General features: G+C 36.2%; 2 protein-coding genes across 7 annotated transcripts; one reads left to right on the top strand and one right to left on the bottom strand.

Annotated features, from left to right (window-relative positions):
- Nucleotides 1-10,934: 10,934 nt before the first annotated feature.
- On the bottom strand, nt 10,935-22,311 carry LOC129272839 (E3 SUMO-protein ligase NSE2-like). Of its 6 annotated transcripts, none has more exons than XM_064107494.1 (7): nt 21,859-22,311; nt 20,343-20,381; nt 19,087-19,239; nt 17,951-18,063; nt 16,937-17,093; nt 16,013-16,223; nt 10,935-13,311 (listed from the first exon to the last, which is right to left on the bottom strand). In XM_064107494.1, the coding sequence occupies exons 3-7, from the start codon at nt 19,199-19,201 to the stop codon at nt 13,182-13,184; spliced, it is 726 nt and encodes a 241-aa protein (XP_063963564.1). In that variant the 5' UTR covers nt 19,202-19,239; nt 20,343-20,381; nt 21,859-22,311; the 3' UTR covers nt 10,935-13,181. The 6 variants fall into 6 exon arrangements, with proteins under 6 accessions (XP_063963564.1, XP_063963563.1, XP_063963562.1 ...); XM_064107493.1 differs by having other exon boundaries at nt 20,343-20,392; nt 21,837-21,962; XM_064107492.1 differs by lacking the exon at nt 20,343-20,381 and having other exon boundaries at nt 21,821-22,311.
- A 7,961-nt stretch (nt 22,312-30,272) lies between these two features.
- Nucleotides 30,273-70,910, top strand: LOC129273364 (uncharacterized). The gene is made up of 30 exons (XM_054910391.2): nt 30,273-30,564; nt 33,357-33,503; nt 34,004-34,162; nt 35,122-35,244; nt 35,813-35,992; nt 36,355-36,492; nt 37,495-37,641; nt 38,087-38,317; nt 39,038-39,167; nt 39,746-39,955; nt 43,086-43,283; nt 43,509-43,721; nt 44,157-44,435; nt 45,625-45,799; nt 46,243-46,486; nt 46,906-47,110; nt 49,223-49,454; nt 50,148-50,328; nt 50,719-50,818; nt 54,090-54,290; nt 55,015-55,137; nt 55,616-55,783; nt 56,275-56,416; nt 58,933-59,067; nt 59,721-59,753; nt 60,119-60,230; nt 60,418-60,552; nt 61,087-61,187; nt 62,024-62,213; nt 66,832-70,910. The coding sequence occupies exons 1-30, from the start codon at nt 30,409-30,411 to the stop codon at nt 67,030-67,032; spliced, it is 4,989 nt and encodes a 1,662-aa protein (XP_054766366.2). The 5' UTR covers nt 30,273-30,408; the 3' UTR covers nt 67,033-70,910.
- Nucleotides 70,911-72,089: the final 1,179 nt, after the last annotated feature.

Genomic DNA, 72,089 nt, shown 5'->3' with positions numbered 1-72,089 from the left:
GGTGTGAGATGCATTTTCTGAAAATACAAAAAATGAATCATTCAAAATGATTGCTACTCATTGCGAAGTGGGTGACTAGCTGTTGATAGTATAAGGAGTTCAGTTGACTATGATGAAAGAAAATGTAATTATATATTTCCTCCCCAAGTCGTTTTCGTTGCACTTCAAAGACCTTCAACTGGTATATGGGGGATAATTCTGACTTACATTTAGTGAAAGAAAACATGGAAAGAGCGAAAAGTGAAAATATAATCTATAATCCCTTCAATATCAGTCATCTGGCGCACTGTCGATTACTACTGGGAGATTTCTTTTTATTGCTCTTCAGCTCACTTGGTGGTATTCATTCAAAATTCAAATTACTCCGTTTGAAGAGGCTATCCTTAATTTATGTCCGATTTTGAATAAAATCATCCCAAATTCATCCTCCCAAATCTGTTGAGTGTGTGTTTATCAAATAACCCTAAGGATGTATAGCAATGTGATCTACATCTCCTTTGTCATGATGTATTTTTGACGAAATCCTCATAATCATCTCGTTATTTTTAAGAACGATTCCTCCTTTCGGTTGGATGCGGTTACAAAAATTAAAAACCCTGATAATTATGAATTCAAAATGATGAATCCAGGCCCAAGAAAAATAGGGTTTCGGTCAGGGATGGGAGAGATTGAAAGAAAAGAAAACAGAGAGCTGATGATGGAAAGAATAATTGAATAGATAGACGGGGATAAGAAAGAGAATTGGATGAAAGTGAAGAACCTGGCAGAAACGAGAACAAGGCAAAGAAATCGAAAATTTGACATTATTTTCCTTTCGCTATCATTCTGTTTTCCATCCTTCTAGTGTGCTTCGCTTCGCTATTGATGTTTTGTAAACCATCACTTGAATCTGTGTCTGTTTGAAATTGATATAGTTTTTCAGTAAATTTATGTGGGTAGCTTAACGGGATTGGAGTACCAAGTATTCAGGTTAAAATCATGACAATCGCTATATTCATTATACACAGACCTAAAGAAGGCCTACACGCAATATTTTTGCCTTGCTTTTGTTGTCATTGTATTACACTTCTTTCGCCTCCTCCTGATCCTTCTCTTTTACTTAATTACTTACTCTTTCTCCACCCCCTTCTTCCTTTTTTTCTTCTGTATTTCCTTTTCTTGCTTTTCTTATCTTCCCTCTTCTTCTTCTACTGCTCCCTCTTCCTGTCTTTCCCTCCCAGATATTTTCTTCTTTTTCATCCTCCTCTAGCTCTTTTTCATCCATTGTTCTCCATCTTTCTTTCCTACTTTCTTTCTCTCTTCTTCTTTTTCTTCTTCTTTTTCTTCTTCTTCTTCTTCCTCTATATTATCATCTATACTTCTTACTCATCATGAATACTGACGTAACTGCTCCTGCTGCTATTTGTTTGTATCGACAGAATCATCTACAGTAATACCTATACTAATGTTATTGAATCAATTGCTTATCGATAAGTACTCCAATATTTTGTTCACTTGCTTTGCTCGCTCACATTGCTCCAAATTGGGCACCTAATCACAAACCCAATCGTGATACAATACTGGTATGATAAAGACTTCATTCCATCAAAAGTGTCACGAATCTTTATAGGTTACCCCCCCCCCCCCCCCTCCATTTAGCATTTGCGCTGTAAGGCGTTTGGATACCGTGTTTTGCCCTACCTTCTTATAGATTAACTGAAATGAAAAAAAGGATTCTGTTTTGGCAATTTTATTAATCAAAATATCACACTTATTTCACATCAACCATCGGTATGCATGTCCCGAATAATCCAACTTGACATAGTTTTGTGTAGGGTCTATTCCGGGAGTCTTTTCGGTCGTCTAACATCTCAACGAGCCTAATCACCAAAATCTCAAATTTATAAAGTTATAAGTAAATAATGCCTTTTGAAAGGACGCGCTTTGTGATGCATGCCATCCATGCTCAGCATAAATTATACGTAAATATGACCAGGGGTGGTATTCTGAGATCCATTTTATCTCAGATAAAATAAAATATTTTATCTCCGTTAAAATCAGTGAGATAAAATACCCTTAAAATCTCTCCGAATTGGTATTCTGAGAACAATTTTATCTTCATTTTATCTCTGTAAGACACACCTATTTTTTAATCAATATCCAATTAGAAATGCGCTTTTATAGCTCTCTCATAACACTCAACCAATGAAAATCCATTCCGCCAGGAGGTGTGGCAAATTTGATTTGATTTGATTTGAATTTATTTTTCTTCTACATAACAATGTAATATAACATAAATGTAACAAACATATATTGACAATAAATCAGGTATAAATCATTTAGCATAAAATTAATAGCAGAAGATGGATTGCCATAGTAAGCAAAAAAATGCTTGAAAAATATGACAAACCGAAACATATTTTAACCATATAATCATATTATGAGCAGAATGGAAAATAACAAATTATTAAAGTATCAATTAAGTATAATATAAAAAAGAGAAGAACAAAATCTAACAAGCCAAAACTTGCTATAATATATATAATCAAGTAAAAAAAAAAATAATAATAATAATGATAATGACAAATGAAGATGATGAAGATGATGATGATGATGATAATGATGATGATGATAGTGGTGACGGTGGTGGTGGTGGAAATAATGTTAATGATGATGGAAACGGAATATTGGAACATGATTATGACACAAGAAAGTTTATTTTACATATTCCGATAGTAACATGACCTTAACTTTAGCTTTGAATGAGTGTAGGGAGCAAGAGGATTTAATTGAGTCTGGGAGAGGATTCCAAAGGTCAGGACCATGATGTCTTACGGATCTCTGGGCAATACGTAGTTTTGGATTGACTAAATGTAAATTAGAGGAATTACGGGTGGGGTAATCATGAATGGTTTTATTCAAAGTATAAAAATTTTGAAATGAATTTGGTAGCATCCCATTTAAATACTTGAAAATGAACAATAAACTTTGTAGTGTATTAATGTCAAATACTGTCAGAGTTTTTAATTGGTAAAATAATGGTTTGGAGTGAGATAAATATTGTGAACCGGTACAAATGCGAAGCGCTTTCTTTTGCAATAAGTGAATAGAATTTATTTTTGTTTTGTTTGTTGTGGCCCATACTAAATTGCTATACGTTATATACGGTAAAATCAATGAATTATAAAGCAACGCAAGTGTTTTGCAAGGAATACATTTCTTTAATTTATATAGTATACCAACATTCCTAGAAATAGAAGTTATTATATGGCGTATATGTTCGTTCCAATTTAAATTTTCGTCAATGACGACACCCAAAAACTTCGTTTGATGCTTTCTTTCAAGAGGAACATTATCTATAAATATGTTGTAATGTATGTCATTTATATGAGATTGTATGTGTTTAAAATACATGAAATTAGTTTTGTTGATATTGAGAGACAATTTGTTACATTTAAACCATAAAGATAATTTCAGTAACTCATTATTTAGTGTGTCAACTAGGGTGTTAAGGTTATAATGTGAGTAAAATATGTTAGTATCATCTGCAAATAATATAAACGATAGAAGAGAAGTTGTATTAGTTAAGTCATTGATATATAATAAAAAAAGTAATGGGCCTAATATCGATCCTTGTGGGACACCGCATCGGATTGGTAGAAAAGTTGAAGAAACATCATTAAATACAACATATTGTTTTCTATTGGTTAAATAGCTTTGAAACCAGGAAAGAGCAACACCACGAATTCCATAAGAGTAAAGTTTTTGAAGTAAAATTTGGTGGTCAATCGTATCAAAGGCCTTTGATAGATCCATAAATACCCCTATTACATGTTCTTTATTGGCTATAGAATCTGTTATTTTATCATATAATCTAATCAGCGCAAGGTCAGTTGAATGACTTTTTCTGAAACCATATTGATTTGAATTTAATAAATTATGTGTATCCAAAAACTTGTATAGCCTCTTGTAAATAATCTTTTCAATGATTTTAGATATGCTAGGGAGAATCGATATAGGTCTATAATTACTTATTTCATGAGGGTTGTCTTTCTTAAAAATAGGATTTACTTTAGCAATTTTTAAGCACTCTGGACATTTCCCAGTATTGAGTGAGAGATTAAAAATATGAGTCAGAGGGGGTGCAATAAAATGTATAATTTGTTTAAGGAGAAAATTACTAATTCTATCATGGCCCTGTGCTTTACTGGACTTAAGAGTTTTTGTTATTTCTATTATTTCATTATCATTTGTGGGATTCAAAAACAGTGAAGCTATTGCAGGTTCCGGGAGAAACTTAGTAAAGCTTTCATTTGGTTTACTAAGGTTTTTTGCTAATTTAGGTCCGATATTTACAAAAAAAGAATTAAAAGAGTGAGCTATGTCTTGGGAATTTATATTCACATTATCCAATGTAAAATTATCAGTGGGTGATTCTTTTCTTTTCTTACCAATTAAATCATTTATAACCCCCCATGTAGACTTCATATTTGATTTTGCTCTGTCAATTTTTTCAGAATAATAGCTTTTACGAGAGGAGCGAATTATATTAGTTAATCTATTTCGGTATGTTTTATATTTATTTTTATTATCATCAGTTGGGTTTCTCAAATATTTTTTATATAGCTTATTCCTTTTATGTATAGATCGTAATATCGATTTCGATATCCATGGCATTTTACCAGTCTTATTATTTTTATTTATAGGTACAAGAGGGAAATTTTTCTCGTAATACTTCTGTAATTTTTTATGAAAATTTTCATACGAAATATTTGCATCTAATTCACTAAAAACATCCAACCATTCTTCATTCGTTAGATCACTTTTAAAAGATTCAATATTTTGGGCTGTTACTTTTCTGTACATATTCGATTTGTCTGACTTATTAATTGATATATCATTATTACACATTACAAAAATTGGAAGATGGTCAGATATATCAGAGTATAGTAGTCCACTGGTAACTTCTTTATCGAAAATATTGGAAAAAATATTGTCTATAAGAGTAGAAGAATGACTATCAATCCTTGTTGGTTTATTTATATGTGGATAACAGCTATTAGCATATATAGTGTGAAGAAGGGTATCATGATAATTACTTTGCGATAACAAATCAATATTGAAATCACCCATTAAATATAAATGTTTACCTTCCCCCGTAAAAGAATGTAGGCATTTATCAAGATCTTCGCAAAAGGAATTAATAGCACAATGAGGTGGTCTGTAAATTAATCCAATTATTATAATAATTATCCAAAGGAGTGAGATTGCGTCAATCTATTGACTTCAAATACGCTTGCAATATACGCTTGCGCGTCTTTACAGAGATTTCTTTTTTAAAAAATGACAATACGGTACTCTCATCTTTTTTCGAAGTCTATATTTCCTCTTTTCAAGCATCATTTCAAAGACAATATTAGTCAAGAAAAGTCTTATGAAATACTTCCTGATTGTACAGGAATAACGTTAAGGTATTATTCTCAATAAATATATAATTTTTCTTAATTTTCATGTCAACATTTGTAGTTAATTCACCAAGAAATAATGATGAAAGCAACGTCGCAGAGATAAAATAGCCCCTACCCTCTTTTAAGTTTATTTTATTTTTTCTTCAAAGTAACATGGGCGCAAGCACACATCCGCGTTGCATGGCCAGATACGCGATGGGTATGTCTACGCAGGCACTCCTCTGTTGCGTATCATCTGTAGATACGCAAGATAAAATTTATATGCAAGATAAAATTCAAAATTTTATCTGAGAGATAAAATGTCATCTCAGAATACCAATTTCATTTTAAGAGATAAAATAAAATATTTTAAAGATAAAATGACCTCAGAATACCGCACCAGGTAGTAATATTGTTCCAAAACAAGTGTATACATGATTAGGATATTAGAAAAGGAAGGTCTTCATTTGTTTTTAATTGACCCAATACATTCTTATGCGTATATTCTTAATACTGTTGCTTTGAAGGTGCTGATATTGAGAATTGAGTTGATTTCTTAAAAGCTAAGCGATAGGCTGTCATTGTGAAACAGTTTGCTAGATATTGAGCAAGAATATGGACGACATTAAATTAAGGTTCATATCGGGTCTTCGCTGTGATGGTGATCAGAGCGAGCGAGTCATCGAGTTCTATAAATCACCCTCTTAACCGAGATTAAAGGTCGACCAAATCAGACCTCCGCACCGAGTTTATGTTTCAACAACAACAGATTGTTTAGTCTTTTTTTGCCTGGCCAATTCTTAAGTTTCTCCCGTAAACCTCTAAAGGGGACATCCCAACACGTGCAGTACGCACGTAGTTAATGCTCTTATTACCGCCTGAAAAGCAACCAATTACCTCCTTATCAATGCTCATATGATATTCATACAGTCTCGCTTCATCGCATTCCTATTACCACGCCGTGTGAGATTTCCGTAGGAACTCTAACTATCTCCCTCGTTAATTCCCTGTCTAACAAATCGTCTATTTTCACTGCTCTTTCGTCGCGCCGAGTCGAGAAAAACAATCAGCGAGAGCTGGAGGCGAAGAGAAGGCGGGCTTATGTGCAAGTTCTCTAATAGCAACCCGTCTGTCAGCGTCGTTCCTTGGTCGAATGACTTCTCGTAAGCATCGATTTAACGCCCTCCCCATTGTACTGATGGGCGACGTTTTCGTAACGCGCACACTTCGAGGACGCACGCGCGACCAGCCATGCGCATCATTTTCCTTTCCCGCCAATGGCAGTCTAAAAGGTGTCGGCAAGATAAATGCTGACAGATAATTATTTCCCCTTCCTTCCTGAGTTGCGAACGAGCTTCGGAAAAGGAGATTGTTAAATCATGTATGAAACTAGGCTTGGCAAAAATATTTGGCAAGTATGATTGTGGTTAGATGATATGGTTCGTTATCATGATGATTTGAGATTTGACTCATCTCACTTTTGTGAGGTAGAGGTGTGAGATGCTAATCATACCTATTGTAAACTGTACTTTCTTGAGGAATAATAGTTCCATCATCCCTGTTATCTCTGCCTTAATTACACCCGGTCCCTTTATTTGCAACCTTGTTGATCATCCTATATGTGTATGTACAAATACCTGGGTCCTAAGATACAACCAAGATTATACTAAGTGAATGTATGTGTATAAATATAAATATATATATAGTGGTAGTAAAATACGAGCTGTGATTGGCTAGATTGGTACCACGTGACCTCCCTTCAAAAATTTTATATATACATACATACATACATACATATGAAGTGTGTTCACGCATTGACTTAAAAACTATAGATAAATAATGACAATTATTAATGAGTCAATGAGTCAATGAGTCAATGCATAAAAAAAATATTTTGGTACTTTCGCAAATCTTTATGAGCCCTGAACTTTTGGTGAATATACTATTCCAAGAAATAAACATTGGCAAAAATACATCCATTAAATTTATTCATAATTGAATAAAAATATATTATTGCTGCCTTTAAATTTTATTCAAAATTTTGGAGTTTTTAGGTATATATTATAAAAATGAAGAGATTAAGAATGCCTTCGGAGGTGACTGGCCAATTTCAGTCCATAACGATGGTTTTGGCATTTTTGCAGTGTATCGCCAAATCGATTTAAAAATAAAAGATATTGTTTCAATGAATATCAGTACATACATCAGGTCCTACATAATCTTTAACTTTTTTCTTTCTTTTGAATGATTTTTAGGTTTCGGCATCAAAACTTATAACGCCATGTGACGGTTATCAACCTTTGTCCTTTCATCTCACTTCATCTCTCGTCACTGGAGTTTATTGGAAAGTTCATTGTCCCTCGCAAATCCTAAATCATATCTAAGTAAAGCCATTGGATCTCAGCTCGTATTTCACATCACTGTTCTTTCTTCTTGAAAATAGTGACAAACAAATAAAGACCCCTAAATTTATCACATCGTTATAACCAACTCTTGGGCCGTTTCATAGGCCCGAATTCACAAAGGTGGATTTTGCAGAATCCACCTTTGTGAATTCGGGTCATCATAATGTTTAGTTTTAATATTGTTGAAGGGACCATTTTATTTTAACACCATTTAGTCGTGTTTTCTTTTCTTAACGTTCGATGGAATTCTTCCCGTCTATTTCTTTCACGATATTCTTTTCTCGGCAAGTGCGTGAGATAACTACCTTTCACAAAGACCTCTTTGTCAAGATCGAAGATCATCATCAGTCCTGGGCATCCGATCATCGTGACTTACACCTTTCACCGACCCCGACATCCTTTTGAGTTGATGCTATAGCGCCATCAGAGCGTCTTTCGTCAGCGATGACTAAACTGCAATGATTTGTGCAGTAAATAATTTTGACAAGTTGTCAAGGGAGTATACTATGAAAGGACATGTCGGATGTTTTAGCAGAGTCTCTTTTATCTGATGGTTGCCATAATAACTTCTCGGCCAATCAATCTAATAGAAGGAAAGACGTCAGATCTGACAATTTGTCGGACGACAACTGTCAATGAAACGCTCCTCCGATTGGACAATATTTCCCTTGGTTATGATTGGCCTAGAAGCACAGGTGTTAAGACTTTCCTTGATATTGATCGATTGGCTGAGAAGCAGATGTCCGACTGTTATTATGGCCACTGTACATACCATTACCACATACCATTCCGTTCATCATACCTCCCCAGATTTTGACAGCAAAAAGAAAAGGTGAGAAGGGTATTTTTGCGACTTTTCCGTTGTGAACAATAAAAGTGTATTCGTTTTTTTTATTAGGTCAGATGCTAAAAAGTAGTATTTGCTGGCAAACGATTGCTTCAAGCACAAGCAATTGCTAGCCAAGAAGAGGATCATGAATTAGCAATTGCTCTATTTCTTATACATAATCCTTTGCTTGTGCTTAAACCATTTTCTTGCCTTGAGAAAGCAATTGCTAGCGGTTTGAACAACAGCGACGTCACGCTTGTGCTAACAACTACTCATAGAACAAAGGCGGGAATCGAATGCAAGTGTGGTAGTGCAAAATACCGCTTCTATCCTGTAACATCTTTTTTAAACTATTCCTTTAAATCGTTTCTAATTAATAAATTCATATAAATTAGTTAGCATTCAGTTTGCACTCACTAGGAAGAAAACATGTACATGTAGGCTACTGTACACCTTGGGGTTCTCTATCTTAGGTATATATAAACATGATTATAAGACACGAACGTCCTGATCAAGCAAGCGCTCAAGCTGCTCTGACAAAGATTGAAAAATCTCGAGCAAAAGCTTAAACGCACAAGCAAAATGCTCGCTTTATGCATATGTTTTAGAAATAGCTTAATCGTCAAGGAAAGGCTAGCAGTCAGTTAGCAATTGCTTGAACTTACTGGCAGAAGCATTTGCTCGCTCATTTCTATACATACGGAATCAAGCAAAAGCAATTGCTACTTTTTATGCATCTGACCCACTGTCTTTAAAACTTTATTATTTCCTCCAGGGCAGTGGCGTAGCTACGGGGGGGCATGGGGGGGGCACGTGCCCCCCCTGAGATTTGGTGTGCCCCCCCAGGTGCCCCCCCTGAAAAAAAATGGCAGAGCAAAAAAAAAGAAAACAAGGGAGAAAGAAGAAAAGAAAAACAGAAAAGAAGGAGAAAGAAAAGAAAAAAGAAAAGGAAAATAGGAGGAAGAGGAGTGAATGAAATAATGTACGTGAGGGGAAGACTTGCAAAAATAATCTTTCATGTTACTATATAAATTTTTTGCTCGCGCTTCGCGCTCCCATTATTGAAATATATACCGTCTTCGTGGGTAACTGTAAGCAGTCCTTAAAAGGTCCCTTTTTGACAATGCTAGAACAGTTAATATAAATTTCTGCTCACGCTTGGCATTCGCAGTTATCATCTAGTTACATACGAATCTTGTTCAGGATCATACATAACATTGCCCAGAATATTAAATTTTCAGGACAAAATACATGAAAGTAAAAAAAAAATCGCTCGCGCTTCGCGCTCGCACTTTTTATAAGGCTTATGAGATTATTTCATGTTTATGTTGTTTTATAAGAATAATACTAAGAAGTGACTGATCGGGGAAAATGTAGGTGAAGATAATTTTGGGCCCCGTCCCCTATTGGCGATAGTCGGATCCGCCCTTGTGCATACACACACACACACCGGAAAAAATTGTGCCCCCCCTGAAAAAGCAAGGACCCCCCAGTGCCCCCCCAGGAAAAAAATCCTAGCTACGCCACTGCTCCAGGGGTTCCGTATGTGAAAATCAAATTCATAAAACACTTTTTTGGGGAGGGGAATTTCTCCCAAAATCGGTTCAAGCTCACACACTACACATTCAAACACCAATCAATGGGGTGAGTGCCCCCCCCCCCCACCCAGTTTTTCATCAAGATTAAGATGGCAAGTGACATATGTTCAATCTTCATTTACTTGAAAATGCATCCTGCAAACATGTGAACTAAAATATCATTCACAACTAACAATAATATGAAAGCCATTTGCAACTAGATCTGGAAAATATTGATTATGAGTAGTTGGCTTACTCTGAAATGAGTTTCTTTAATTAAGTTTATTACAAAGAAAACTGTTGCTGGGGTAGCACCAAAAGTATCACTGGATAGTTTATAATAAGTCTAAACTATTTTGCCATTGCAAGCAATTTGTAACATACACTGTATATTTTTTCATGACCATATCAATTTCAAGATAAATACTATCAACACAAAGCAAAGAAAAGAAATGAAATCATCAGCTAATAAAATTCCATCTAAGTCCTCATTCATCATTTGCCCAATCACATATCCTCAACTTCTCTTATCCTTACAGTCATCACAATCCTTTGTATACAAAGTTTTTTGTACTTTTCTCTCTATCCTCCTTTACTAATTCTTCCATTGATCAAATTTAACAATCTCTCACTCATAAAGTGCCAAAGTCAGAGTAGTGAATATACAGAAAAATAATGAAGAGCAATACCTGTTCAGTCAATTTTACAACAGAAAAATGAAAAGGTTTAATGTTTACATCTAATATAGCTTACAAGTGGTGTATCTATGGCAAGTGCAAAAATCTTAGTCTTACCCTTTCCAACAATTGACATTAGTAACAATTGATGAAATAACACACCCCTGTAATGAGTCCTAGATGCAAAACCATTATCCCCAATACTTCCTTTTTAATATCTAAATATTAAGTAATTGTGAGGATGACTGTAAATTACTATTCCCGAGGTGCTTGGCCAAGGGGTGATAGAAAGGCTGGCATGAAAATCACCCATGTAGTGATTTCAACCTTTCATCCGAATACAGAGCAGTCCATATTTGTTTGATATACAGATCATTAATCATAAATATATGTCTTACACTAACTCTAGACCCAAGGGCTACTGGCATCTATTTTATGAACACAAGCATAACTCTAATTTAAGTTGATTGGCTGAATTACTTTGTAATTTACACAAGCTGCGTTCAACAAGTATAGGTAAGGCGCCTGGAGGCCTGTGGCTGCACGCACCTGACCTAACAGCAGCCAGCTTGAGCCAGAAGTAATAACACGACTCGTTGAGCCGCCCTTGCATGCATGCACCCTCAGGGTAATACCTTCTATCACAGGGGTGATTGAAGAAATTGAAAGCAAGTCAAAACCCATTGACAATGATACATGGAATCGCACCATGTCACTTGATCACGGCCCTCGTAACGATATTTTAACTTAGGGTGCTGATGTAAACTTGACCAAAGAAAAAGGACCCCGGCTTCCCAGCACTTGCACTTGCACATGTAGTTTGATCAATCAGGGGTTAGAATCTTACTATAAGCTATACAATGTTGCACTTTTAACTTGACATATTGTACATGTATATCAACTTACACTTAAATGTAATTAAAAGCAGTGACCCAAAAGTCACTTTAGGCTGTAAGTAAATTTGCCTTGGATCCAGAACAGAAATTAATCATTCAATCAATGTGGATTTACATTGGCTCTACTGCCACATCACATTCTGAACAGACAGCTTCATGATTAAAGCGCAGTCCAAAATGTTATCTACCTGCTTTGGTTTGTACACACTCATCAGCTTCTAATCAATATGGTCTAGTAGTTAGAGCATTGGACTCATGATTGTGAGGTTAAGAGTTTGAATCTCTGCTCAGCCATTATCTCCACTTAAACCAAAATGGCCCAAGAGTATTTTTGGTCGAGGTCAGTTAATATGATTGATTAACTTAGATGTAAATATTTCCGGCTTGTGGTGTAAAGATGCGCTGCTGATTTCCTACAGGAGTTACTTCAACAAAAACAGAAGACTCCACTTCACCATAGATGAGTTATGATCAGAACTTCCTTTTTAGAACAAATTTGAAAGTATTTTTTGCATCAGCATGTAGGCTACCTGTATGTGGCACTAGAAATTTTATTTGGTGACCTGATTTATACCATGTACCTACTTGCTTTTGTTTGCTCTTTTCTGCTTGTCCCATTTTATTAAAGGCTTTTTTCAAATTCAGGGGCCCCGTTTCATAAAACTTGTTTACACAATAACAAATTTGTAATGACAGTTAAAAGCTATTAAGATCCTTTGATTGATCAGCTAATAGTAAACTTATTCTAGAAATTGAGCATATATTATTAGAGTAAGTCTTTACGAAATAAGGTATCTATCCATCTGATGCGAGATAATAACTTCTACATATATCTTTGGATTAGTATAACAACAGTCATTTTACCTTACTTTGTTGATCTAGTTTACCTATCTGCTCACATTTGTTCAGTCTTCGCTCCTACCATGCAGGCCATTGTAAAGCTCAAGGTTGGTCTAACAGTTTCTGCATATTTTTTTTCAGCTAGCAATAGCACACAGCAATGGAAGTTTCAATTTTTACCTACATTACAATGTATATACATCTTCTAACTGCATGCTTCAATTTGCTTTCTTCTGCTCCCATCTCTTCCTCTGTCTTTTTTCAAACTCCAGAAAACTACCTTTTTTGTAGAGCATGATAGTCCTTCATCTCTTTGGCTAGAATATGTGGAAGGAATTTTTAATTCTTTACCAGGAGCAAAGTGCAGTATCCACATGCTCTTGTTTTCCAGAATTCATCTCTTCCCATATCATATAATCTCAAGGGCCTTTATTCAAACTCCAAATAACTGCCATGTTTGCAACAAATAAAAGTTTCTCCATCTCTTTAGCATTTCTCAAGGAACTGGATGCTTTTACTTGGTGACCCAGTCTACATACTATCTGCCTGTTTGCGTTTGTTTGCTCGTCTCTGCTTCTCAAGTACCTTTTTGAAAGCTTGGTCTAGTACCATGTGATCTGGGACGATGTATGCCTTGTTGTTGCAGCCCGGCAGAGGACATCTAATAATAAAAGACAAGATTATCTGACATGAATACTGGAGATCAAACATTGTAACATTGCTAATAACATGTTAAAGGGATGGTCCGGGCTGAAAGTATTTATAGCCTAATAAAAAGAGTAGAGTTCACTGAGCAAAATGCTGAAAAAATCTCATCAAAATCGGATAACAAATAACGTAGTTATTGAATTTTAAAGTTTAGCAATATTTTGTGAAAACAGTCGTCATGAATATTCATTAGGTGGGCTGATGATGTCACATCCCCACTTGCTCTTTTGTATTTTATTATATAAAATTAGGTTTATTCAAATTTTTTCCTCTAAGAACTAGAAAAATTGGATTGACAACTGAATAGAGCATTAGATGTTTATTGCTGCAAATTATTTCATTATAAGGGAGACATATTATTCACACAAGTATGAAATAATGAAAAAAATATGATTTTATGTAATAACATAAGAAAATGGAAAGTGGAGATGCGACATCATCAGCCCACCTAATGAATATTCATGACGACTGTTTTGAAAAAATATTGCTTAACTTTAAACTTCAATAACTTTATTATTTGTTATCCGATTTTGATGAAATTTTCAGCATTTTGCTCAGTGAATTCTACTCTATGTATTAAGATATAAATATTTTCAGTCCGGACCATCCCTTTAAAAGGAGTTATCATTCTTATATTTTATTAATTTCATTCAAAGTAACTTGATCTCAGACTGGATTAACCCACTATCAACACCAGAGCCCCTAACACAACAAAACAGTTAGCAACTGACCATAAAAACACATTTTATCACTGATCCCATTGATTACAATGTACGATTAATCATCAAAATCAATCTTAAGATCATTCCTAAGTTTCATGTTAAGGCCACCACACATCTTACGACTGGTCCACGAACCAATTTTGGAACAAACTGCAATTAGCTCAGTTCCTGAAAATGTGAATGAAAGGTATCTTTTTATTTGAGGTTCAAATTAACTGAAAGAATACTAATATAACAATTTTGAATGATTGCAAACCTTTATTTTGGAGTAAAGGCCAAATTAGTTTCAAATCGTAGCCAATCATACAATTCATTGCTATGACGTTATTACAACTAGATATCAAAATTGCTTTTATTCTAATAAGGATGATAGCATAGTAACAGATATGAACATAGGTATTTGTACAATGATTTAGAGCATTAAACAGTTAAGATATTCAATGTTTCAATACTAACATCAAACTCTACTACATTTTATTCCGAAATCAGGTTGCAAAGCAATCGTAACGTGCGATGGCCTTTACAGGACCAAGAATAAGATCAAATAAAATATCAACTCTTTCATTACAACGGTAATAAAAATTTAATAATTTTGAGCAATTTTTTATCAATGTGAGGAACAGTTTTGAATACAGAGAATTATTTCTGAAAAATTGGGAGCCAGCAAATCCTCTTGAAGACTTGAACATGTTCTGAGGTGCTAAGCGAGGTGGTGGAGCGGTTCTGACTCTCGCCTTGTAATCAGAGGGTCGTGTGTTCGAATCCCACCATGGCCTACCGTCCTTTGGCAAGGCATCAATCAACACTTTGCCAGTCTCCACCCAAGTGTTAATGGGTACTCGGTAGGATGTGAAAGCCTATGTAGTATGCCTAACAATTGAGTCTAGGACCTCTTGTTGGAATGCTCCCCAGGGAGTGGAGAAAGTACGTTGTATGCGGGCAAGCCAAGATCCAGTGACCAGGGTAATTATATATCTGTAAAGCGCTTAGAGACGTCATTTTGATGTATTACAGATATAAACATCCTCTTTAAATCACTCACCTGAACCTCTTCCTCTTGGAGAACAGTTCATCAATCCCTCGCTTCTCATAGTGATGTCCACAGATGGACATACCCTTTAAATCACTCACCTGAACCTCTTTCTCTTGGAGAACAGTTCATCAATACCTCGCTTCTCATAGTGATATCCACAGATGGACATCCCCTTTAAATCACTTACCTGAAACTCTTTCTCTTGGAGAGCAGTTCATCAATCCCTCGCTTCTCATAGTGATGTCCACAGATGGACATCCTCTTTAAATCACTCACCTGAACCTTTCTCTCTTGGAGAACAGTTCTTCAATCCCTTGCTTCTCATAGTGATGTCCACAGATGGACATCCCCTTTAAATCACTTACCTGAAACTCTTTCTCTTGGAGAGCAGTTCATCAATCCCTCGCTTCTCATAGTGATGTCCACAGATGGACATCCCCTTTAAATCACTTACCTGAAACTCTTTCTCTTGGAGAGCAGTTCATCAATCCCTCGCTTCTCATAGTGATGTCCACAGATGGACATCCCCTTTAAATCACCTACCTGAACCTCTTTCTCTTGGAGAACACTTCATCAATTCCTCGCTTCTCATAGTGATGTCCACAGATGGACATCCCCTTTAAATCACCTACCTGAACCTCTTTCTCTTGGAGAACAGTTCATCAATCCCTCGCTTCTCATAGTGATGTCCACAGATGGACATCCCCTTTAAATCACCTACCTGAACCTCTTTCTCTTGGAGAACAGTTCATCAATCCCTCACTTCTCATAGTGATGTCATCAAATGGACATCCCCTTTAAGTCACTCACCTGAACCTCTTTCTCTTGGAGAACAGTTCATCAATCCCTCGCTTCTCATAGTGATGTCCACAGATGGACATCCCCTTTAAATCACCTACCTGAACCTCTTTCTCTTGGAGAACAGTTCATCAATCCCTCGCTTCTCATAGTGATGTCCACAGTTGGTGTTTCTGACAGGGTTTGTCATCTCCTGTTGAGTGAATGGACATTTGGTACCGACTTCTGTCTGGGTCATCACAAGCTCCTCTTCACCAAGTGACTGGTCAGCCACAGAAGATGGACCGGCTTCATCCTCATCCTCTTCTTGACCTTGTGACAATTGTAAGAATAGAAGTTTCTTTAATACTTGACCAGGTGACTTCTGTACAAAGCCAATAGAGATTACACAATTCAGTTGTCAACACGTTAATGATAATGACCCGCCCTGCTCATCGCCACTTGAAGATGTGTTTTTCTGATTTTTTTTTCTTGATCTAATAATCATTTGCATTATCAGGACTGTTCTGTTAGGAACTAACTCTCATGGTTTAACTCTTACAGCGCAACAGGGTTTTGCATGTTTAAACAATCTAAAACCTCAAGTGCGCTAACTGATCGAAAGCCTTGTTTATTAAAAAGAAAAAATATATATTACACAAAAGTTGGAAAAAATGTATCAGCCATGACTCCAAATGTTCCTATTTTATCAACTTGCATGAAAAAGATTATTAGTACCTCTGCTTAATTTGAACTCATCGCATATATAATTTTCGTTAATAATGTACTAAGACGATGGATGTTCGTGCATGCTTTTGTGTGTGATGATGATGATGATGGTGTTTCTTGGTGTGTCTTTTTTTCCATCTTCATCTGATATGTACATGTATCAGTTTCTTTATATTTTGGAGGCTTCTTATTTTGTTGGCCCTTTTCTTGTAATGACATTTCTATATATCAATGTACAATTTGATGTTCTCTGAAGATTATCAAGAATTAAATTGAATTTGAACAAAATATGAAAGACTAAATGAGTATATTCTTACTTTCTCCAAGCTCCTGCAGTTTGTTCCTAAACTCCAGTACTTTATCATGACTTTGAAGATCACTCTTAGAGTTGTTCTTGACCTTGATTTTAAAGGTGTCATCAAGAAGTTCCTTAACAGCTTCCACCTTGACGTTAGAATCGCTCAGTTCAGAGAACTATTTGAATTAGTTAGGAAGAATTAAGATATCACAACAGACTTGTTATAAAAAAAAATTGTGTTAAATGTTAGAAACAAGGTAATCAATCCTATTCCAAACAGAATATTAACTTTTTAAAAGAGGAGCTATTTCTGATTAAGACCTCTGACCTTGTTACTTTTAAAACTAATCAATAAATTGTCCATCTCAAATCCATTCATGAATCAAGTTAAGGGTTGATTTGAAACAAAGCTACTGAAAATAGCGATTGTTTCCATTTTTATCTAGTGGGAATAAAGGGATACCTGTTCTGGAGAAATCCCTTGAAAGTTTGTGCAGCTTTTAATATTATGGCATGGTATCCATGCTACTGCTGGGGTAAACACAGTGGTGGATCCAGGGGGGCACATCTGGCCCTTGCCTCCCCTTTTGAGAGCCATAATCAAAATTGTTAATGTAAATATGCCGTTTTTACACAAGTGTGCCCCTTTATTAAAGTGAGGACCTTTTTTTTTTTTTTTTTTCTTCAAATTTTTATCGCGAAAATGTGCCACCCCCCCCCCCCTTTTTTGAAAATCCTGGATCCGCCCCTGGGTAGACATACATGTCAAGCACTATATAGACATAGCATGCTATAATTATCATTAATATTCAATTCAAGGTAAAAAGAAAACAGTGAACTTCAGTTGAGTCTGACCAACCCAATGCCCCCCCCCCCCCCCCCCGCGTAATACAATATTTCAAAGAAAGAAAAGGAAATATCACAAATATATTTTATACAAATGCAATGAAGGTAGAGTTTACTATACTTTTTATTTAATATTCATTTAAGCTTGACAATATCTTGAAATATTATTTGATTATGTATTTGATACCTGTGATTTCACATCAGATACAGCTGCAGTAAACTGCTTCAAAGTGCGTTCCATTGATGCATAATCTAGGAGCATCTTCTCCAAGGCAGCAAGATTCTCATCGTCAATTGAGTCTAGAAGTTGTCACAAGTAACAAAAAAATACATACTAATAATAAAAAAGTATTGCATTAAATAACAGTTATAATTGTTCTTATAAATGAGAAATCATAGTAAGCAACAAAAATCTAACTACATCTGCAGTTAAGGCAATTTCTGTGTCTTCTTTCAATGTTCTCAATATGCCTTAACGCCCTCTACCTTCGACTTAGCATCCAAACGTCTATTATGACGGAATAAACCCATTCATAGACTTCGCCCTTACATAGGATGTATGCATATATATATATATATTGTCTGTAATCACAGCAGTGACTGATACTAATAACTTGATTGCCATCAAAGTGGATTCAGTGCCTTTTGCAAATATACATGGTTTTTACATTAATAGTTTGGTCTTCATATAAACATAACAATTTGGTCTAACTCCCATTCAACCCATTCACTAATTACCATTTTAATTTATGCAATTTTCAATTGGGCTATATCCATTTCCTCTAACATCCACTTGGTCTAACAACCAAATTTTCACGAAGCAAGGTGAAAAGTAATACTTAGACGAAGTGTAAATTAGCCCATCTGGAAATCAGACTAAATGAAAATTGCAACTATTATGGGTTCTAGACAAAGTGTGGTGTAAATCAAACAGGAAATAAAACAAAATGATAGTAGAACAAGTGTGTTTGGCCCAAACCCTTTGAGATGTAATTCAACTGCTTGGAGACAAATTGGCCCGTATTCTAAACTCGGGTGTAACTTAGACCATGGTCTAACTCTGTGCTGAACTTATGGGAAGCTAAAAATGTAACAATTTTATTTACATGGTATACTTTGAATGTTATTATGATCTTTCCCAAACCTTTGGGGGTGAAGACAAGTATCTTATTTATCATTCTAGGACAGTTAAGAATGGCTTGATAGTCAAATGAGCTGATAAATTGAACCTTTACGTCATAATTGGCTAACCACAACTTTAAACTAGAGTTTGAATTAAAATTAGAATACAGGCCAGTGAAGTGAATAAGCCATTAAGTTTACCTTGACCTTCAGCTAAATTGCCGACTACACTGAGAATGTCATCCATCCCATTGGTAATGTTCCCCTTCATCTTCCCCAAGCTCTGAACTGCTACGTCAACCACTTGCATTGCCATGGTGTTGCAGAGGGTTGGAGGCTTTAATCGGTTAAAATCTGTGTTAGTTCAATTAAATGATTTAGAATTTAAATGTGACAAGATATGCAATGATATATTACTATGTAACGATTCAAGATTTTATTTCATCACTTGACAGCTCGCTCTACTGGCAGTGATCGGTCGAAACACAGCAAGATGGTGACAATAACAGACTGTAAATGCTCCTCTACTTTTAATATTTTCAATTATTTGATGTTTAATATTATTTAAAAATATGACTCTTTAGTGCCAAAAGGGTCAAAATGGTATTCTAGCCCAATTACATAAGTTTGGGCACAAAATCCTAAAGAAAATGTATATTTTGGAGCAACTTAATTGTTGGCAATATACTTGGGCGTGTAGTGCAATGTGGAATGGCATCCCGTCCCTGGCTCCGTGGAGATTAGCACGTCAGTAATATGACATTAATCTCCAGGAGCCTCTTGGCTAGGCAAGGGGCCGATAGCAAGAAAGGGTCTCTTTGCAAGAACTATCTTTCGTGTCGCTGATTTATTATGATGCACCAAATGAGGTGCCCATTGAATAAATTAACATATAGGCCTACGGTACTCATTTGTTTTGAATAAAAAAGAATCAGTTTAAAAGTGAGCTAAATAGATTAAATGTTATAAACTACAGCGCATAATATGGGCGACATTGAAAGACAGTCCTAGCAATTTATGCAAGGCTTTGGTGCAATCAGCCCCTAGTGCCAAGTAATACCAAACAGGTCCTAGGCTAGCTATGACAAATAGGCCTAGGCAAAGGACAAATAGGCCTAGGCAATATGAAACTTTTGCCATTTTGTTTGAAGTTGTGTCCATAATGGCATAAATGAAAGCCAATGCAATTCAAACCTAGACAGCTGGCAGCCGTCTGTTTCAAGGAGTTTTTTAACATTTTAAATTTTTTTTATTTCCCCTCGTACAGACGGCTCAAGATCGTGCAGCCGCCATTAGGGGGTTAACGATGCAAAATCCCCCCGACAGGTCTCATCGATTTTTGTCTTTATTTCTTAAAAATATATAAAAGAATCGGACCAAAATCAAATTTATTATTCCCTTTTGGCCTGAAATGCACCAAAACAGGGGGAAAAATCAACTTAAAAACAGTGACTTACTTCGGCTGTCACTCAACTCCCACTCCCTGGGGCCGTATTCTGAAAATTGTCTTAAGAGAAATATTCTTGTATCTTTAGAGTTACAATAAAATCCGTATTCCGAAAATTGTCTTAACTTTTCTTGTAACTTTCACTGAGCGCGTATGATGTCAGAGATATGTGCGTTAATATATAATCGGCGCATATTATGTCTGTGCGCAAGATAAAATATCGAGTTACAAGGTATTCTGAAAATTCTCTTATCTTTGCGTTCTCTTAACTTCCTTGGAAAATACAATGAAATTTACAAGAGGTGGGGGGCTATTGTAACTTATCGTTGCATGCGATATTTGTCCGTCTGCAATAATTATTTCTTGCTGCATCCCGCAAGAACATCATGTTTTACAAAAGGAGACATTCCAAGACATCATAACGAAGGATTGGTAGACTTTTCAGCAATTAAAAATTGGTGTTCGAGACGATGAATCTTTTCAGAGAAAATATATCTTTGAGAAGAGCCACGTGTATTTTTAGCACAGAAGCGCACAAGCATAAGCGTCAGGGGCGCAAGGGAATTACGCCTCATATCAACAATGCGCTTCATTATTTTTCAGAAGAGACGCTTCTATTGGTTGACCTAAGCATATAAAAAGCTTAATGATTGGTTGATGACAGAATATTGGGCGTGTCAGAGATAAAATAGGGGACTTCCTTACAGAGATAAGACAATTTTCAGAATACCAATTTACATGATTTAAGAGAATTTTAGCGCGCTGTTATCTTGCTGACTTACAAGAAAAGTTACAAGAAAAGTTAAGACAATTTTCAGAATACCATCCCTGGTTTATCCGAACTTAACACATAAACATGATATATGGCCATTGAGTTCCTGTACAGTTACATTACAAGTACAACTTCGGTCTCTGTATTTTGGTGAGTGGAGCCAACGGAGTTCAGCAGAACCAATAATATAACAGAGATCGAAGCTTTTGAGTTTTGGTCTAATTTGGACCCTATTTCAGTATTTGCAATGGCAATGCCAATATTATTATGCTTATCAATGTGTATCAATCATGTCTCATGACTCATGCCAGTCATCATCATGGCCATGCCCATGGCCATGCCATTTATTTTTTTTTAACCTGCCGTGCCATTTTTTTTTAACCTTCAAATCATTATTTTTATGTTGTTAAGAAAACTAACGTTATTATACACCAAAAAAGTATTATAAATGTTTAAAAACTCCTCTCAAAGTAAACAGACAGATTTCAGCTACCTCACTATATTTTACCCCCTAAAATCGCACATGATTGAGCTAGCCTCTGACTCCCGTTTGCTGGGAAGTACTCGGCGGGAGAATCTCCCCCGCAGTTACCGGTACGCGGTGTTTGGGGTCGGAGGCTCTGTACGGTAGCGATTGGGGCTCGCAAAATAGACATTTCTTATTCTTAACTTTTGCAATAAACATAATAAATTAAGGCTATAAAACACCCACTAACAGCACTAAATTGTTACCTTGCGTACGGTGAAAGGATACAAACTTTTGTGGGGGCTTGATTGTCGCTTAATATGTCTGCTAATCTTCGGAATGATGTGAGTTATCTTTGTTCACCGGTAATTCGAATTACGCGGTCTGCCTCTGGCCAACCGTGGACGGGACCAGACAAGGGATTTAGCTCCCACACAATTCGAATGAGTGCAGCACAAAATTGTGATTACACAATTAAATATGTGTTCATAAGAATTGCATGCGCTGATAATGGAAATGGCATCCCGGGCACGTGAGCCCTTCTGCTGCCGATGAAAGGTGGCACTGCACCCCACCCCTACACCAATGAATTATTGGTACCAATCACAGAGATGTATACTAATTTACGTCTCTATGGTACCAATATACTATTTCAGATACGGGCCATGGGTTTCAGTCTCTGAAACGAATCCAGCATATATATTTTTTTTTTGGGGGGTTGGGATATACTGTGTACCCCTCCATTTTAGTATGGGGCAAATAAGCTATATAAGCTTTACGTCTCTACATCCAAGTAAATCCAAGAAAAAAAAAAGAAAAAAAAAAGTATGGGAGTATAGGGGTCTATATTTAAAATGCATGTGTTGTAGTGCCCGCGGCCTTGGTGGCCTGCTGGCCTTGGACATTAATTCAAGCCTTGGCCTTGAGAATTTTGACCCTTGAAATTTCAAAGGCATTTTCAAGGCATTTTTTATTGTGTACTTTCATTTGTTTAAACATGTAAGTAATTATAAATCTTTCAATTGTTCTGTATATTCAAGTAATGACAATAATGGCCAATAATACCAGTCATTGGTAGTAGTATAATAACATTGACACTGGTAATGTGTTGTAATCATGATGACAATAATAATAATGATAATATTAATGATAAAGATAATAATAGTGATTATTATGATGACAGCTTCTGACACTCTGACTGCAATTTTGACAATATTTTTTATACTTTAAAATTAGCTATAACTCTAGAATGATAACAAGGTTGATTTCTATTGGATTTTCCTTCTATTTATAATTTCTTTACCCAACAAGAATGTTTTAAGTCTCAATGATATTCTGAAAAGATTTTGTTAACTTGAAAACAATCTTCAATTTTATCATATTCAAATGTGAAGCCCAACAAAATTTAAAGGGGCCACAAACATGGCATATGGAGCAAAATTTCTGCCCCAAAAAAGTTGGAAGCGATTGAAGCGAGCGAGCAAAAATTTCAACTCTCTTAGTATAAGAAAAACTAATTTTATGATAAATTGTGAGAATCACGTTTACTCCTTTTCCTTTCCCTTTTTTCCTTTTCTTTTTTTCTTGGTGGTGGAATTTCTTCTCTCTCTTCGTTTGTTTGTTTATTTGTTTGTTTTCGGGGGGGGGGAGTTGGACATTTTTCAAACAAGCAAGGAAGAGGAATGAGAAAAGAGAAAGAGAGAGGGGGAGGAGGAGGGAGAGTAACACGTGAGGGCGAAAGAAAGATGGGGTTTGACACCCGGGTGACACATTTGGCTGGTTGCATGGGCAGAAAGTAATTACTGCAAAATCAGTTAATACGTTGATAGGCAGTACACCTTTTTCTAATATTGTTTATTGTGTTTTGAGTCTAGTGTCTCAGATTGACAAAACATAAAGTAAAAATACAAAATCACTTTGTTTTGTTAGTATTCATTATTCCGGTTTTTAGGTAAAATAAGTGTAAAAGATATGATAAACAAGATAAATGAGAATTGAAATTTAAAAGTTGTTGTTAGCAGAAAAGGTCCATAAAAGGCCACAAGAGTCCTAAAAACAACTCATTCTCAGTTCAGCATTTGGAAATGTCAACTTGCGCTTTGTGCTCTCTAATTGCCCCCAAAAAATTCCCTGTAGGAAAAAAATTACCCTTTTCCAAACTCCTTTTTTTCAAATGTAATATGCCCTTTTTAAAAGAGAAACACTTTTTTTCATACAGAGAAAGAAAGAAAGAAAAGGGACAAAGATGAAGAGAAAAACAAAAGGAAGAAAAAATATGAAAGAGAGAAGGAATGGGACAGACAGGGTTTTGATAAGGTAAACCTTTTTGTCAGTGTTAAAGATGCGGAGTCTGAGATGTTGGAAAATAATAAATTGTCTGTTACGCAAGGGCAGGGCTGTTGGACTGACGCTTGTCGGGAAAATGGCAAACTGTCGGGGCACGCCTGGCTGTTCCAACTGCAGCTCCATGTACCTTGTTCTTACTTGGTCTTATTGAGTTCCATTATCTTTGTCGGTAAAATAATGTCAAATTGCATACTCTTATCGTTGAATTAAGTTTTTTTTTGCAACGCGATCTTGGGGAGCTCTCTGTAGGCTACCGACAATGATTGGAAAGTCCCGGTTTAAGGTCTAAATCTTTTTTTTTAAATCAGCTCGCGCTTCGCGCTCGCCTGATCATAATTTTGTAAAAATTTTGATGAAAATGATGCTTCAATTTCCCTTTTTGTTTTCAGGTCAAAATATCAACAACAAAAAATAGCTCACGCAAATACCCTTCCTTTTCATGATTACAAAAACTGCATGGAACGTCTGATTTCAAATCTAAGTTTGATTAGATAACAATCATGTTCATGATTGCAAAAAGTGTTGAAAATGTCAAATTTTCAGGTTGTAAAAAAAAAAAAATCAGTTCACGCTCGCAACAGTTGCTTAGTTCTATGGCGACATTTTTCATGGTTACATTGCTTATAGAATGTTTAGTTTTAGTTCTAAATCTGAAGAAAGCTTCAGCTTGCGCTTCGCGCTTGTTTACTGTGTTCTTTATTAAAAACATGTTCAACCAGTCCAGTTTTCAGGTCCAATACCTCAAAAAAAAATCAGCTCGCGCTCTGCGCTCGGTCTGTTTTACATGTTTGATTAGTGAGAAATGTATTATATCCATGAGTCACTGCAAACCGTTGATAAGCACTTTTTTTCAGAAAGGTTAATTAAATGTATCAGCTCACGCTCACATGAATTGCTATCTATGCATGCATATTATTCATGCAAAAAGTTCTTACAATGTCCAGTTCTCTGCATGGTTGGAAATCAAAATTTCAGCTTGCGCTTCGCGCTCGTATCACTTGTTTGATTGATATATCCACTCTCTTCAAAATTATTTACCTTTTCACTTTGCGCTCAAATTTTGGGATTGGAGAGAAACTGTATTCTTTCATGGATCATCACCTCGAACAGTCTTTAATAGGTATTTTAAATTTGCTGGCCAGTATATCAAAATTTTCAGCTAGCGCTTTGCGCTCGCATGGATTGTTTTGTTAGATACCCCCATGATAATTTCAAAAGCTGCCCACAGTGTTCAGTTTTCAGGGCTAAATATATACAATATCCAAAAATTTGAGCTCGCGCTTCGCGCTTGCGTATTATATTCAGGCCACATGAAATACCTTATTGTTGCTTCTAAAAATGAATATTTAGTTAGGACTGTTCCCTTAAAATAAGGAAAAAAATCATATTTCGGCGGCCGCGACGGGAAAATGTTAATGAAAAGATCCCCCCCCCCCCCCCCATTGATGAAAGCTTAAACTAATCCTAGCTGGGTATGACGAAAGAAAATGTGACTCAGGAGATTCTAAGATTCATTGGTTGCCGGACGTCGGTAATCGCTACCGATATTTGTCGGTAATCAGGGCCTCCAACCCCCTACCAGAAGGCCAAGCGACACCCCTGGTGCATGCCATGTCTGCACCCTAAGCTTAAGCATTGTTGGCTTATTATTCCGGATAAGTTTGAAATGCCTTGGCCTTGAGGTTTTCAGGCCTTGGCCTTGAGGTTTTAGGCCTTGGCCTCGGGTCTCCATGCCTTGGCCTGATTGCTTGTTTTTGAAGAAAGAAAATGAATTATTATTGATTCAAAATCAAAAGAAGACGTCTCTTGTGTCTTTAGTACCCATTATCAGCTCGAATTCAATTGACTTGGGAAAAATGGGAAAAGATTGAGGAATTTGAAATAACCTCTCTTCCCGCGTAGTGAAGCGCTTAAGTTACAGCGTTTTATCTTAAAAAAAAATATGAGAACAGAAAAGGGGAATTCATTGAGTGGTATAAATGCCAACTGGTATAAAATGCCTACCTTGGTCAGAATAAATTTGGGAGCCAGAGTAGAAGACGTGTATGCAGGGAGGAAATATTCCTTCCCGCCACTGGTGCTGAAGCTCTGAAATTTCGGAATTTCTCTGACACCTTATTATTCTTATTCATTTGATTTTTAAAATCAAAACTCGAAAAAAAAAAGAGCTCAAAAAGGGAAGGGATGAAATAAGGAGACGGGGACTTTTCCTTTCCCATGCACACAAAGCATGGAAACCTCTGTGATTAATTTTGAAGGAAAAATACTGTAGTTTCGCTCATATTAAGCGCTTCTCTTTAGAAACTTGAGTTACTCTGCAGGGGCGGATCCAGGATTTTCCACGGGGGGGGTGGGCACATTTTCCCGAGGAAAATTCGACAAACGTATGTAAAATTTGAAAAGAAAAAAAAAAGGTCCTCACTGCTTGTGTTTGAACGACATATTCCCATTAAAAATATATGCTGTGACTTTCAAAGGGGATGTACTTGTGTATAAAAACAGCATATTTACATTAATTTTAATTGTTGATAATGGCCCTCAAAATGGGGGCAGGGGCCAGATGTGCCCCCCCCCCCCCTGGATCCGCCACTGCTTGTGTACGTGATATTCACAATTTCGCAAAACAGGATAGGAGATCTGTGCGGCAATATAGTTTCATCGTATATACTTCTGCTTAAAGAAATAGCATTTTTGGACTAAGGAAGTGGCGGTCGGATTTTTCCGACAAGAATAGCGGAAATCTTGTGCCGGGATCTTGTGTCAATGCACTTTTTTTCTTCTTTTTTATTCAATCAAATTGATACAAAAAACGACCGAACATATCGGCCGGTAGTCCGCGCATGGGCTAAGAAAAAAAGAAGAAGATAATAACGCTAAAATGAAAATTAATGTATATTTTTCTTAATTAAATAGACCCCTTCCCCCACCCTATTTCGCCTCCAATAAGATACGGTACTCTGTGTGATCATGCCTGGCCTGCAGGGGCGGAAATCTCTCCCAAAAGGTAGGGGGGACACAGGGGCGGATCCAGCCTTCGCCAATAGGGGAGGGGGGCGGAAATTTGTTTTAGCCATATTTTCCCCGATCGGCAGCTCGACGATGATTTGTGTTTGTTTCTTTGAAGGGGTAGTCCTCATTAGTCACTTATTAGCTTTACTCTTATAAATTCATATATGATATCATAATAATATCATATAATCATATTTATATGATGCAAGCGCGAAGCGCGAGCTATTTTTTTGGAAATTTTATGTATTTTTCCTAAAATTTGAACATTCTGGGCAATGTTTGTTATCCTGAAAAAAGTGTGTATACAGCTTAATAATTACTACGAACACAAAGCGCGAGCAGAAATGAACTGATGGAAAATATACCTGTTAAAGACTGCGTGCAGTTAGCATTTAACAATCAAATAATGCGAGCGCGAAGCGCGAGCTGATTTTTTTTTACATTTTCACCTAAAGAATGGAAATTCTAAGCACTTTTTGTAACTCAAGCAGAATAGGTATATAAGTAGATAATTGGCGCAAAGCGCTAGCGGAAAATTTCGAGATTAAGTCCTATAATATTTACTGAACGAGACACTCTATTCATGTTTTGTAAATCATGAAAAGGATGAGTATTAATAATGCGAGCGCAAAGCGCGAGCAGAAAATTTTTATGTACGTTTTGAACTGGTACCTGTTGAAAAGGTACCTGTTAAGGACTGCTTGCACTTAGCCATGATGGCGTTACATATTTCAACAATCAAAAAAATGCGAGCGCGAAGCGCGAGCTGAAAATTTTTGAAAATTTCTAAAGAAATTAGAATGGAAAATTTTAATTAATTTTTGTAATCGTGTACAGGATAGCTATATAATTCAACAATTGATGTGAGCGCGAAGCGCGAGCAGAAAAAAAAATCGAGATTTAGACCCAACAAGTGGAACGCCTCTGGCAGTCTTTGACCTTGGTTTTGTGACCTGAAACTCACAGGGGATGTTTAGTGATACTTGATTTCTCTTATATCCCAAGTTTTATAAACTAGATCCATAAACTTTCGGAGTTAGGATGGTAATTCAACAAATACCCCCAACACGGCCAAAGTTCATTGACCTTTAATGACCTTTGACCATGGTCATGTGACCTGAAACTCGTACAGGATGTTCAGTGATACTTGATTACTCTTATGTCCAAGTTTTATGAACTAGATCCATAAACTTTTAGAGTTAGGATGGTAATTTAACAAATACCCCCAACACGGCCAAAGTTCATTGACATTAAATGACCATTGACCATGATCATGTGACCTGAAACTCGCACAGGATATTCAGTGGTACTTGATTAACCTTATGTCCAATTTTCATGAACTAGATTCATAAATTTTTAAAGTTATGATAGTAATTCAATAAATACCCCCAACTTGACCAAAGTTCATTGACCCTAAATGACCTTTGACCTTGGTCATGTGACCTGAAACTCAAGCAGGATGTTTATTAATACTTGATTAACCTTATGCTCAAGTTTCATGAACTAGGTCCATATACTTTCTAAGTTATAATGTCATTTCAAAAACTTAACCTTAGGTCATGTAGGTTAATATTTGATGTTGACGCCGCCGCCGTCGCCGTCGGAAAAGCGGCGCCTAGTAGTCTCGCTCTGCTATGCAGGCGAGACAAAAATGGGCCACTCTGTTCATGTTTTGTAAACAGCCATAGGATGATCGAGGGCTTTTATACCGTGTTTAAATAAAACAAATCAATCAAAATCAATGTTTTGTAAATCATGAAAAGGATGAGTAATAGAGGGTCTTCCCAGTACATTAATAATGCGAGCACAGAGCGCGAGCAGATAAATTTTGATATTGTGATCTGAAACTGGATAATGATTTAAATAGAGAACAAGTTGAGTATTTGAATAAACATGCGCGCGCGTGTTTTATATTTAGACCTAGAATCTAGGCATTCTAAATACATCTTTAATCATGAAAATCATGAAACTTTGATATTCCGATCTGAAAAAAAGAGTCAATTACAGCTTTATATTTCAAGCACTTTGTAGGAAAATTTTAAGTTGGATATGGATCGCACTTAAAAAGAAGAGCTAAAATTTTCATTGTTATTACTTTGAGTTTTGACATATAGACCGGGACATCCTTACGACATGTCATGAAAATGATGACTATCTTCCTATTCCTCTTGCTAAGCGCGAGATGAAACAAAAGGGACAATTTAATTATTAAATTAATATCATATTTATTAATGCCTAATGAGGGCGCAAAATCTGATGATATTATAGCATAAAAACTGGACATTTCACTTTTTTATTTATGAATAGGATGCATCAGTTAATATATTTTTAACCATTAATGCGAACGCAAATCGCGAGCTAAAATTTTTGATAAACTGTCATGAAAAGGGGATTTTTTTGTAGTTTGTTGTATAATCAATATTGAAACATACAAAACTCGCCAATCAAAATGCCAGCGTGCAGCGCTAGCTGATACGTCTTGACAATCAGACCTGAAAAGGGATATTTTGAAAACTTTATGGAATACACGAAAATAATAGGTACCTGATAAATCAACATAAATCAAGCAGCAAATGTTGATAACATTATTCAGACCATAAAACTGACATTTTTACAGAGCACTTTTTAAAAATCAATTTGTAAATCACACAAAATACTGATGAAAGTTCGATTTCCGAGGTGAAATATGTTTTGTATATTGACTTCCAAACTTGATATTTGAGCTCCATATTGAACAAGATATGTAAGTCACCTAACAGGCAATGCGAGCATGAAGCGCGAGCGAAAATTTTATATAGTGGCACGAAAGATTCTTTTTATTTTCCAAGTCTTCCCCTCATCTTATTTTATGCACTCGTCGTCCTTCTCTTCTTTTTCCCATCTCTTTTCCCTCCTTTTTTCCTTTTTCCTTCTTTCTTTCCCTTGTTTTCTTTTTTTGCTCCGCCAATAGGGGGGGGGGGCCCTCGGCCCCCCTGGATCCGCCTATGGGGACAAGGGGCGGGAAAATTTGACGAGCAAAAAAAAGGTTATCATCCCAAACTTGAAAGTACGGTCATCTCGTCCCAACTCGTCCAAAAATACATGTTTTATTTCGATTTAGAATGATGTATTTCTTACCATCATAAAAGACAAAAAATAGTAGGGGGGACATTTGATATTGTGTCCCCCCTACTATTTTGAGTAGGGGGGACACGTCCCCCCTGTCCCCCTGGGATTTCCGCCATAGAGACATCTCTATGTCATGGACCTACTACCAGGTCCATGGGGTGCCGGTGTGATCGTGACGATTTGACCGTTGGGGGAGGGGTAGGGGTGGGGGATCCCGGAAGTGCGTGTGTCTCGTCAATCAGTCGAGTCGAATCTACATTTTTCGGGGGGGGGACGACGCGACGCTAGAGTGCCTTGACAACGCTTCGAGAATAAATAATGCGGTAATAATGCCAGACTCGAAGACATTTTAAAATATAAGGTACCATTGAAAAAATGTTTGAACGGTCTTCCTCCAGAAATAAAAGGGCAAAGTCTTCGATTCATCGTAAAGAAGTGGAAGATAGAAGCCGTCATGGAAAGGGTGTCTATTCAACAATTCAATTTCAAACTCGTTCGATTGAGAGGGCTCTCGCTCCAATTGCAGCACAGGTACGGTATGCTCAGCGGGCCGGCCGCCAATAGTTGCGGGTACGCCAGAAGCTAGGGAGTGCTTAGACAGGAATAACCGTCGTTTCTGGGGATTTATTCAACAATTTCTGACATTTTACTGTAATCCCCATTTACCGACGGTAGGGTGTACGTGTGGGCTCGCATGTGTTCTCATTCCCTCCCTTTTGTCAATTCACAGTCCAAAGTTTGATGTAATTTTACACATCGAATTTACAATCTAAGGATGTATAGGCCTAGGCCTAAACAACAAACTTTTAATTGATGATATTCCAACATTTCAATACTTTAAACGATATAGATGAAAAAGGCATGAAAAATATACTTTACCGATGTTTAATTGGGTTGAACACGATAAAAATGGTCAAAATGGCAGCCACACTATAAAATATTTACAAACGAACGTCAACAATCACGAATGTGATATCGATATTGCTTTCGATATTATACGATCTGCTCCATATGCGAACGAAACCGAAGATAAACGATACTACTTATACTAGTACTAGTACTAGTTATAATCGCGATATATCGATTCGAGACATTAAGTTAATAACGATAATGACGTCATTCAAGATGGCAACTTGCAAGAAAAACCGTCAGGTCAGGTGAAAATGTCTTAGATGACAGATTTCTCAATCATCCAGATGATTTTTTTCAATAACTCCGGCCCAAGGTATGCAATTACTTAAGTTTTTTATATTTCCCTGATAATGGAAACCATGAAACTTTCAATTTTGCTTAAAAAACAGTTTTAAATCGCGATCTATAAAACGCTAGTTCACTATACGTTGGCTGTAGGTACAGGGCCCCATCCCCTTCAGTCTATGTATGGTGAGTGGAGCCAACGTAGTTCAGCGGAACAACCAAAATACAGAGACTGAAGCTTTTGGTCTAGGGAGTGCTCAGTACCGTATCTCTCGTGCTTGTTGTATGATGATGATGGGGTGACCATAATTTGCGCACATTTTAAAAATTGTCATGAAGTTGGGCAAGAGTTCCATATGCACCCCCACTAAAATTGAAAATAAAAACATGGAGAAGGTTCAGAATAATATATCTAGCCCTATATAGAACATGGGGGAGTGGAAATACATACCAAAATATGGCTTTATTCCGTCAAATTTTCGAGCAGGATCTAGTGCAGGGATTCTCAAATGGTGGCGCGCGCGCCACTTTTGGCGCACCGAGCCTTGAGGAGTGGCGCTTGGGAGCCGGTATAAAAAATAAAATAAAAGTAAGGAAAAATTGGGGAGAAAAAATATATCTACCAGTAACCTGGAAATGAGGATTTGGTGATCATTTTAATACAAAGAGAAAACAAAAACTCTTTACTTGACACTTAAGTGCTAATTGATTTCCTCAAATTTTGTCCAATTTAGCACTAGATAATCCCTATTATGGAGGATCGATGGTGTTCTCCTTTTTATTTATTCAATGCTGTACAAAATTTATGTGCCACACAAGTGATTTGAAAGCCCCGCTGTAGGATTTCTATTTCTACGGCGAATAATTTTGCATTTCCAGAGTATACGTTTTGGTTAAGAGTTAAACATCAAATGATATGATATTCAAAGAACATCCTGATCATAAAAGATAATGAATTTCGGACATAACAAGCAGAAACTTTGTTTCCGAAGCCGATTAAAATCCGAAGTTGTAAAAGTAAAATATGCTGTATTGCCTGCCGTGGTTGCCTGCATGCACTCTTGCTTAACATGAACTGAATGAATGATACTGCACGTGAGTTGTAGAGAGAGAGGGGGGCGTAGTTTGGGGCGTTAGTGCAGTGCAACCATGATGAGTGCAACGCCCGATTTTCATCCCTTGCAAAATCAGGGACTGTAACTTCAGCCACTGGCGTACAGATAGGGGTGGGGATTGGGGGGCCCCACATGTTTCATGGCCAAGAAAAAAAAAGGAGAAAAAGAAAGGGAAGGAGTGGAATATTGTATTATTTTCTTAATATAATGTCAAAATATAGATTTTTGTATTGAAAATTTCAACATTTTTGCTTCAGCTGCTATATCTAGCCCCCTCAAGTTTTTTTTACTCATTACGCCACTTGCTTCAGCCAATAGATCTGGTGCAGAACAGTCTGAACTAGTGGTATCATTGGTATGTTGTGAAAAAGTCACTAATCATTTTTCTTTTAATAAATAATGTGTAGTTTGTTGGCATTTGTATTTCTTCTGTTATTAATTAGAGCCCCTCTGGGCAATTTAAAAGGCCTCATATTCCAAAACTTCTGGGGGCTCTGCCCCCTCGTCCCCCACCAGGTGCCTCTGGACCCCTTCCGAGATACTTTGCTGGTTTGTGTAATGGATAGTGGAGCATTACAGATTCTCAACAAGAAATATGGAGCTTCAAAAAAAGTAATTGAGAATGGCTGATCTAGTGTGTGTAATTGTCCATAGACGTCGGTTTATTTAGTCAGTAACAGGTCTGCGAGTCTAGACTAGTCAAACTAAAACTAAAAAAATTAAAACTAGTGTTGCAAGAACTGGAACTTAAAATTCAGATGAGCTATTTGAAAATATTTTCCATGGATATCACATCATGAGAATGTTTAGATTGTTGTTTTCAATCAGCAACTCTTTATTTGTTTTCTGTTGCTTAGTTATCTGAAGGTCATTGTAAATTTTCTAAATGTTTAAGTCAGGGTAATAACATTCAAGTCCTTTTGAAGCCCATAGACACTATGTATGAGTTGAATATTAATAATGATAATTAAGAAGATTTGTTATCGCTTCAATTACCCATACACTGTGTAGGTATCTCAGCTTATTATCTTGAATGAGACTGCAGAGAGGAAAGGTGGCAAGTTACCCAATCTTATTCCATTCGCTCAGACTGTCCTGAGAGCTACAGAAGAACTTGTGCAGGTTGGGCACAAAATGGCAAGAGATACAGATGATGAGGTATTTATGAAAATGAAGTGTTGACTTACTGTTTTATTGGGGCACAATATGATGTACATTGCAAAGGAAGAATTGTATCCTGTAGATCGTGATTCTGGAATAGTCTGATATACATATACACTGGGGGTGCTACTACCCCAGAATTATTTTTCACTACATGTAGGTGTAGGTATTTTTTCACCGTCCTATGAATTTTGCAGCATTTTCTTTGTTCGGTCGATTGGATATTTTTATGCAAAATTTATTAACAATTATGGCTCATGCATCCAAGTCTTTGGGACCTCTCATTTTTAAACTTTTTTCTATTGGTTTTGCACAAGGGGACACCTAGTGGCTAGTATTCTGATTAAGTAACCCAGGTTGAAGTCAAGTTTAGATATGAATTTTAGTCCAAATTTCTAACTTCTGATCAATTTGCTGTAGTCAAAAGTCTTCACATTTAAAGAATGATCCATTGAAAAGAAATGTTCCTTAATAAACACATTCCATTTACTCTGCAGAAACTACAGCGAGAGATGCCTGCGGTATGTGACGCAAGCATAGCTGCTGGTCGGAGCATGTTGATGGCAGTACAGCGCCTACAGGCAGAACCCCTATCAGAGCCAGCAAGAGACAACATGGTAACTGCTGCACGGAGACTGCTGGAGACTACAATGAAGGTATGTTAAACCTAGACCAAAAGCTTCGGACTCTGTTTTATTGGTTGTTCCACTGAACTCAGTTGGCTCCACTCACCAATTACAGAGACCGAAGTTCTAACTCGATCTGTACAGGGACTCAATGGCCATATGTTTATGTATAAAATTTAGATAAACCAGGGAAGTGAAGTTGCGTGACAGCCGAAGTAAGTCACTGTTTTTTGTCCTTTTAAGTTAATTTTTCCCCGTTTTGGTGTATTTCAGGCCAAAACCGAATAATTATCTTTAATTTGGTCCAGTTCTTTTTAAATTCTAAATATTTTTTATGAAATAAAGACAAAAACCGATGAGTCCCATCGGGGGATTTTGCATTTTTAACCCCCTAATGGCGGCTGCACGATCGCGAGCTGTCTGTGTACGAGGAGAAATAAAAATGAATAAAAAACTCCTGGAAGCAGACGGCTGCCAGCTGTCTATGTTAAACCTATTTGTTAGTGAACTCTTTGATTCCCATTGACTTTGTACTTAGAATATCTGATTCTAGAAGGCAAGAAGTTAAGAGATGAAGTCACTGAGAATCAGTTGTAAATTGTAAACATTAGCAATCAACTGCTAAGAGAGCATGAAGCAATGGACTAGCACATCAACTTGGTTCCAATACAGGATTGTTAGATTACAAAACTCACCGAGTTATTGGGCTTCTCGAAATGTAAAAGATGAGCATATTTAGTGATTTGTAGTTCATGAATTTTCATCTACATTTCTTTGAACTTTTTTTTGGTGCCCTTGTTATGAATTTCTATGCATTTTTCATGGGTCGCCGAACCAGCAATGGATTTTTATTAATGTTGATGTTGCTTAATATTTGTATTATGGAAACATGATGATGCTTGAAATGAAAAAATGATCGCATTGCCCTACCAGCATAAAAAAATTTCCAAACCAAAATATTTATCATATTGATATATTTTCTCATTCAGGTGCTCCTTATATCTGATGAAGCAGAGGTAAATCGAATCCTAGATACATGTGATTGGGTGTCAGAGGGACTACAATATATCAGAGCTGTGGCATCCATGAAGGAATTAGTGATAACATTCAAGGTTTGTATCTTGTTTAATATCTTAGATCGATCTTTATACGTAGGCGGATATGTAATGCAAATAAAGTCTTCCATAGAGTATTGTACAGTGTACATGCAGCAGCCTTCTTTGGAAAAAAATATAACATACTGTATCAGGTTGTGGTATCCCCCCCCCCCATTATAAAAAATATCCTGAAGATCTACAACTAATTAATTTTACCTGGCCTAGAAGCTCCTAGTCTAGCAATGTTATATCGTTGTAGAGTGTGTGGTACTAGCTATGAATTAGCATGATGATAATTGTAATATTTATCATCATTATTGTTGTTTTAAAGGCTACCATATAGTAAATAAATTTTAGTGAGAACCCTTGGGAGAACAATGGTTAATCCCATCAATGATGGGGCAGGAGATTTTAAAGGGAACCAAATCGATGTTAGGGGGGGGGGGAGAGAATTTGACGGAACAAAAAATTTCCCCCAGAACATAAAATGACAAAGAGAACAGTATTATCATCATCATTCAGATCATCATAATCATTGTCATCATAATCATCACCTTTTATGTAATTTCTTTTTACTCCCAAGGACTTTGCTGAATCTGTTCTCATACTCTGTGATCTGTGTGACAAGAGACAACAGGATCTCAATGACCCTGAAAAGAAAGAAAGAATAGTAACTGCTCTGTCGGGACTCAAGAGGGTGCTGCCCCTTCTCAATTCATCAATGCAAAGTTATGTCAAGTATCCTGCCAATGTACAAGCAAAGGTATCATGATTACTTATTTTGGGTGGCTGTTAGATTTACTGTACGCATAGATTTACTGTACGCATAAAATATAGATGGCAATTCATTCATGGCTCCCAGAATAGACATCTCTCTTTTGATTTACATCTTAATGTGAATTACATCCTGACCATTTAGAATGAATGTTTGCATTAGGGTCAGTCTATTTTTTTTTTATATAATCCATCATGAATGACATGAAAAACCATCACAGTTTCTTAATTATACACTTTTCTTGCTACTCAATAGCTAAAATGAGAGAAACGATGTCAAGTCATTTTTTAGGTCTGATCAAAACTGTTGTTTGACCTTCAGGATACCTGATTTGAATTTATTTACAATAGGCTAGTCGAGATTACTCCTGCAACCAAGTAAATGAATGTGTTAAACAAATCACTGAGGTTTTAACACAGGATTCTAGCAGAGGGCTAAATGCAGCTGCGTCAGACAGACCGGGGCAATTTGCTCACAACATGGAAAAGGTAAGGAATTGTTTCAGATAATTTTTTTTCAAATATTTTAATTCTTACAATTCCTGGTATAAATAGTGAGTTTATTACTAGAAGTTAATGGAAGTTCCACGACAGGCCTAATTTTTATGTTGTTACATTTCATTTGATTGTGTTTATTTCGAAATGATTTGCATGATCTTTGAGATACATATAGCAGTTCCACCTTGTTTAACTTTTCGTTTGCTTAAAAAATTTGGGTAACTTTTGTATCAAATTTGATTGATACTGTGGATATTTTCACATGATTTTTATAATTTAATTTTTATTGGTGTACTAGAATTCCACCCTGTGAAGCATGACTGTTAGCAGTACGATCTAATATTGCAACATTTATTGAATTAACTTTATGAGATGAATGATAAAATATCAGAGATGAGTTCATTGTGATGTAAGCTTTCTCCCTGTGAATTGTACCATATTTGTGAATTATCCACCATTTTCCCATCAATATACAAATAGCGAATAGGCATGAGTGCGATGGTGCGAGATTTCGCATGAGGTGAAAGAAAGATGCTCTATTCAACGAGGCGTTAGCCGAGTTGAATAGAGTGTTTCTTTCTTTCACCGAATGCGAAATCTCGCACCATTGCACGAATAAGAATATTCGCTATTTGTGTTGTACAACGCCTCGGAGTTTAGCGAATTTATGAAAAAACAAAGAGTTTTTCCTGCAGTAATCTATGAAAAGGGAGCAAAAATATGAAAAGCGAAAAGCAAAATCCCACAAGCGAACACCTCGGGCATCATTGCGCATTTAGCCAGCAGGCTATACGCGTATTGCACCTGCATTTTTACTGAGCGCAATGAATTGAATCGTATTGTGACGTCACCTCCTAAAGCCGTGCAACGGTACATTTTGGACGGTACATTTTGGATGGTACGTCTTTTGTGCAACGGTACGAATGTTTGACATTCAGCCTCCCATTTGCTCGCGTACAACAAGCTAAGTAGGCGTTGTACAATTTTCTATAGTTAGTGGAGCTACTTTCACCCAACATGCGATTGAAACTTGACAAAGGTTTTAAAGCTGTCTTAGAGCAGACAGTCCGACATGGAATGAGCGTTGCTGCTTCTTCTCGAGAACCTATCCGAGACGAAATTGTCTCCATTTGCAAACAGGTGAGTAATGAAGGTTTGTGCCATTAATTAGATACATGTTAAACGATGACATCCATGAACAGTTTAATTCATCTGCAAACATCATTTTTTATGTCCATGGGAAGTGTTTTTTTTTCTTGTGAAAATCTGAGTCAGTTATGAAAATGATAGCACACAGTATCAAACAATAGATTAAACATTACATGCTACATTAAAGTTTGATTCTATGACGGCTACAAGATGATTATGTAAAGTGCAGTTACTATGATTCTACTGTGCATAACAAACTAGATCATACATTTCAAATAGCATTACTAAGAAAACAAGTCTCAAGAAGGTTTTTAAACATGATAATTGTTAGTTATTGCTGTATGAAGAGAGTGAGAGTGTTGAATGATTCAGTACCTGCATATGATCTACATGTACATGTATGAAATGTAATTTGAGAGTTGTGATTGAATCACAGATACTACAACTCAGATCAGAAATAATGAAGGACCTTGAGGCTTTGCGTGACAACCCCTCCTACAGCCAACTCAACTCGGATTTCAAGAAATCCTGCGAGCGATTAGCCCATGACCTGCTGACCTTGGAGAATTTAGTGAAGAGCGCCCTCATACATCAGGTGGTAGATGCTTTCACCGAGACGACGGAACCACTTGATCGGCTAGTGAAAACATCCACAGTGAGATTAAAGGTAAAATGAAAAGTCTGACAATAGCAGTATTCCACTCCTATGTCATCATACAGCCTTTAAATGAAAGGCAGTATAGATCTGCACTGTTATTTTGATGCCGTGGGTTTTCATCCCACAGCTGCCACCATGTTAACAGATAATATGGAGTTTTAGAGTGGATGAACGAGAACAGCGTATCAGTTTACTGATCATGTGTGTCAATGTATTCGTCTCTGTGTTCACTACAGATACAAATACTTTAGATTTCACTCAACTTATAGGTGTACGTAGGTCCACATGAAACAGCGTGATAAATAGCGGGTCATGACACGCTGCCCAACCCGGAAGATCTTGCGTACCATCGTGTCACGACCTGGTCGGGTGATGCGAAGGTGCAACTTGTGCACATTTGCTTTGATTCCTCTTTACGTGAGTTTGGAGACATAGCAATATATATTTTGGAGTTTAGAAAGCAATTTGAAATATGATAAACATAATGCATCGTACAACTTACATTAACTTTATGAAAAGTCAATGAAAACTTTCTTTTACAAGGGAAAATAATTATTTAAGTGCGACAGTCCCATATATGCTTTCTAGCACATGTGACATTCAGCATAATTGAGTCCGTTTACATCTTTTGGAGAGATCCTAATACTTCAGTGCTAACACCAGCATATCTTTAAAGTTGTCTCCCAATTTTCAAGCTCATAACAAGACTAAATTTCATCATTTATTCAGGAGAAAGGTCCATTGAAGGAGGCTATCTGTACCAAGCTTCTACAGCCGTTGGATGATGCCTTTCATGATCATTCAGACAGGATTCTTCAGATGGCTAGCTTTGTAGCAGCCAGCTGTGTGGATAGCAATCGTAAGCACAATGACAAAGAATGATTACTTACCTGGCTCCCATCTTAAAAAGTCAAGTTAGATTCATATCAAACTAAAATTATGAATGATGTAAGAATCCCATCTCCTAAATGCAAACATTTAGATCAAACGCAGACTGAGTTTGGTTTGTATCTATCAAAACTCTTGTAAGATGGGGCCCAAATGTATGTAATTTTAGGACATTAATATGCATGACTAGAGCTCAATTTCAGAATTTACAGAAAGGCCAGATCAGATACAATCCCCAAAATAGCAGCTGATTTCATAATGCTTGATATTAATAAAGAAGAATTTTAAGGTGATATTGTAGGACTCCTGCCAAGTCTATATTTTGCTCAAATCATACCAAAATACTAACACCATATCTTTTTGCTTCAATTCATAGAGAGCAAATTTAATGACTCTTTTTTTTTCTGTTTAAAAAAATGAAAACTTTTTGCAATCTCATTGGCTCTCCATGTGTGGAGTCATTTGTGTGGATATGCTCAACTTACACATATCTTCATTAGACACCCTTGAGAATGACCTGTAAATTATGCATATCTTTCTTTTATGAAGAGGGACAAGAAATCCTTGCTCTTGTTAACAACATGGAGCAGTTAGATGCCGATGTCTTCCCATCATGCCTTGCGGTACGGAAAGATCTAACAAATAAAGGAGCAGTTGAACATCTCAAGTTGGTAAGGCGAGAGTGGCACAGTTCCCTACACCAACTGATGGATATCATAGACACTCTTTTAGAGACAAGAAGGTTCCTTGAAGTATCAGGTAAAATATTCAGGGGCCCGTTTCATAAAACTTGTTAAAATAATAAATTTGCATTAGCAGTTTATAGCTACTGAAATCATTCAATTTGATTTGCTGAGAGTGAGCTTGTTACAGAAATTTGACATTTGATATCATAACAAGTTTTTATGAAACAGGACCATGAAGATGAATTAAGTAGTTGACTGAGACAAAATACAAGGAGGTAGGCAATACTGATTAGTCTGCATCCTAGACCCTTTCCAAAAAATGAAAGAATAATAAATGAGAGCAATTAGCAAAAGTAATAATTTTTTTAAGTGTTTTTATTCAAAATGAATGCAGATATAAGAAATATGTTAATGGAGGAATTAAAATGATAAATGGAATTGAAATGATATAGGATTAGAATTTTTGTGTAAATTTTCACTTCTAAAATTCGGACACATTTGGACTCAAGCTAAGTCTAGAATAATGTGCCCTGGAGGCCAGCTTTGTGTCCATGCTTCATGAGTGAATAATAGATGGATGGAAATTGATTGGTATATAAGTGATGTGATGAGTTTTATGTAGATGATTCCCTTTTTTATTGTGTCTTATCATGTAAAGGAAATTCTGAAACATTCTTATCATTTTTGGAGGGGGGGATAAGATATCATTGATTATGTGTCCAATTCCTTGCTTTCAGGGTTGAAAATTGTGCATAATCATTTATAGTAAATATTGAATTATTGAGTTTGTAAAATAGCCTTAGAAACAGACATACTGAAGCTTTTTGACATGCACTCATCGCAGTAAAATTGCACGAATGACTAAAACGCTAGAGCAGAACAATATATAATGGAACCGAAATAGACAATGGACGCTAACGGTAAGCCGTGATTGGCTGTCAAGGTAAACAATTTAGGCTTGGTACCAGCTGTAAATTGAAGCGAAGCAGCTAAAATAACGCAAGGGTTCTTACGAACTCCTTCTGGCGGCACAGAATCGGGTCTGTCAGCTGGATATACACCTTTTTGAGTTTCATTGAGTTTTTAAATCTGACCAGGGTTGTAATAAAAAACGTTTTTTATAAAAAAAAAAATAAAAAAACGTTTTTTATTGTTTTAAAACGTTTTAAATCGTTTTAAAACGTTTTTTTCCCCCAACGAACGATGAAATTTTCTGTAAATCAATTAAACTATACATTTAATACTGTATTATTTAAGCTCTTGATGTTTTAATATATTTTTGGAGTAAGTAAGAGATAACTAAAATTTTTCTCACTGAATTTCCAAAAGAAAGGTTCATATTTTCCCAAAAATTACTAAATCATTGAAATTGAATGCAAAAAAGTACATTGACATTTCATAAGTTTATTCCTCATACATGTACATACATTTGAGTCTTGTCAATCTAGGGGGTGAGAAGAATTTGCACAATGTAAGAAAATGACATAATCTAAAGACTATGGGCTTTCAAAGCTTGATTTCATTTAATCAATATTCTTCATTTCATTTTAATAAATTAAACCAATTTTAGTGCATGAAATACAAGTTTGGGTTTAAATCTATAAATAAAGCCCTTATTTCTTTTATTGAAGATTTCTAATCAAAATGTTTTTTAGTGTTTGTTTTAACTTTTTTTATATATTTCTTATGAACATTTTTTTTTGGTTAGGTTTTTTTTTAATGGAAATTATTGGCGATAGTTTTCCAATCATGTACAAATATTGGTACAGGTACGAATGTTGGCAAAAAATTCACATTGGCTTTATACATTAAATCACGTTATTGAGCAATTCGGGGTCTGACATGCACTTGGGTAATATCATAATCACATACCCATGCATGCATCCCCAAAATAGTCTTGAACAATATGGCGTGGCCCTGTCGTGCTCATGGATTCATAATAGAAAATTTTTAGGGGGCCCCTGGGATTGTTAGGGTTAAAGGTCAAGTCCACCCCAGAAAAATGTTGATTTTAATCAGAGAAAATTCAAACAAGCATAATGCTGAAAATTTCATCAAAATCAAATGTGAAATAAGTTACATGTATGACACTTTAAAGTTTCGCTTATTTTTCACAAAACAGTAATACCAACCATCTCAGTGATATGCAAATGAAAGAGTCGATGATGTTCCTCACTATTTATTTTGTTTTTTATTGTTTGAACAATACAATTTCAATTTTTACAGATTTGATAATAATGACCTACTTGACTGACCCCAAAAATGTTTAAAACAATGGTAGTTCCACATGTTCAGGGAGGAATAAAACTTTATTTCACATGACAATGAGAAAATAACGAAATACAAAATAAATAGTGAGTGAGTGATGTCATTAGTCCCCTCATTTGCATACCGACCAAGATATCTAATTGTTTTGCATAATTTTTTTAAGCAAAACTTTAAAATGTCATAACTTTATCATTTTACATCCGATTTTAAAGAAATTTTCAGCATATACATGTATTTTTCTTGGGGTGGACTTGTCCTTTAAGGTTTGCTAGCTGACAATCTTATACTGAATTAAACTACTTTTCTTCATCTTTACGAAGCACAAAGTTTCACCTGCTTTTGTATGTACCTCAAGAATACAATGTCAATTTTTTCAGTCTATTTGTAAAGTATTTTATGCTTTTGCAACTCCTCCATTCATTCAAGTACTACTATTACACATTTGAGCTTATTTTAAATAGTGTTTCTTTCCCTGTCTAAAAAGTGAGCACAACACTCAGATGTTTGTTATAATGAGAATATTCTATAGATTGATGTGCACAATTGAACAAGAGGATTTCAAGGAACATGACAAAGTGATGGAGAAAGGGGGATTAAGAAGGAAAGGGTGGTGTTGAAAAAGAGATTTAGTTAGAAGAAAATAATATACCACTTAAGAAATAAAAGAATTAAAAAAATATTCATCTAAAATCACATCCATGACCATGCATATTTATAACACACAAGTCTATGAGGCGTTTTAAAACACGTTTTTTTGGTAAAAAAAACGGGTGTTTTAAAACGCGTTTTAAAACATGTTTTAAAACACACCGTTTAAAACGTGCCAACCCTGAATCTGACTGACAATTACACATACATGCAGACCTCAGCAGTTTCAGGATGATTTGTATGAGCAACATTCTAATGCAGTAGTAATTTATCCTTTGATTCATCAGAATCCTGCCTTGAAAAGGATGTTGAGGAGTGTCGTCAGGCCGGTCTGATCAGCGATGCACAGCTCCTCTCAGAGGCAGTTGGTAACATCGTTGGACGTTGTAAGAGGGTTCTACAGGTTGCTAGGCAACACCAGGACAAGAATGAGGATGCGGTGTATAGAAACGGTCTTCAGATCTTCATCTCTCAGCTCGAGAATGGTGAGTGCACCATTATTATATTCTATATAACCCATAAAATGATAGTGATAAATATCATAATATGCAACACTGTAACATATATAGTGCTTAATAAAAGATTACAAAGCGCTGCCTGTTAATGGTATAAAAATGAATTAACAAAGGATACTGGTCACTGATGGCCATATTTGGTGTTTTGCACAATTATCCCACTTTACATCTCTCTTTTCCCATTCATTTTATTAGCCCTCCCTCTGGTCAAGAATGGTGGTCATTACCTAGTGGGTAACATCAAGAACAAAAGAGCGATGACGGCCCTTTCAGAGCATAACTATCATCTCCTTCAGTGTGTTCACAACCTGTACTCTGGATTAGACATTTCTAACCATCCTGATATTCTTAGTCCTCTTAGAGGGCAGGTCAGAGGTCATCAGGTCACAACCAGTCAAGAGTCATTGGGTAAGTATGGGGCCAGTGTTCAAGTCTACTTACATCATAGAGATAAGTATTTAGATGTTTACTTGGATATAGGACAACAACTCCATACAAATACCCAACCTTTTCATACATCCAATGTACTATTTTTTTCCATTCTTACTTCACTAAATGAAGTGATCATATCGCAAATAGCGAAAACATTTCAGGGAGGCTCCACCTCTAATGTGTTGGATGTACACACATGTACATATTTTACGGAATTGCCCAGAGGTGATTTATTGTGTGCACAGTAATTAATGTGGAATGCTAACCAAAAAAAAATAGTGTATAAGTGATACTGAAGAGATGTAGATTAATGATTACTTACGATATCGTGTTTGTAGTTCCTCTCTTCTTAAGTGCTGTTTTATTCTAGAATCAATTCTCATTCTTGCTTCTTGTTTATCACACCAACAGACTTTCTGAAAGGTCTTCCTGATGAATCCCCAACTCAAAGACTGCACCTGACACCCAAGTCCAGACAGCCACCCAGGGGCCACAGCCCTGAGGATTACTTGAGCAAATCAGTCAAGTATCTATCCCTCTTAGATTCTACTCCATCATTCCATCTCCCTTCGGATGCTATCTCTACTCCACATGGTGCATCATCGATACAGCCCAGACATAGAGATGCTGCTGGGATTGGCAATGGGATTGCAGATGATCACCTAGTACCATCTAGAAAGATTACAAAAGGTTTGTTACCACTACAATTGTAAGAACACTTGCGAATCTTCAGTTCAAGAGATTTTAAATAGCATTGTTTACCATAAAAAATGGCAATTCAATTGAAACAGATAATGTTTCTATTAAGATAGTATTAAAAGAGTTTAATTTTGTATTAAACATATATATATATATATATGTATACATATGCAGCAATGGAAATGCACACCTAAGAGTTGACCTCAAGTCACCTGACCTGAAAGTCATGTTCGTGAATTGAGAATTTTTTCGACCTCAGAGAGAATTATGTACCTAATCATCCAAAGCGATTACGTTAGGGTAGGGGAAGGTAGTCGCGTATTAGATCAGCCACTTCGTGTATGCAGGGATAAGGTGTTGCTTGTGGCAGCGAAGCCGCTTCCGAAGCTTCCAGGGCCAGTACTGCCTACCTCGAGTGATGTTCATGTAGGCTACACTCCACTTCACTACCGTTACACTACGCTAACATTACCCGAACATCAAGGTACAAAACTGCTCTGCTAGTCCGAGTGACAATGGTGTCTTTTTATGGGGGAAAAATATAAAACTCATGCAACAAAATGACCTTACAATTCATTTATAACAACTCATCTAACATTTCACAAAGCTTTACTTCTTTTCCATGCTTCTATCAGTTTCAAAATTGGTGATTTAGAGCCAGTATCAGTTTCCTCACACATATTAATTCACTGGCAATTCCAAAACATTTTCAACACGAATTACACATGCGCGGAAATTGCAGCTCAATTCATGAATATTCATTTGGACCATAGATCGAGAGCTGATGCAAATGCGAAACGATGGTGTGAATATACTTGTAGTCAATTCGTTGAAGCATCAAGGTAATCTGGGTGCCCAAATTTTAGGGTCCCCCCCTCATGATTTGACATTGCCAATCGTTTAAATATATCTGACTAAAAAAAGTCACTCGCTAGTGATAAGCAGCTCATGTAGTTAATAACGAAGCATTCATATGCAAAAAATTATATGTATTATGATATAAGAATAACTATCATAACTAGCTCATAAAATGAGCTAGAAACTGTCATTTAGAGCTTGGCAAATGCCTTGTTCAAAACATTCAAGACTACAAAAGATAATTGTTAGGTAACCATGGTGTCTTTCCTTTATAGTACTTTGCATCGTTATTCCTATCTTCCATTCAATACTTTTATTTTAGATATGATTCGTAGACTAGACATGGCCTATCCAATGAATGAACTGATGAGGGCGTTGTTTACAAACCAACGTGATCAGGTTGTCTTGCTGTGTCAGAAAACGAGGGAGAAAGTTGACCTGTACTGCCGTTTAGTGACAAGGATGCGGAATTTGAAACTTGATGACCAGAAATTCAGGTTTGTTGTGTAGAGGTGAATATTTGTGTGTTCAACTGTCAAGCAGTTAAAGTACATCAATCAGTTTTCATTGTATACATAGTGTGTTGCTTAAAGTACACTGTCCTTGATTTAGAAAAAAACAAAATTTAGATTTTATTTCTCAAATTTTGAAGAAGGAGGTAAAATTGATATGCACAAATCATAACATGTCTATTCGGCTACATTGAGCATAGTATTCTTGACGTTAGTTTTAGTGTAGAGTAAATTACTCGTAAATGAATACCTCAGAAGATATTACATGAACAATTGAATAAGAATTGAGCTGTGATTGAGCTATTTATTAGTGCTACAGAAAAAAAAATCAATTTTTATGAACACAAGTCATAAATCTTAATGATTACTGATTGTCTGTAATCTTAAACAGACTTGTAATTTGAATTGTGATTTACTACTCTTACCAGATCGATTGATGCCAAGGTCAACGACCTCCAGAAGATGACAGCTGACCTCATCCACCATTTTGAATCATCTCTCCATGGCAACAGCAGTGACAAAGCAGATGCTGTGATCAGAGCAGAAAAATGGAGTAGTCACATGACCCAGGTGGCTGCAGAATCAAGAGAGCTGATTGGTTGGCATGGGGAATCATGCAATATGGTGTCAAGGCATGATGGGAATGATCACATGACAACATTGCAGTCACAGGTATAAACCGTGAGCAAATAAATTAGTAAAAGTGAATGAATTATATTTTGATATTTGAAAGTGCTTTGTATTATGGTCCAAGAAGGTAGATTCCCATATGAATGACCTCTCTGTTAATGTGACCTAGGCCTACGCCTGCATTCTACTCTTTATTTGTTATTGAATATATGATTTAGATATGTTTCATTGATCTTCATATTTTTTCTTAACCTAATAACCTCCATGTCAGAAAGAGTTGTGATTGAATGAGGGTCCCACATATAGGAGATCAGATGTAAATATACTTCTTTTTTTTTTTTTCCTGTTTATGTTCTATTTGAAACAGGGTAAATAAGCTCTTGTGAATTATGTACTGTATTTTATTTGTTTGTAAATTCTACATATACAATTTTATTATCGTGATTTTCTTCCTTGTACAGATTGAGCAGGTAAATGCTGTGAAAACTGATGTGATGAGATTGATAAGTGTCACCGTGGGCTGGAAGGAATCACTACAGGCTGCAGACGGGGGAGACACACCCACACATGCCATGCATATTCAACAGTTACAGAGCAAGGCTTCTGATTGGTCCAGGGTGACCCATGACCTACACTCTTTGGCCAATGAGTGTTTAATAAGCACAGGTAGGGTTTGTGCCTCACCTCTGGTACATTACCTCTTATGGCTTTATGTTGTTAACACTGATCAATCCATATTTCAAAAAAGCATTTTGAAAGTATTAACCCTAAGAAGACTGGGGGGCTGATTAAGCCCCCCCTCCTCTACATTTTTCGCTATAAATCCACCGCGCGAGATTTTTTGACCCCGTCGCTCACTGACTTTTTCATTTCCAGTCTCGCGCAACTTTTGAGACCAAAATTGTGACCCATGGGTACGCGGTTTTTGAAATTATGCAACATTTCGTAAGTGCATGCAGATCCAAAATTGCTCAAAAACTTGAATTTGTGTACAAATCCAATGCAAATAGTGTTTTAGCCAAAACTCATCAAATGTATCATTATTTTTCCTTGTACTGCTTAACATCAATTAAATTTATCTTGTTTATGGTCAAAATAAAGTCCCCGACAATTTCCATGGAAAAAGCAATAAAAAACAAAAAGTAAAAAAACAGAGAAATACATAAGAAATTTAGAAAACAATAAAATACACAAGAAACTAAATGTGATGTTGACATTTTTTTGAAATAAATTTGATCAGATGCCTTTAAAGCGTATGTGAAAAAAATTAGCATTTTTAGGGGCATTATTTTGTTAATTGGAGCAAACTTATGATTTTACGCATAAATTAGCATAATTAATGAGCCATGAGATTTTTCGCAGAATTTGATATTATAGTTTTGTAGATAATGCCATGGGTAATGCGCGTGCCAATTTTCGTCGCGATCGACGGCAGAGATCATAAGGGGGCTGAATCAGCCCCCCCCCCAGTCTTCTTAGGCGTCAAAATAGCCCAGTCTATTTAGGGTTAACCCTATCTGGGCCAGGGGGGGGGGCCTCAGAGGCCCCCCCCTCAACAATTCGCACAATATTTTCACCGCGCGAATTTTTTTGACCGCGCCGCTCGCGGACTTTTTACTTTCAAGTCTTGCGCAACTTTTGAGACCAATTTTGCGTCACCCGGTTACGTGGTTCCGAAATTACGCCACATTATGTAAGTGCATGTCAGACCAAAAATTGCTCAAAAACGTGATTTTGTGTACAAAGTCAATGCAAATTGTGTTTTCAACCAAAAATCATAAATGTATGATTATTTTTAGTTTTGCTGGTCTAAATGTATTTATTTTATGCTTTTTGTGGTCTCAGAAGAGTCCCCAACAAATTTCATTGAAAAAACAATGAAAAACAAAAGGTTAAAAAAACAAAGAATTACATAATAAATTGCAAAAAACAATAAAATACATAAGAAAATGATCTGATATCGCAATTTTGTTCATGAACACTTGCTAAGAACACAACAAAGAGTTTCTATTCCAAAAATTAGAACATTTGGAGTTTATTTAGGGAGTTGGAGGAATAAATTATGATTTTGCATACTGATTACGCATAAATTAGCATAATCACTTAATAGCAATTTGCATGAAATAAATTACTATACAATTTTGTAGATTATGTCCAAGACAACCCGCGTGCCAATTTTTGGCGCGATCGCCGAGATCTCAAGGGGGGGCCTCCCAGGCCCCCCCCCCCCCCCAGCCATATGAACTCCCAAAATACCCCGGCCTAGATAGGGTTAAAGCTTGATAAGATCATGAAAAATTATAATTTCCAAACTGATAAATGCTTAAGTGAATACTTAGGTTAAGATTCATGGCTGTTTTACCCCTCCTTTGAGGGATAGAAACAAAATTAATTCCTGGTTTTAGTGGCATCATCAAAATGTTGCACCTTGCAATCAGTGTGTTTATATTTTCTCAATTAGTTCTTATATTATCGTTCATATTGAATGGAAATTATATTTTGTTCTAAAAATCCAGTAAGGATTTTATGGAAGCATGCTAATCACGTCAGGGCATTCATAAAATTTACCATGATCCTTGACAACATTTATACCCTTATTCTGTTTTTGATATTGGATAAGAGATTCAGGAATGTTCTTGATAATTTCTTAAATTTCATACAAGCAATCAACAAATACTATTCTAATGTTCTTTTGTGGGATTAAAATGCTATTGACTCGTAGGAAGCATATCTTATGATAGACCATTCATTTGATTCTTTCAATTTTCTTTTTCTCAGATGATCGTGAACTTGCAGACAGATTGGAGAGTCTCACCCTGAGCTGGTCCGTCAGCACTATGGAACTACAAGTAACACTGGATGATGTCATCATGGGTCGAAGGTCAAGAGAGCTTGTTGGCATAGCAACTGCAATCATGTCAGGTCAAGAAGATCAGGTCATGCTAGAGGTCAAAGGTCTGAATGTGAGGTGTAAGAAGTTGATGGAGCAATCTAGAAAAGCTATTACAAGGTTAGCATTTATTTGTATTGCTCTTTTTTACCCTCGTAAGTCACAATGAATGATTTTCCTAATTTATTTTATATCATCTTTATTTCACAAGCCAATCAAAATAGGCTGATAAACACAACATAAATACAATATAACATTTCAATAAACAATGTACATAATGATGTAGCAGCTCAACACAGATATAATAGATAGAGATATAATAAATAAACTAAACATTACAGTAGAAAGAAAATACAAGATACTTGATACAAGATACATAATAATGCAAGATATTGAAGATAATAATTGTAATAAAGCCAATGTGCTTATATAGTGCATATCATTGCCAAATGCAGCTGTATCCGCTCTTTGAAAAAGGTGGAAAAGTTAAGAAAGAGAGTTGCTCATTCAAAATAAAACTCTAAAACAATTCACAATTTTCAGCAAAATTAGTTAAAGTTGAAGAGAGGCAGCCAAGCAGCTGTTAAGGGCTTGATTATATAATGTCTGAAATATAACCAGAATAAATATGAAAATTCATTGTAAACAGCATAAATACATTCCATCTCTATCATCTGTACCAGTCTAAATTTGAACAAAATGAATCTCTATTTTCTACTAATCCAAAATAGCAATCCAGATTTTCCAGAAAAGAAAATGCTATTTTTGAAACTGAATCTCAGCTCCAAATATGTTCCCTTTTGTCATTTAAAGTTGTGGTGATACTGCTAAAGAGTTGGACCTTAACAAGACCTTGAAAGAAATGGAGAATTGTACGTCATCGCTTGCAACGTCAGCCATTTCCATGGCAACCACTTTGAAGGGGCAGGGATCATCAGCAGATGGCTTTAGGCTTCAGAGGATAAATTTACTGCAGAGAGAATGGATTGTTAAGGTTTGTTAAAATTTCATCCAGATTTGAATCAATCTGATGTACTGTATTGATAAGCTAAATTGGGTGATATAATTTCCCAGTGTCTCATTTAAAAAAGATTGGTTATAATAACAAATGCACAATTTCCATATCTAATTCACTATCAGCCAATCAAATCAAATTATTTCAGTAGCTTCAAACTGATATTGCAAATTTGTTATTGTAACAAGTTTATGAAACAGGTCACAGATATTTTGCATATTAAATAGTGACTCTATTTCCAATGATCTCAATGAAATTATTCCTACATGGATTATTCACACTTAAGATATTTTTGTTTTGATATTATTTGTATGTTACTTCACTTACTGATATAACAACTAATTACGTTTTATACCCTTTTGCTTCTAGACTCAGATTGTGGAGTGCATGCTAGAAGGTCTGATCATAGAGATGTTGATACCCCTAGATAGACTGACAGGGACTGCCCTGGCTGCTAGACAAGCTAAAGGTAGGAAGGTTATTACCATGTCTCCGTATGTTTGATTATCTTATTTAGGTATGTAGCTTTCACAAGATCAAAATCTATCTGCTTTTTCTTATGAAATTGACAATGTTCATTATTTTTTCTTTCCATTTCAAAATATATGATATGGCAACAAGTTGATATCAATGATAATGAAAAATAATGAAATTTTGCTAATTTCCATTTTTGTCTCACCTGCATAGCAGAGTGAGACTATAGGCGCCGCTTTTCCGACGGCGGCGGCGGCGTCAACACCAAATCTTAACCTGAGGTTAAGTTTTTGAAATGACAGCATAACTTAGAAAGTATATGGACCTAGTTCATGAAACTTGGCCATAAGGTTTATCAAGTATTACTGAACATCCTGCCTGAGTTTCATGTCACATGACCAAGGTCAAAGGTCATTTAGGGTCAATGAACTTAGACCATGTTGGGGGAATCAACATCAAAATCTTAACCTAAGGTTAAGTTTTTGAAATGTCATCATAACTTAGAAAATATATGGACCTAGTTCATGAAACTTATACATAAGGTTAATCAAGTATCACTGAACATCCTGCATGAGTTTCACGTCACATGACCAAGGTCAAAGGTCATTTAGGGTCAATGAACTTTGGCCGAATTGGGGGTATCTGTTGAATTACCATCATAACTTTGAAAGTTTATGGATCTGATTCATGAAACTTGGACATAATAGTAATCAAGTATTACTGAACATCCTGTGCAAGTTTCAGGTCACATGATCAAGGTCAAAGGTCATTTAGGGTCAATGAACTTTGGCCAAATTGGGGTATTTGTTGAATTACAGCCATAAATTTGAAAGTGTGTTAGTCTAGTTCATAAAACTTGGACATAATAGTAATCAAGTATCACTGAACATCCTGTGCGAGTTTCAGGTCACATGATCAAGGTCAAAGGTCATGTAAGGTCAAAGAACTTTGGCCACGTTGGGGGTATTTGTTGAATTGCCATCATATCTCTATAAGTGTATTGGTCTAGTTCATAAAACGTGGAAATAAGAGTAACCAAGTATCACTGAACATCTTGTGCGAGTTATAGTAGTTTTCAAAATCAGCACTGCTGCTATATTGAATCGCGTGATGCAGGTGAGACGGCCAGAGGCATTCCACTTGTTTACATTGATTTTGTTTCATTTTGTTGCCAATGTACAGTGTGTTATTATTGGATAGATGATCACCATTTCTTTTTTGAGTAAACAATAAATCAAAGCAAAGACTGATTTGTTATGCTTTTACAGACCCTTTGAAATTCAAGACAATGCATAAAGCAGTGGAAAGGGTTAAAACTTACTGCTAGTGTTGAGTTCTTCCAAAGACGATTTTTGTCTCGCCTGCATAGCAGAGCGAGACTATATGCGCCGCTTTTCCGACGGTGGCGGCGTCAACATCAAATCTTAACCTAAGGTTAAGTTTTTGAAATGACATCATAACTTAGAATGTATATGGACCTAGTTCATGAAACTTGGACATAAGAGTAATCAAGTATTACTAAACATCCTGCCTGAGTTTCAGGTCACATGATCAAGGTCAAAGGTCATTTAGGGTCAATGAACTTAGACCATGTTGGGAGAATTATTTTCGAAATCTTAACCGAAGGTTAAGTTTTTGAAATGACATCATAACTTAGAAAGTATATGAACCTAGTTTATGAAACTTGGGCATAAAGTTAATCAAGTATTAGTGAACATCCTGCTCGAGTTTCACATGACCAAGGTCAAAGGTCATTTAGGGTCAATGAACTTTGGTCAAGTTGGGGGTATTTGTTGAATTTCTATCATAACTTTGAAAATTTATGGATCTAGTCCATGAAACTTGAACATAAGGTTAATCAAGTATTAGTGAACATCTTGCCTGAGTTTCAGGTCACATGACTAAGGTCAAAGGTCATGTATGGTCAATGAACTTTGGCCAAGTTGGGGGTATTTGTTGAATTACCATCATAACTTTGAAAATTTATGGATCTAGTTCATGAAACTTGGAAATTAGGTTAATCAAGTACCACTGAATATCCTGTGCGAGTTTCAGGTCACATGACCATGGTCAATGGTCAGTTAAGGTCAATGAACTTTGGCCATGTTGGGGGTATTTGTTGAATTACCATCCTAACTCTGAAAGTTTATGGATCTAGTTTATAAAACTTGGACATAAGAGTAATCAAGTATCACTGAAGATCCTGTATGAGTTTCATGTCACATGACCATGGTCAAAGGTCATTAAAGGTCAATGAACTTTGGCCGTGTTGGGGCTATTTGTTGAATTACCATCCTAACTCTGAAAGTTTATGGATCTAGTTCATAAAACTTGGGATATAAGAGTAATCAAGTATCACTGAACATCCCCTGTGAGTTTCAGGTCACAAAACCAAGGTCAAAGGTCAGTTAAGGTCAATAAACTTAGGCCATGCCATGTTGGGGTAATTGTTTGAAAGTTTATGGATAGAGTGAATGAAATGTGGACATGGGTGTAGTTGACAAGTCTTAAGTCAACGTTCAAATGTCATTTATGGTCAATGAATATGGTATTATGTCATTATATGAATGGTGTTTTTGTGAATGATTATTTTATAGTAGTTTTCAAAGTTAGCACTGCTGCTATATTAAATCGCGTAATGCAGGCGAGACTGCCAGAGGCGTTCCACTTGTTGTTATTGCTCCCTCATTTTACCTCATTTGCTAAATCTAAATTGTATTTTCATCTAGTATTGGGCTTCAGAACCCTCAAGACGGCAGATTATTGAGGCATTCCAAATGTGGGCTATAGAATTTCAGTCCCAGTCTGAAGGGTTAACCCAGGCAGTGACAAAGATTAAGACTGATTGTTGAAATTAACTTTTAATTTTTGTTTCCCTCCCATCAACTTCTTCGATGTTTATTATTGTCTTTCCTTATTGTGATTCAGGACCATCAAGACAGCAGATCATGGAGGAGTTCCACGCTCAGTCTAAAGGGTTAACCCAGGCAGTGACAAAGATTAAGACCGATTGTTGATCAAAATTAATATTTAATTTCTGTTTCCCTCTCATCAACTTCTTCGATGTTTATTATTGTCTTCCTTTATTGTGATTCAGGACCATCAAGGCAGCAGATCATGGAGAAGTTTGAGTCCCAGTCTGAAGGATTAACCTTGGCAGTGACAAAGATTAAGACCGATTGTTGATCAAAATTAATATTTAATTTCTGTTTCCCTCTCATCAACTTCTTCGATGTTTATTATTGTCTTCCCCTATTGTGCTTCAGGACCATCAAGACAGCAGATCATGGAGGAGTTCCACGCTCAGTCTGAAGGGTTATCTCAAGCTGTGACAAAGCTCAAGAATGACTGTGCTGTGTTACTCCAAGGTGTCTTCAACCTACCAGAGAAGGCTACCATCTTACAGAGCACTGATGCATTGTCAAAAATAACACCGGGGGTTGTTGCTAAACTAAGGATGATGGCAGGTATAACCAGAGTAATCAGTTGCAAATTTGAAAGAACCAGCCTGATTGGTTGTAGTGTATTCTTTTCAACATTTTACACTTACAAGACAGATTTTTATTGGTCATTGCCATTTTGTAATTAATAATAGACCACTGTGTTAAGGGGCCCTTCTGGGATGAATGAAATGAATTTTACATAAACATTCTTTTTCCTGACTAGACAATGCAATACTGAAAGAAAATGAGTCATGTGAATGTTAACCTCATTCTACTTCTTACAATCTATCTCTGACCAGGCAGCTAGGAACACTTAATACTCCTCAGTGCAAGTTTCTTTGTAATAAGAGAAATAAATGGTTATCATAATTTTCCAAAAAAAATTATCTGAAAGAGTTTCTTCCGCTAAGTACTATTAACATATGAAATAATTAAACTGAACCAAACTCGATATAGAAGCAGTCCTTTATAGTATTTCCTCAGACTACTGTGGGACCATGTTACTTCAAACCCTGTTCTCTCTATTATGTGAATCTCTTTCTTGATATTTTTGAAAGGGAATCAAATGGTATTTGTGTTATCATTGATTAATTGTGACAAGTTTTGTATCATTGTAAATCTTTGAGTATTGTCATTTATTATGCAGGTCGTATCATTTAATGAATGAAGAGGCTGTAAAGGGAATCCTTTGAGAGAAAAAAAACTGATGAAAATGTTGTTGTTTTTTCTCTCTCTTTTCTTTTGATAGATAATTCTTCAATGAGTTACAATGATGAACTGACAAGCCAGAAGAGAGATTGGGCGTGTAATGCCAAGGCCCTCATCCATGGCATCAATAATCTTCCAGGAGTTGACTTTGCTTTGAAACAGGGTGAGACTTCATCTGTTTTGAAGAGATGCTAAGTGTAAAAATATGATGATACACAGGTCATTTGGAAAGTAAGAAGTTATAGTTATGTAAGATATTTCGGATGTGGCAATGGCAGAGGTATAAATTTTGACTGCGAGTGGATGAGAATTCATCTATTTTTTGCTATATTATTGGAATATCATTGTGATGTAGCTATCAACGTCATCTATTGTTGTAATTCACATGCTAATAGTAACATAATTTTGATGATTATTTTTGTCATATCAGAACAAACTGTTGATATACAATGTCAATCACATTGTAAGAATAAAAGAGACTAATACATATAATGTAGTAATAAAGTCAAATAGTGACCAATGCTTTTGTGAGATTTAGATTGAGGCTTTAACCCTCATTGTAGCATAATATATGGGGGATGCTGCAACCAATAATAATTCTTTGATCATATACCAATATTAACTTGAATCCTCCCCAACAGAGATGATTCGGTCTCTGCTCCAGGACCATTCTCCACCGGCTTCATCAGCATCCTCGACCATCATGTACCCCAGCCCAGGAGGAGGCGTAGGGGGTACATTCAACCCTCCTACTGTACCACAGCTTACCCCAGAACAGTGGAGAGTTCTCCAATCATTACCTCAGCATGGTAAGTACGATTATGATGGTGATGATAGTGGTGGTGGTGATGGTGATGATCATGGTAATGATGGTGATGATGATGGTGGTGAGGATGATGATGAAGATGATGATAGTGACGATGGCAATGATGATTGTAATGATGATTGTGATAATGATAATTATGATGATGATGATGATGATGGTGGTGGTGGTGGTGGTGGTGGTGGTGATGATGATGATGATGATGATGGTGATGATGGTGATGATGATTATGATGATATTGATGATGATGATGACAATGATAATGGTGATGATGATAGCAATACCAATGATTACGCATTTGCCACAATTTAATGTATCATAAGTAATTTTGGAAGTCATGGAAGAAGCCTACTAAAAATGATAATGATGATGCTTTTGCTGTTGATGACTTTGGTACATGTATCATGATAGGTATCTGTCATTTGGTTTTCTTCTAATTTCATGTTCTTTTAATTGCCTTATCTGTAAAATGCCCAGGCATTCAGTTGATCCATACACCCCCTACTGCAGCTTCACCATATTTCCATGGCAACTTCCAGCATCATGTGACTTCTGGTATTTCAACACCCAATCAAGCTGGGACATCTCCAAGGCTCTTTGAACCTTATTCATCACCAAGGTATGTGGCTTATGAAGTGAAAGTCTGAATAAGATTGTGATGATGATCATCATCATGAGGTGACACAACATTTGTTCCTGCGACATTTGCTCCTGTCTTGATATCTCACAGGGCATAGGGTTAGAGCTAGGATTGTAACAAAGTTTTTGATTTAGAATAATGTAAAGATAAGGATTAGGGTTTAATTTGTAAACAAATTTTTGGCATTACTCCTATGTGTTTAAGATCGCATGCTCGATCTGTAATGAAAATCATAAGTCAGAAAAAATTGGAACCAGTGGGATTCGAACCTGCCATCTACTGCTTTCCGGGCAGCGACTCAACCACCAGGCTATTCTTGTTCACGGCTAAGCCACAATGAACTGGAATTCAAATACCCTTGATCCTCTTCTTTCTGACTCATTAATGTGCAAATGTAGTCCGCCGTGGACAATAGATAGTAAATAAAGAGGCTTTAATAAGGATTAGGGTTTATTTAGTTTTGGAGGTTAGGTTTTATGTTTGGCTTAACATGCAGATTTTCCATTGGAACAATTGTTGCTGGAGCAAATGTCATGGAACCGAACATGATGATGGTGACGACGAGGAGAATATTGAAAATATGATTAAAGTTTTTTAAATTGCAATATATTTCAGGTTTGGGCAGGCATAAATTTGGACTGTATGCCTTCAATGATTCTTTCTAGTTTAAATCCATTCAACTGAAAAGTTTAAGCCCTTGATTTCTGGTTACATAGAACGTCCGCTACATATCTCTTTAACATTATTTGTAAGCTTTGTGAGACAGACTTCATTGTAGATTTCCCTACAGCTTGTTTATCATATCACTAAATAAACAATGTCTTTGCCTCTTTTCAGGAGATTGGTATTTACATCAAATATCCACTTCAGTGAAGGTCTATTATGACAATCAGATTTTTTTACTGCATCCAGTTTAGTTTTTATTCCTCAATATTTGTAGGTAAACTTTGAAGTGAAGGCAATACATTTGTTGCAGTGCTAGGTGCATAGTTTGATTTATGTTCTTCTATGCACAGTTAAATTTATGTTTGTTTTATGCATATTAAGCCTATCCATGAAACAAGTATGAAATTTTTATCTTGTTGTTTCCTTTTGACTTGAAGTTTAACATTGATTGGATTCTTGCTGTGATTTATCAAGGTCTTAGATTTTGGGGAAGAACTATTGCACATTCATATACCAATCCTTGCTTGGGGGAAGGTTTCACAGAGCATCTTGTCACATATTTTTTGTTACTGAATACTCACCTCTGATAGGCTGACATTCAATTTATGACCAGAGACCAAATTCTACTCAATGTTCATAACCGAACCCATAGGTGACAAAGCATACATGTATATTTTCTCCTTTAGATTGCAATTGTGAAGTAGTATTTGCCTGATTTAGTTTGACGAGTGTTGCTCTATTCATCAATACAATGATCTATTGGAGCCTCTATCAGGATAAAAACTGCCCCTAGAAATGTACCAACTCTCCTGCCTTGAAAAAGATCTTCTGTACATTTTACAAAGGGGCATCATCTTTACAAGAAATCAGTTATCTTTGCATGACATACTCTATGTGTGGAATGATGAATAATGCTGTGTTTTATTCTAAAAGCAATAATTGGCCCCTAGAGACAAGGGAACTTCAGCAACAAAAAAGAAAGGGTTCAGACCACCTAAAGTTGCATTCTAGGATGATATTCAAATATTGAAAAAAATAGGTTGGATGATCAGGTTTAACTTTTGAGGCCTAGAAATGTAAAAGATGTAAAGTAGGAAGATAGGAAAATTGAACCTTAATTGAAGCTTTAAATTCATCCCAAACCCAGATAATTTAAGAAAATGTTACATTATTTTTGTCTGACTGATCTAGTTTCCATGGACTGAAATATGGCTTTTAAAGATGCTTACCGGTAGTAGAAAGCACTGTAATTGTCAATTTTAAGAACATGGTCAGTTTATCACTTACAGATTATATTTCCTATATGACATCAAATGTATGGCTACTACCTTGTCTCAGCCAAATTTTATTCATAGAACAGGGTCCTGTAACACAAAGGTTAGCGATAAATCGTACGCTTGATTTTTACGATTGATTGTACATTGTAGTCTATGGAATCAATCATAGAAAAATTTTCTATGATCATTGCCAAGCTTTGTGTTATGGGCCCCAGAAAAAGCTTAAAAATAGTAATTGTGTAAGGAAGTTGTCAATGTTGCCATTTTTTTCAGGTTAGCATTTAATTTACTTATCAAATTGTTTTCAAATGCTGCTTACAATTGATAATTACCCAATTCCTCATATATCTGTGATTTTCAGTATTCATTTAAGTGTGACGGTTTTGACTCCAATTACAATTACAGCAGCAAGTAATTCCTTAAAAAATTTTGAGCACCAGAATCAGAACTCTATCTGAACAGGAGTAATATTGGAGCATCTTATGCATTATGAATACCATTTATTTATCTTGTATCCTCTATCATTAATTTTTTCTTTCATATTTGTTCCAGACAACAATCAGCGACACCTCATGACCTTTCACCCGGTCGTCAACAATCTCTACATCATAGTAACCTTGGTGGAAGAAGCATCAATGATCAAGAATCACCAACTAAGAAAGCATCTCACTCAGAAGGAACACCAGGGTAAGGAACATTTATTGATTATTTTGTAGTTGGTTTCATTTCCATGAATCTCACAAGTATCCACTCAGTGAAAGTTAAAATGCCTACACCATGGTCTGATGCATAAACTATATTAGCCATAGATTGCTTACTGGCATGGAATCTTTGACCATGATTGGCTATTAAGCATTGGTAGTTACTATTGAATGATAAAGATACAGAAGGCAATTGCCAGAGTTAACTGTTTCTGTCCCCAGCATTCTAAGGGTTAATGCATTTACTGCAATTTTCATATTCTATTGTATTTTGTATAACTTTTTGCAAATTGAATAATAAAAATTAAAATAATAGTAACTTTTGGAATAGAACCAGTATATCTAATGAGCTATGCTTCTAACAGCAATAACATCAAGATAACAAATAAGTAAAAAATTGTGGAAATATTTGTATGTGGTGATAATTAGTCATTTTTTTTATGATTGCTATTTCTTCCCTGTGTTTACACTGTCTACCCCATTTATATAGTATATGATTTTTTTTATGCTGTCGTTGACTGTGCATGCTGTCTTTATTGCAACAGTTCTATCCAGTTTGTTGAGCTATTTATTGCAGTATAGGGGGTGAAATGATCTCTAAATAATTAATTTGATGATTTGGTTTTATATTTTCTGCAGACCCTACAGAAGTCAGACACTTGGAATAGAAAAGTAAGTAAATTAAATTGATTTTAATCACCTAAATTTCATGCAGTTGCGTTTTCAAACTCTGCCTAGAATCATTCACAATATTGTTTTAAAATGTTGTTATTTTTATAAAATAGAATTATCTGATACAAATGAAACCTTCCACCATTCAATGATCTTATATCCAGTTGGTTCAATTTATGAGAAAAAATTAAAAGATGTTTATAAAAAAAAAATTTGCTATGTGATGAAGTTTGTAATAATTATTATAAATAGAAAAAAGGGATATTTTCACTTGTGCTATATCAATATATAACTATTTATGAGAGGTTAATACTAATAAAAAAAGACCAAGACCTGAGAAAAGTTTCACCTGATTTCTTACTCAGTACCCCAAGAGCTCAGAAGCTGAAATCTATCAGTACATCAAGCCTACAATCAGCAAACAGTACGACAGCTGTCTCAGATTGTGGATCAGTGAAATATTCAAACTCCATTACAGTGAGTATCGAGAATTCTGAGGTATTCCTTTAGGGCTTATTACCATTTCAAGGCATTGTTAAAAGGTTCTGCTCAGTATATTATTTATTCCTTTTTGGCTTTTTAAATGAGTGATATTGAAGCATGTCAAGACAGAATGCTGTACATTCATTGAAATTTGTTATTCGTTTTTTTTTTTGTATCCTAGGCAGCAGCTCTAGCATTACAACAAGAGACAGATCGATGGGAGGGTGATAAGAATGAAATCATCAAAGTAGCAAGGACAATGTCACAACAGATGAGGATACTAGCCAAGTTTGCTCGTAGACACTGCTGTATGGAGGTACATATTCAGGGGGAGCTACTTGCAGCCACCCCCCCCCCCCCCCTCCCTCCTGTAACACTGAATATTCAAATGTAGCAAAATCTTGACCGTTTTTGGTCTTGATAACCTATTTTTGTTTGTCAAATCAACCAGGAGGGAAATGTTGACCAAGGTGGATTGTTTTTTTTTTTGCGACAACAACATTTAAAAAAAGGGAATCCCCTCCCCCCCCCAAAAAAAAAGGTGATACGAGATGGACTTTAGAGATTTCCACAAACACATTTGTTCTCAGCCAATTAGGTGAAGGTGTACGGTGGATGGGTTTCACAACCCGAAAGTATTACTTCATTAAAGATATTGAAGGTACAGGCTACTGCTATTACTTAGCTCTTGTAATGATGTACTTTTATCAATTGAGATTTTTTAAATAAATTTATTGATTCTTAGAATGTATTATTGATAATGAGCTTCATTGGAAATGGCTTAGAAATCATATTTATATCTGAAGCTGTAGTCATACATTTGTGTGTGCTGTATCTTTTTTTTCTACAGGATAAGGAAGAACTTATTTCTACAGCTAAGGCTGTTGCTGCCAACGGTTTGAAGATTGCCAAGTTTGCTGATATTATTGCTAAGAACTGTACAGATAAAAGGTGAGTTTAAAGAGAAATGCCAGTAGTTGCAGTAAACACTGATTTCATGACAAAGTCTGTAAACCAGGCTTAATTGTCAGTATATCATTGAGGATCTAGATCTGGTACAGTTACATAAACTGAACTTTGTGAAATCTTGAAATCTACGCTGAAAAATGTTCACACTGAAGATCACCAACACAGATAAGCGCACGTGGGACAGTGTATTATTATTGCCTTGAATGTCGGCCCGACGCTTGACCTGAATCCTGTGGTTATTTGCTGATTTCTCAGCAATTACACAATATCTTCCAGAATTCTTTGGCACATATGTTTTATATATACAAACAGACACTTTGGTGGTCATTTCATTGGATTCTGTACGAACTCATTTTGATATCGTTACCACAACTGGCATTTACCTTTAACTAGTGCAAGAATTATCTTTTCATCAAGTCAAACAACTCTGATCAATGTACAGTGGGAGGATGTCCAAAACCTGTTCATAAAGTTATTAATTACTTTACAGTTGACTGCAATATGAAAATGACAATAACTTGTTCATTATCCAGTTGAATTAGCTTAAGTAGAAATACAGATGCTGATTAATGTACATACATTGAACATACAAAATTGGTATGAAATCTGTTGCAACCTAAGGAAAAATATTTGTGTGTTCCTCCTGATAAAAGCTTGTATCTGGCTGCTGGAACTAAAAATTGAGTACTGTATCAATAGTTCTGAGAGACTTTCCACCATAGTACATTGTCAATCTATCAATGAAATGAGAAGAAAAGAAAGTATTTGAAGAGTTTGTTGAAACGATTTTAGAGTTGTCTTCTCTATGTTTCTTGTAGGTTTGCCGAGGAGCTTCAAGACGAAGCGCAGCATATCCCCACCTTTAGCACCCAGCTTGATATCATCGCTAGCGTGAAGGCAGCCACCCCGGATGACCTGACTTCTAATGCTGCTTTGGTTAAGAATGCTGAAAACCTCATGACTGCTATTGTCAGGACATTGAAAGCTGCTGAAGCTGCTTGTGTAAAGGTAGGAGTGAGCAATTTAATGTTGAATTCTTGATTACTTCTTTTAACTTTCAAATATACAATGAGGAATTATTGATTAGCATATCTTGAAAGTCAATGAGAGGAAATTCCATAAGATGTGTATGTCTGACACACTATGGCCCGAATTCACAATGGTGGTTTTTAAAACCATCGGTTGAACCCATGGTCTATGCAGATTTTCTGTATAAATTACACTTATATGTGATCGGCCATACCGAAATGAGAGAGAAGTCGCAAATCAAAATTCCTAGAAATTTGACGAACTAATAAAAAAGTCGAAATTTTGAAGATTTTTTTTTTTTTCATTTTCTGATTCTTCCATGTTTCACGATTACTCTGTGACAAAAATGAGTGAATTTGATGACGGGAAAGTGATTAAAAAAAAGAGTTTTTCTGCGAGTGTTTTTTTCGGTCAGTTCGAAATTTTCTGATACTTGGCACGCTCGACTTGATCGAATTTCGCTTCATACTAAGCTCCGCCCCTAGCAACGTACGCCATTGTTGATTGGCTATTCATTTAAACTAGAGTACAGCTGGCGGCGTCCGACCAGCCGCTCGATCGATCGATCGATCGGTTCAATGAGCTTCAAAAGAAAGATCAAAAGCATCGCTTTCAATACGTATTCTGAAATTGAAAAGGGGGCTTCTTGACAAAAGTAAACAAACGGGATTCAACTTCTAAAGGGTTATTTTTGTGATAACGGTAGTTGGTACCAGGCGGGGGCGTTAGCGATAGATTAATAGGCCTACCTGATTTAAAGCGTATAGCTTGTCTATAATCGCGCAAAAAGTCATGCGTAAACGCAAAATTCATAACACGGTTTGTTGGCGATGATTTATTTCATGAAACATAACATGGACATGTTGAAGATTCTCTTTATTATTTGCAAGTGATCGGGATGTTTCGAAGAGAAAACTTTATTTTCAAAAGAAATGGTTTAAAATCCATAAAAGTATTGTATGTTCGCGAATGTGGGTTAATGGATCTGCAGTATCATTAACAAAAGAAAAAAAGTTTATCATGAAAGCTTGGTGGGCTTCATTATTTCCAATTATTTTTGCCTTCAATTTTTATCATGTTTGAATGAACGATAGAGAAAGAAATAACTGTCAGAAATAACAGGAAGTCAGAGACAGTAGAATAATTATCAACTTAGACAAGGCGCGGATCCAGGGGGGGACGTCCCCCCCTTGAGAAGAAAAATTAAAAATTTGTAATGTAAAAATGCCATTGAAGCCGAGATATACCCCGGGATGTACCCCCCTTTTGAAATTGAAGACCTATTTTTTTTTTATATCATGGCATTCTTTTTCTTTCACGAAGATTATTATAAAACCCCGGTTTAACCACTGATGTGTAGAAGATAATTGATTGACATGGAACGTTGTTTCGTCTTGCAGTCGCGCGTGACTTGCAAGTTGACTATTGTTCTCAAAGCAGCTCCTCATTGGTTAATCGTTTCGCCTTTTTTGGCAAGCGGTTACTAGGGCATTTCGGTTAGCTCGGCGGTGGCAAAATAGATTTTTTCACGGAGCAGGGTCAAAACGGAAGTCAAACTTCGAAGGCGTTTTTCTCTTGATTTTTATTTTCAAGAGCCCAATTCTTCTTGCATTCTAAGGCTAATATCTCTACTAATATTTACTTTTAAGGGTCGAGTGATATATCAAATTAAAGGTAAAGAAACGGGGAATAATAATCACTAAAAAATTGGATTTGGAACATTCCGACTTGTCTCTCATTTCGGTGTGTCGAGTCACATATACCAAACTGACGCCTGTTGCCAAAAAAATAGTGTGGATGACCAAGGCAATAGGTGGCAATTCGGTGCACTGACAAAAGCGTGCATCAGCATTGGACATTTTTTAATATACGCGGTAATAAGCGTAATTTATACAGGAAATCTGTATAAACCATGGGTTCAATCGCTGGTTTTAAAAACCACCATTGTGAATTCGGGCCTATATGTACGACCTTCCTGAAATAATCTCTTGTTTTTTAATTCATATGCATAATTCTGATGCTCTCAAATTATCATCTCGTAATCGCATTTTTAATTGAAATAGATTCTGATTCTTGATCCAGAGGTACTGCAAAATTACCGTCCTGTATCTAATCTGCCATTCTTATTCAAAATTCTTGAAAGGGTTGTCTTTTCTAGACTTACTGATTATTTTTCGGACAACAATTTATTTGATCCCTTTTAATCTGCATATCGTCCCAAACATAGTGTGGAAACTCTCCTGGTCAATGTGTCCAACTCTATTCTTCAGGGTATGGACAAAGGAAATATCTCAGCCATGTTCTTACTCGACTTGTCTTCCGCTTTCGATACCGTCAATCATACTGTTCTACTTAATACACTCAGTTCATTTGGTGTTAGGGGTCAGGCATATGAATGGTTTCAGTCATATCTTTCCTGTCACTCGCAGATTGTCTGTATTAATGACTGTAAATCTAGTAGTACGCCTCTCTCTCACGGTGTACCGCAGGGTTCTGTGGGCGGGCCCACTTTGTTTTCGATTTACCTGATTAGTTTGGGACATATCTTACAACGCCATAATATCAATTATCATATCTATGCCGATGACATCCAACTCTATCTCTCCTTCAAACCAAACCAGGCTGATGCAATAAATGCAATCGCCCTTCTTGAGAATTGTTTAGCTGACATTCACTCCTGGCTGGATAGTCATTCATTGAAATTGAATCCGTCCAAAACTGAGTTCCTTCTATTTGGTTCAAGGGCTCAACTTAGTAAGGTCAAGTTGTCATCGGTCTCTTTTTCGGGATGTACCATTAATGTGTCCCAGACGTGTCGTAACCTAGGGGTCATGTTAGATTGTGGAATGTCTATGTCAAATCAAATAACCACCATTTGTTGGTCTGTAAGGTATCAGCTCCGTAATATTGGGATCATCAGGAAATATTTGTCAAAATCTGCTACTGAAAAATTGGTTCATGCTCTGATTTCTTCACGACTTGATTTCGGGAATGCCTTACTTTACGATTTACCCAACACCCAGTTGTCTAAACTCCAAAAGCTCCAGAACGCTGCAGCACGTTTGGTCACCCTATCTAAAAAACATGTTCATATCACACCCATTCTGAAATCTCTTCATTGGTTAAAGGTTAACGATCGCATCATCTTCAAAATCCTTCTCCTTGTATTCCATGCAATTAATGGCTCTGCTCCACAGTACAATATTAATCTAATCAGCAAATACACTCCAGTCAGGTCCCTACGTTCATCCAACTCTGGTTCCCTAAGGGCCGTCTGCACCATCCCGAGTTTTCAAATTAGCGCGCTATTTCTGATCCGGCAAATTATCCCGATCTGAAAAATCTCGAGATAGTTTGCGGTGGAGACGCAATTATCGCGCTAGTTCGTAGGATTAATCTCGAGATTGCAATCCCAAGTCAACTCGGGTTTATTTGCAAAATAGCGCGCTATTTTACGAATTATCCCGCTAATTCATCGGTGCAGACGCACTTGAGATTGGACTCGGGGTAATTTATTCATGACGTCAGTCCATAATGCAATTCGCGTTCCACTTCCGCCTTGGTCAAAACATAAACACGTGCGAAAGTCAACTTTATACATGCGAATAGATATTATCGCGAATAGCGTTCATCAATTGCCTAATCAGCAACGATGGTGTCCCACCAGTGAATGGATTTTGGGAGAGACCAGACCGAAGGGGGAGGCGCTCATCGACGATGGTCATATTCAATAACAACACTGACAGCAGTGTTGTCTTATTCCTTCGCAAAATGTGAGCAAATAGCATTTCTTTCCTCCTTCTCTCCCTCTCTCTCTCTCTCTCTGTCGTTGCCTCCTACTCCGCCATCATATTTAACGAAGAATACCTCACTTCTCCACTCGCTGAGCTGAGAGGATTGTTGCATAACACCGGTCGAATTCGGCGAAAGTGCTAGTGAAAGGAGTACATTGCTTGCATATCGCGGGAAGTTATTCAAAAGCGCGGGCCGTTGAAACTCCAAGATCCGAAAGTGCGCATGCTTGTAATATCGGGCTTGTTGCCTCGCTCGAGCAGGAATCGCTCTTCTTGCGATGGTGGAGACGGGGTTTCCTGAATCTCGAGATTAATCGCGAAGTGGGCCGATCGGGCTAAAATCTCGAGATTGAGCAAACTCGGGATGGTGCAGCACCGCCTCTAGTTATTCCTAAATCCGTTAAGACATGGGGGGTTCGGGCTTTTGCTCACGCTGGCCCTGTTCTCTGGAACGATCTTCCCCTGACAATCTGTGAATGCACGTCCATTGATATATTTAAACGTTACCTCAAGACTCGTCTATTCAATGCCTCTTACTCTTAATTGTTCCTGAATCTATTACTATTATATTTGCACTTTTTCTCTTTCTTTCTTTCTTCTTTCACTGCGCCTTGGGCACTCTACCGAGTGGATTTGGCGCATTAAAAATCACATATATTATTATTATTATTATTATTATTCTCAATTGAAAATTCAAATGTGTAGATGAATCTTGTAATTGAATGTTAACATTAGTTGGGATTTGCTGATTTTTCTTGCCAATAAAGTTTTCCTAACTCCATGATACTATTGTTGATGTACAGGGGCTAAAATCTTTGGACAATGATGATCCAAGTTGTGAGAATGAAACAAGGGAAGCAAAGGCATTGACTATGCAGTGGAAGAGAAAGTTACATCGTCATCGACTTATTGAGGCTTCTACTGAAGATACTAACCATCTAGGATTAAGAAAGATCAAGAAGAATGTATCAGCTCCCTCCCTGACTGAAATTGTTATGCCATGATGATGGTATATGATGGAGAATGGTTGAATATATTATGTACTTGAAAGCATTTTTTACATCAATAGTTCAAGTTAAACCCAAGGGCCCATATCCTGAAGTCAGGTTTAAATTAAACCGTGATTTAAAGTTGTGGTTTAACTATGGAGAGCCAATTGGAGCACAAATCCTTAACAGTACACATCCAAATTATTAACTCATATGACACCCAAATTGTTCATAATTGTCTGGGAATGATAACTGAAGTATTTTTCTTCATTATGAAAGCAAAAGGAAAGAAAATAGTAAACATATGAAATATACAATATAAACAAAATTTTTGAACTTTTGGCTTCCCATAAGTTTAGCACAGAGTTAGACCATGGTCTAAGTTAAACCCGACTTCAGAATACAGGCCAAGGAATATATAACTTTGTATGGGTGTACAACTCTCAAGTATTCTTGAAATGTCATTCAACTCACTTTGCCAATTTAAGATACACAGAAGTAAGTTCCCCTCTTGGGAACTTCATCCTGACAATAAGTTGGTGTTAATAAAAGAAGAAAAATAGAGAAAAATATTGGGAAGGTTTGATGAAAATCTATCAAAGAATAAGAGAGTTATTTTTCTTTTATTTCATATTTGTGATGTCATATGTGAACAGCTTCCCCCATATATCAAGTAATGTAAATTTCATATATTCATTTTATTTTTGGGCAATATGATGAATACAGATATTTTTCTTCTCAAAGGGGGGTATGAAATGATATGGCTCATCATATATCCACCGCACAAATAAAATCAGTTTAAATTTTTTTTAATATCTCTTTTATTATTTGACTTTGACTTTCATCAAACCTTCTCCAATATTTTTCACTATTTTTCTTCTTTTATTAAGACCAACGTATTTTCATGGTGAACTTTCCCTTTAATTTAAATGAGATGACAAGATATCGTTTAAACATGTATTGTCTGGCCATTTTACTACAATAGTTATGAGAGTACACATTGAAATTTAGTACAAGAAGTGTTAAAATTCACTTAATATGGTATAAATATGTGTACTGTGAGCTTAGAAACATTCCCAAATACTTTTTTTGTTTTCAAAACTTTTTGTTGAAAAGTTCATTAAGTTTCTATGTAAGGGGGAACTCACTTTTATACAAGATGTCTTCCTATTTGTCCCTAAAACTTGTTTAAAACTGAACTTACCAAATGAGTATCGAAATTTTGCTGCGTTAAGAATTTTTTTAATTTATACATTCCTATCTTCAATTCATGAAGATTTCTTTGATTCCTATGTAAATCATCACCTTGAAGAGTTTATGAAGCTGCATCTCTTGTTTTATGAAATATAGATTATACAAATCCTCTATGTTGATTCTAAGAACACTGTCTGGGCTCATCTTACAAACAGTTCTGATTGATCAAATCAGTCACATCTATGGAAAGCTGGCAACACCACTATCTAGAAGACATACTTCAGTTCAAAATATTTTCTTAATATGATGTATATTCATGCATGCATCATTTTCTTGACAAGTCACTGTGCTCCTTTTGTCTCCAAAGAGACATGTTGTACATTTCCTATATGAAGAATTATGGCTTTAATGGATTTCTATACTTAAGCTTGATCAGTTCAATCACAATTATTGACAAAAGAATTGCCTTGATTAGATTGAGGGTATTTTCAAGCTTTATGTTGTCTTGCCTTCACATGATGTATTAACGATGAGAGGCACAATGACTGGGCAATATCTGGTTGTTAAAATTGGAAAGTTCTTATGCAACAATCATGGCTCAAATCGTAGTCACTTCTTGCTTCCTGCTTATTGTATGGGAATAGCCAAGTACATTTTGATTCCTTTCATAGGTTAAAATTATCCATTTATGAAAGCTACAATCGCAAAACACTAGTTGAAGGAACCTACCATTCTTTTATTTAGGGGTTTGTCTGATGATTGCTTGATGATTTTGTTCATCCACTTGATATCCTAGCTTTGGCTCAGGACTGTGTGTACATAGAAACTGACAATCATGCCAAAAAAGTAATTTGATACATTAATATTCTTGATTTGATACATGTATATAGTTGATAATGATATATAATAATATTAAGCAGTGCATATTATTATCCCCAGCTTTTGTACAGCTGTCCTGATCATGGGTTTGAGCATTCAATAATGAGAATGATACCTTGAATTTGTAATTTTGTTACAGTAGAGTAGAGTTATGTAGAGTATTATGAATATAAAATCCAAATTTATACCAAAGTTGGCTGTCAATCCAGTATTTGATATTTGATTCCATTCCAGAAAGTTGTACATATATTATGAATTTGTGCCATTTATGATATATTATGTCAATTAAGAGAATTGAAACCACTATGTCTTTCATTTACACATATCGTTGGCGTTCATCCGAACTGTCGTATCAGTCAATTTTGGTCCAAAAATTGATTTTGAGATTTTTGCAGAAAGTCCTATTCTGTGCATAACTAAGTTTCTAGGCAGCAATTTATTGTAGTTTCTGAGATATGTGGGGATTTTCACGGTGATACCATACAAATTGTTGATAAAATGCACAAATCCCATAGGAAACTTGAGTGTAGCAAAGCAAACAACAGCAGCGTGCTCTTAATATGCAAATGCGCTGTCAGTCAAACCGTCATATCGGCACTGCATTGACGTTGACTGACTGCGCGCATTGAAATCGCGACCAGGGTTGTTGTATCGCCTACAGTTTTTTTGTACAGGGGAAATCTAAACCGCTCAAACCAAAATTACAAACATGTAGCTGTTTTGCGATATTTACTCTGATCCTTGGTTTTGTGTAAAAATAAAGTTATTAATGTCAAGCAAATGTCTTGGTCTTTCCAACCGTGTACTATTCTAGCAATGAATATGTTGTAAGGCAGGGATACTAAGTGTGAAAATTACAGTAAACTTTGAAGTCGATTTTCTCTGAAATAGGTTTGCATTGTCGTATGTGTAATACGACGGTTCAGATGACCGCCAACAATAACTTATGAATGACTACAATCGTACCGTTTGTTTTGAATTCAAATTGCCTCATATATTGTTTTCATGCTGATGGACTTGGAAAAAATAACAAGAAAAGTGATTAAAAGTACCCTTTTTTGTTATTTGTTTCCATGTTAATAATTTGTTCCTTTGAAAAGCTTATGATTTATAAGAATTACAAATATTGGACTATATTCTAAAGATTTGTGAAATCTTCCATCTCAATTTATTGTATGTTTGTGTTATATAGAACTCATGCTTCCTTGAAATTATCTTGTGTGCATCCATTTTCATTGTTCATACCCTTATGTATATTCAGTTATATTATGTTTTCATTCTCCCTTCATAATTTGATGTGTTTTCATTGATCCTCTTAATCTGAAATGGTTGTTCTTCCTGTGTATCCCGTAACAGCTTTTGTGGCATTTTCACAACTTCAATATCAGTGAGAAATCTTGGATGTGAATAGCTATCTTTGGAATACAAATCAAAAACGAATATTAGCTGTACAGGGAAAATATCAATGGTCATGATTTTATGAATATATTCAAGCAAAATGTTTTTCACTGAAACATTATACCCCAAACTCATTGGTGCTTACTTAAAAGTTATTATTTACCTGATTGAAAGGATAAGTCTCTCAAAGAAATACAATGAATTATGAACCATTTGGGAATTATCATTTTTTTCCATTATCTTTTGTTGTTTGTTTCCATACAGTGTCAGGTTTGTTTTCATTTATAAAGGGCTATCATGTCATCCAAGTATGTTACAATTGCTGAATTATGTTTTCTATATGTCATGTATGTATGTCATTATGTCTGCTGTGATACAAATGTAATATAATAAAACCTTTAAAAGTGATTTTTCTAATTGAATATTTTATTTTTAGTATGTGCTTGTGGTATATACTAATTTTAATTTTACAGACGGGAATAGTTAATGTATTTCTCTCAATAACCTGCTAAAAAAATTAATGCATTAATCCAATCAAAGTGAAGAAAAATGGACATATCTAGTAAAAGCTAAATTCTATACTCGTTTATTGCCATCATACTGATTAACATTATTTTGTCTCAATTGCATATTCAGGGGCAACTACACAGTGTGATTTTACATGTTGCTCCAGCATCAGGAATTGTTATTACATGTATTCCTATCTCTCTTCTCTCCCTCTAAAATCCACTTTTTGTCTTTACCTCTCGTTGCTCCCCTCCATATTCTTTCGCCTACATTTTCTCTCCACACCATAATGATATTACAAATTAAACACTTGTCAAGCAAACTCCATTCCTAGCCCCCACTCCCCCCCCCCCCCCGCACTGCGCCACACACTCACTCATACTCTTAGGCCTACATGTATGAGACACCTTGCCACCTCCATCTTGGCAAAAGCTTCCCAAGCACTTGAGTTTCACAAGTCTAGTTGGTCAAAAGAGAAAAAGACCAGTCTGTGCAAATCTTGGCTGTGCTCTTGGTTGTGCATCTATGGCCCGGGTTTCCCTGTCTATCTGTGGATATGATCCGCGGATCTTTCGACATAGGGCAAAGTCCTCTCTGGGCGTGGCCGGTCTGAGATGCTCCATCAAGAACTTGTTCATTGCTCTTTCTGTTTGGGGATCTAGCTCCTGGTCCAGTTTGGCCTTCTTTAGTTCCATCACTTCACGAGTGTTCTTCAGCTAAAAACCATAGTATGAGGGGATGAAAAGGAAAATATATCACACTGGCGTAAATCCAAGGGATGGGGGATACATTTCTCCTCCAATTTTGAGGGAGGGGAGACGGCCTTAACCAATTACTTTTCTTGAGAGAAATTGTTAACCTTTATGCTAAAACTTGTATGAACTGTTACGATAGTGGGCATTCCCCTTTTAATGATGTTAAAACTGGATATCCTAGCACTGGGGTTAAGGGGATGGATGGTCTATACAAAAAAAATCATGCCTAAAGAAAAATAGTATAAACTCATCACAACCCGTTTTCAAATTAATGCAAATGAACATTTATAACAAGAATTTTAGCATTTTAATAAGTTTTTCAACTGTTCTCGTTTGCAT

The sequence above is a fragment of the Lytechinus pictus genome, chromosome 12, assembly GCF_037042905.1.
Source record: "Lytechinus pictus isolate F3 Inbred chromosome 12, Lp3.0, whole genome shotgun sequence".
NCBI classification, from domain to species: Eukaryota; Metazoa; Echinodermata; class Echinoidea; order Temnopleuroida; family Toxopneustidae; genus Lytechinus; species Lytechinus pictus.
The sequence above is the reverse complement of the archived record's forward strand: the minus strand, read 5'-3'. Positions and strand labels throughout refer to the sequence as shown.

Excerpts from the sequence above, each read along its gene's own strand:
- LOC129273364 (XM_054910391.2), top strand. The coding sequence starts at position 30,409 with ATGTTTGAACGGTCTTCCTCCAGAAATAAAAGGGCAAAGTCTTCGATT. Across the intron at positions 44,436-45,624 it reads ATCTAGAAAGATTACAAAAG|ATATGATTCGTAGACTAGAC; the intron begins GTTTGTTACCAC and ends CTTTTATTTTAG. Across the intron at positions 47,111-49,222 it reads TGAGTGTTTAATAAGCACAG|ATGATCGTGAACTTGCAGAC; the intron begins GTAGGGTTTGTG and ends TCTTTTTCTCAG.
- LOC129272839 (XM_064107492.1), bottom strand. The coding sequence starts at position 19,201 with ATGGCAATGCAAGTGGTTGACGTAGCAGTTCAGAGCTTGGGGAAGATG. Across the intron at positions 17,094-17,950 it reads TATCTGATGTGAAATCACAG|TTCTCTGAACTGAGCGATTC; the intron begins GTATCAAATACA and ends TAATTCAAATAG. Across the intron at positions 13,312-16,012 it reads TCCAAGAGAAAGAGGTTCAG|ATGTCCTCTGCCGGGCTGCA; the intron begins GTAGGTGATTTA and ends TTTTATTATTAG.